The sequence below is a fragment of the Homalodisca vitripennis genome, chromosome 1 (assembly GCF_021130785.1).
Source record: "Homalodisca vitripennis isolate AUS2020 chromosome 1, UT_GWSS_2.1, whole genome shotgun sequence".
Lineage (NCBI taxonomy): Eukaryota > Metazoa > Arthropoda > Insecta > Hemiptera > Cicadellidae > Homalodisca > Homalodisca vitripennis.
Window position 1 is genome coordinate 240757832 of NC_060207.1, and position 72089 is coordinate 240829920.

Sequence of the window (72089 nt, forward strand, 5' to 3'; positions counted from 1 at the left end):
ATGTCTATCATAATGGTGTTCAAAGATGTCTTTTTTGCAGTAGGGGCATGATACCTTTTTCCTCTCCATTTAAATAGGGAAAATTTCTTAACTATGAATTTGAAAAAGTAATGATTTTTACTTGAATTTGACAGAAATCAGCACAATTTCTGGTGAAACAGTGATAGATTCTTCTATTTATTATAGAAAAATCTGTAAACTAAGACTTAAAATTTTTGAAAAAATAGTATAGTTATAGGACAAAATAGTACTTTTATTACTATATTGGTTTGTTGGAGGCAATTTAAATTCTTTATACTATTTTTTCAATAATTTTTTCTTTAACTTTTCCAAGATTTTTCATTAAGATTTTAATACATTTACAACAGAATTTTCGTTGATTTTAAGCAGATATGAGATCAATAGATTGATTTGACAGCTCAAGAAAGTAAAAGCAAACAGCTATAGATTCGGTAATTTTTCATTCGTGAGTTACAGATTCGTTTATTGTCCTTTACACAGTATTTTATGTTGATTTTCTGACTGTCCCAAAAGTGCGCTAGGACCGCCATATTACTATCTACTTATATATATATATATATATATATATATATATATATATATATATTATATAATATGTATATATTTGTATATATACCATATAATATAATAGATGTGTATGTCGCTTTGCATCCAATACCGTCACGTCGTCTGATACCTCACCAAGTGATTCTCCATATGCCAGTGACAGGTTAGTAAGTACGACCTCTGACTTTTACCATACACTGTCATATTTAATAGCAATATAAAATATACAGCTTTATTTTCAAATAAATGTACGAATAATTACACTCAGGTGACCAGTTACTATATTGAGATATTTTAATTTAATCCATTGTTTGAGTAATTTTAGCCATATAAATATACGAAAGACTCAAAACAATCTAACTTCACACTCTTATGGGGATATTGAACACTTCTTTTGGGGAATGAAAGTCCTTAATAGACATGGATCAGAGAAGCACATCAGATATACAATTAATTAGGACCCATGGTCTCCAACTGATCTACTGTATTTACTTAGGCACCTTGTCGGACATTCTCTAATAATAAAACAATTAAAATTACACAGGTTAGAAACCTCAAAATCGGGGACCATATGACAATATTGATTTTGTAAAGGAAATCTATGAACTTACCACACCATTTATTGTACTGTAACTTATAGACTTTTAACGACGGTGAAAGCTACACTCATAATGATTTACATTGACTTCAAGCCTAAAAATATTGGAAACAACGGTCATGTATAACGCGAAAGAATTGTTATAAAAGCATCATTGATTTATCGTTTTCATACTAAAACATACGTTTTCATTTCGCGCACACGCACGCGCAACACAAGTACGATATGTACCACGAATATAACTAACTTTAAATTAGCAGTGAATTGGATCCAGATATTAACAATCTACATTATAATTTCTATTTTTCACTTTCATTATAATACAAGTAATATTCATATGTTTGAGTGTGGATTATATTGTACTTATTAAAAATCAAAAAGTGGAAAATATATTTATTTTTATTCCATGCACGATACAGTCTCAGTTAAATAACTCGTGCCTTGTTTTAAACTAAAGGGAAATGTTTATAGGGTTATGTGGTGCGAGTGGCGAAGAGTGGATTATTTCCGGTTTGGTGAGCACGACCCCTCTGAAACACCCTTCTTTCCGCACAACAGGCTGCAGGTGCGCAGAGTACAGCGGGGATGAGAAATTATTGAGATTTTAAAAAGCTGAATTTAACGAGTATACTTTGATATAAACTATAAATTACTACTATTGTAAATAATATTTTTTTGTAAAAGTTTGTAACTAATTACTTACAAACTTTAACAAATAAATCAATAGATAGCATTATTAAAAGTTATTAACTAGCAGTTAAGTTATTAACACTTGTAGGTATAATATTACCTTATTGTATTAAGGTGGAATTTTAATTTATCACTTTTAAAGTAAATTTTCTATATCCATCATCATATTTAGGGTTAAATTACTTCGTAACTGATTTGTAATTAATGCGTTATGGACGTTTTATGAGTGAATTGCAAAGTTCAGTTTTAAATTTTTTTATTTAACTGTTTTATATGGTCAAAGAGAACGAAGCCCTGGATCAGTAAACCTTTGGTTGGATGAACTTAACTCGCAATGAGGTATGGTGCAAAGAGGGTGAAAGCCTAAGTTCAAAGTTATTAGGCATGGTGTCTCAGGTCACTTGTCCTTTCTAAATAAAAAGACCTTGTTCGAGCTAAAATCATTAAATAACTTTAAAAAATGCATACAAACTTACTTTAATAGCTTTATATTTAATGCATAATTTTTACCGATAAACTAAATATTCAATATCACAACAAATTAAAGAATGCAAAAATTAGTTAATTATTCAATATTAAAAAATATACAGTGATCTCGAGCCTTTATCGCGATGTTCAAGCAGAGTCTACTGAAATTCATAAGATATCAACTTAGTAACAGTACATAATTTGATAATGTATTTTAATAAGTACTAAAATACATATTTCATACAAGTTTGTGTATATTAAAAGTTTTTCATTTTATATACAAAGTGGATGACTATTACATTCAAATATTTTCGTGGAGTATGCAAATTAAATATGAAACTTACGTTAACTTTGAATCACAATATTCAGTAGTAAGAAGCTTATAAATTGCATGCAGCATTTTATGACAGGAAGAACAATTTTAATATTATCTTACTAAGCGAATATTTTATACATATACTATTCATACAAGTGCTAGAAAGAAAGGTGTCTGCGATTTATGTAATAGGACAACAAATATAATATGAGTGTTGGTCACAATATTGGAGGTAAATTATTCTTGTTTAAATTATAAATATTAAAAGTTTTATCTTTCTTTACATATCTTGATACATGATAAATCCATATTTATCTTTAGTAAATTAGTTCTCATAATAAAATTCTACACACTAAGTCACTAAAAAATGATTTTGGGATAGTCAGGTTGCATGTGTTAATATGCTTGTTTGGTTGTTATGTTATTGCTTATGTGTTAATGGTGTATTAAATGTGTTTATAGATCAATTTATTATTCTATTTTCTCGTTGCTATCATGGATAGCTATAAGAACATTGTAAAAATACACCAACGCTCAGCCAAATCCCATGGAGTGACATACGCTATCATCGAATTAAGCGTTTCTCCTAAAGAAATGAATCCGTATGTAATTTCAAGTATATAGGTTAGTTCGTTTTCGAGATATCGTGCGGACAAAGAAATCGATATATACAAACAGATACATTATTTTTTTCAGTCCCAGGATGGATGGTATTTGATAAAGATCAGCCAAAAATATACTTTTCAACATCAATTAGACTTAATATCTAACTTTATCTCATCTACTCTTCGGAACAGAACAACTGAATGAATTAATTAGTATTCTTGTTACTTGAAAATGTCACGTGAAATTAAATTATTTATTAAAGCAGATGTGTGTATAGTTCATGTTAATAATTTATTTCCGTCAACGTGGTTTCCTTATTTGCTAACGCTCAGCCTATCACTTAAAGGAATTTAAAAATCCATTTCCGTCTATCTATCAAACAATCTGACGATGATTTCTCGAAAACGAACTGACGTACAGATTTGAAAGGTTTTTTTCTGTATTGGCAACATTGAGTTTGATGATAGAGCATGTCACTTTGTTAGCATTGGTTGATCGTTAGCAAATATTTGTGCATTGATCGTATGGCTAATCATGATCAAAATGAGAACTTCGCGGAGTAAAAAAATTTCAAAGAAACTGAGTACTATAATACGATATTTTAAATTATGACAATATTTACTCAAACTACCACCTACATGATATATTCAGAAAAATATCATCAGTAGATTTCAAATTTGCATGAAATCCATTTCTACTTAAACACAAACGAGTTCAACGATTACATGGAATTTGGCTGAGCTCTACTAAAGCGTATCTCTAATTAGGAAAATTTTATTTTTTGTTTGATGGAGAATGTAAACATATCTCTCCCGTATGATTGTCTCTCTGTCTGTCCGCAGGATATTAATTGAGTTATCCATTTTAAATTTGAATAAAATCCCAGCGGAGATGTAACTTAAATCAACTGCATTTAAATGATAGTTACGAATTCCTGTCAGAAAACTTCATTGTCATTGCATGTGAAGATAATTTATTTTTAACTTATAGAAACCACTAACATGTTTATGTGAATCACTTATCACATTGACCATTGGCTAGATTCACATTTACACGTATCAGGTAAAGAGAGGTATCTCAAGCGGCCCAGTCCGCCGTGTCAAATTAATCAATATGGCGGACAAGATCTCGACAAGTAGTTATAGTCTCATCACTCAGCTACATTCTTTAAATACCGAGTTTATTGAGAATCTGGCTTTTGAATTATTGGCATTCCGTCGACCTATATAAATATTTAACTAATGCATTCTTTTTTAGACTTATTTGTAATATTTTCAATACATATGAAGTTATTTGTTAATCGTTAGTGGAGCTTTTCATTGTGGACAAAAATCGTTCTGTCTGCCTGCACGATATCTGCAGAAAAACTAATCTGTACGCGCATAAAGCAGCTATGGTGAAAAGCGCTGATTCGATGTGAATGTTGGATTTAGTTGCAGTTCATCTTCCTCTTATATAAAGAATCTGAAATCTGATGCTGCTCAACATTTCAGGAGTCAAGTCTGCAACAGCATCAGATTTTAGATGCCGAATGTATGAGGATGGTCAACTGGAGCTAAATCTAACCTCTGTGATTGATTTCTTTCGTAAAGCTTTATTTCCATATAAGCAACATCAAAAACATTAGCTAAATGATATTTTGCTACGTGTTATCGAACCTAATTTAACTGTATTAGAGTGAAATTTAGTTAAGCTATAACCATGAACGCACCTTTGCTACAGAAAAAATATACGTTTCAAAATATTGATGATCCAGGAGTTTTTTACTAAAAATAAAAAAATGTACTATCATGAAGTAGGCACACAATGCTAGGGAAAAAAGGTAACACTAACGGCCAAGACTGTTACTCCAAAAGATCAATTTGGTGGACAAGACTTCGAAAATACTTAGAGCTTCGTCACGTTTCATTATTTAATACCATCAATAAGAAACTATAATTTGATCGTGAAGGAAACAGGATTTTTCCGGACATTTGCCATCGTTCAGTGAAACAATAAATCAGTAACACTACGTTTCGAGATATACAATCTTATCTCTTCTTCAGGTAATAACTAAACCAATACATAATTACAAACTGGGTTAAAATAAACAAATCATACCAAAGCGTTATGACACGCCTAAGTCAGGTATCACAACCACCGTGTTGTTTGTCAACTTCACTAACTCTAAAAAACAAGCACTTAATAAAAACTATACACACCACTAATCATTAAAACTGAACTACAGAATACAGGTTACAATACGTCTGCATTTGTCTACCAACAACCTACGACTGATAACCTTGAAACAAAGGAAATTTGATTAATAAATTATCTTTTAGAAAACAAAAAATATATATTTAGGTAAAATAAATTTTGAGGTAATTGTTTTCTTTTTCAGATAGCCTACATTTATGTTTCCACAAAATGTCAAATTATGGATATAAAACATGATTTTATACACGTATACTCGTATACATTAAACGTTTATCATTAAAATATATAGTACAACTCAGTAGTCGATAAAGCTTGATTAAAATAAATTTAAAGGAGGACTCTTTACTGCCGGCCAATGTATATTCTACAATTTTAATAATTATTTCAACCGAACCCGGATCTCTCACTTGGCGGGTTAATGGGTTCTACTATACCACAGAGCCCTTACGTTTTTATGATTCAATTATGGTATTTTAGCCAATACAAATATATTGTATATGTATTTAAATGAAATTAAGCATTTCCATCCGTACACATTTAATAAATGTAAAACAATTATTTATTGGTATGCTGCATAAGAATTATGAACTTTACAAATGTAGCTTGATTTGCATAGTTTCTTGATTTGCGAATTTTAACTTTAAACAAATTAAATAAGCAAGTATTTCGTTGTTTTAAAGTACACAGCTAAAACTTTCAACACTTTTTGTCTCAAAACAACTTAAAATTGGACACAACATTACTAAGTAGTTTTATCCCCGGTTAAATAAACATAGATTTCCTGGCATGAGGTAGATAGGCTATGCCCGGGGTGTAGCCTTAGCTTGTTGTACGACGGAGACATAACACTTAGCGAAACAGTATACATAATGCAGCAGTTTGCCTGAGTTACTGTTATTAGTTAGTGTCTACTGAACGTATTAATATGTCACAGGTATACCTAAGGAATGTCTTTGAAATACAGTAATAACGTTACCAATATGCTTAAAAATTTTGTAATCCTGTATTATTTAACTGAAACTATTTTAATTAAAATTAATATATTATTTTGTTTATTAAAAAATAAAAAAAGTGACCATCTATTTATTAATTTAACTTAAATTTGTACAAAACAGCAAAATCTGTCTCCTCTAAAAATTGCAAAAGTGTTATAAATAGAAGTTCTTTCAAAACTGTAGAATCCTTTGGAAATATAATAACACTTTTGAACTTTTCAGATCTGGTTTAGATAACATTAGTAACCGAGGGAATAGAATTGTGTTAATTTGTGTGTATCTTATTTAATAATACGTGCAGACATACTCGTGTGATATTATTTTATATTACAGACTTATTTTTAAATATACAGTATATTAAACAAATAAGTAGTGATAAAGTGGCCACGAAAGACTGTTTTAAAAATAATTATTACAATAGGTTTGCTCAATGGAGCATAATGTAACTACTAATTAATAAAGTGTTGTATACCATACGTTAGTTTTGTACACGATCTAAGTATTCTTTTCAGATAATACTCTTGTAAAAGATGCTAAACCAAAAAATAAATATAAAAAATCATATAAATGTTTAGTCTTTCCACACACTGTATTAATAAGTTTTGAAATTTCGGATGCATCATCACTCTGCAGCTGACCATTTTTTGCCTTTTTTGGTTTAAACAGAACAGAAAAGGATTTTTGTTAATTTTAAAAGTTAAATAGACTATCTTGAGCCTCCAGAGAATGGATATATAATGGACCAAGCAGTGGAAAACTAACTTTAGTGTTTGCTTGGAGAAATTACTATTTACTTAACATCGGTCTGGTAAACTTGTAATATCTTGAGAGACATAAAAGGTCAGTAAAAACTGAACTCGAAGCTAGCTATAGTAAGAGACAATTTTTTGTGTAGTAAATTACTAGAGACATCACATAAGAATATTTTTTTCAGTTTAAAGTCGGTTATAACACAATTTTTAAATTTTATTTAATTTCAAAACAAATATCACCCTTTTCTTTTATAGATTCTTTTATACTTGTAACCTAAGTAAAAATAGTCCAAGCATTAACATCTATACATTCTAATCTTTTCTTTTTAATTTATAAAAAAACTTATAGGCGTATTTAAATCTAGTCCATTTAGAAAATTAATTTTTGTTTTACATATTAGCTAATGGAGTAACAAAATAATTTAAATTGTGTGTTTATTTTATTGGCTATTATATTAGTTTATTAAAAAAAATTGCTTCTCCTAGTTATGCTAGAGAGAAATTAATAGAAAAAAGCGTAATTAGATTAAAACGAAAACATTATAGTGCCACCCACTGTCGTTTTTAAATGAAAATTTCAACTTAAGAACACAGCAACTATTTAAAATATTTTGTTTTGTGCTATTTTTAATAACCAATAAAAATCTTGTAATTTTTCATTTGGCCCTATGTTTTATATAAGTTTTGAGATAAAGTGGACAAATTTAAAACCTTCAAATTCAGAATAGCTCAATGAAAAAAATTACATGAATCTTACTGATGATTTATTAGTTGATAATAGAATACTATATTAAGTAAAAAGATTAGGATGACAATAGATTAAGTAAAAAGTGTTTTGGAATGCACAAAAATTTCGTTAAGCAAATTTTAAAATGTTTTATAAATCTTGAATGGTTTTTAATAAGATCAATATCAGATTACATGTAATTCCTATTCCAGTATTTTCATCACAAATAACGGAAATAACCATTTGTCTTACAATGGTTATCGCAAGATAACCAGATCAAGCAACGTCGAACGTGGCTGCTGCTTGGATGGGTGACCGCTGAGCGATCCTGTCCTTGCAAGCAGCCCGCCTACCCGGTGGTCGAAAGTCACCTTTAAGCCGTTGGTCCAAAGGTTAAGTGTTAGAGTGGGCTTCTTAGCCCTAAATTCGCCTGGTAAAATAAGATATCTTTACTTTTATAAATATTTCTGGTAAGTCAGTTGGAAAGCTTGGTGTGCTCTTAGTTCCAATAATGTTGTTAAGTTTTACATAAATAAACTAATAATTCATAATAATCTATTAATACATAATAACCCTAGTACCTAAAGGATACAAATTTGGAATAGTAAATCCTAGTTGAACATCTTATAATAATAAATTGATGACAAGTTAGTGAGAAGCCACCACTATGTCATTGTAACACGTGCTATAGTAGGACATGTGGCATAGGCTCCTCATGGACCTTTTTAAAGCTGTGTAAAAGAATATAAACCGCGTTTAATTGGAGGGAATTCGTTTTTTACTAATGTAAACAGAACCCTTTATTTACGAAATAAATAATAGCATTATTTTAGCTATCAGAAATTTGAATCCACCTCTTCAACCTCAACAGGAACGACAATTTTCGTACCCCTTTCTCCTATACTATGATTAAACATTTAAAATATTTATTACTAAATTTTTCCTAATTTATTAGATTAATTCAAGCGTTAATTTTATTTCCATAATGGAAGTAACGGAAGAAATAGATACAGACAGAAGTTGGTATGTACGGGAATTGTAGAGAACTCTTGTTAATTCGCAAGCCCACCGTCCCTCGCTGAATATTTCAAACTGGTAATTGGTATAACATGGAAGGGTGGCTTATATAAACGAGTTAGCCCTTTACACCTTTGATTGTTTGCCGACTCTGCCTCACCCTGGATTGCTGTGGGTCAACTGTGATCGCGTCACAAGAGGTTGTTGATCAGTTGATATCTAAATATGCTTTTCAATATTTATTAAAATAAATAAAGTGCACAACAAACTAATATATTTTAAGAATAAGAGTAACTAAGATGTATCGTATTGTTTTAGTTGCACTGGAATTTGCATTTAATACGAAAATAGCTGAATAACGAAAAATTTACTAAACATGAACATACATGAAAATTTTAACTAAAATACATGTATTGTCAGCATCTGTAAAAAGCATTGAAAAAAAGGTAAAACGTATAACATATTTAGCTTTTAACATGCACAACAAATGTGTTAATTCATCTATACCATTTGTTCAGTTAACTATGACCCGTTTTTAATTCTTCGCCTTTTATTGTACTAATGATTTAAATTAACTTTACGTTGCATAACTTTTATTAACAGTAAATCAGTAAAGATATAAAAAGATGTAATTAGGACAACAATTTGAACAATACTATTCAAAGTGGACATCTAATTAATACGCAGACGACACGACACTCAGTCTAAGATCTAAGTCAAAAAATTACTTTGAAATCGAAACATAAATGAAAATTAATTCATGCATTCAATCCTTTGCCGAAAAAAAACTTCACAATAAACAAAAAAAACGAACTTTATTAATTTCAACTTGTGACAGCCAGAAAACGAAAATTTCCCAGTGGTCATAGTGAACGATTCTCTTATAGAGGAAGTCGATTCTACTACATTCCTAGGAATGCACCTTGATAGAGGGCTGACTTGGAGTGATTATATCGACGTGCTAGGTTCCGAAGTTTGCGGAACGTAGCAAAATATTGTATTCAAAAGTTATTAAAATGGCCTATTATGGGCTAGTATGCTCACACTTTTCTTATGGAACAAGTTTGTGTGATGGCTGCGTAAAATAAAAATTTGAAAGAGCTAAAAAAAAGTCAGCCAGAATCATTGCAAATTTAACATTTAGAGTCGTGCATAGATGCCTGCAGGAGTTTGGGATTACTGACTTTTCCCTGCCTCTATATCCTGGAGGTGGTCCTTTGTTGTAGATGCAAATACGATTTGACACAGGGTAGTGTCGTCCACGGATATAATACGAGGGAAAAGTACAACTTGAGGATTCAGCTCACATAACGATGGCTTATGAACAACTTCCATTTCAGGTTGGTGTTAAAGTGATCAACAGACTCCCGGAGTGCATCAAAGAATTGGCAACAAAGAAACGTTTCAAAGCTCTATTAAGAGATCTTTTACAATCGAATGCGTTTCATTCCCTTGGTGAGTTCATGACAAATCGCTCCGAACAACAATCTGCAAGTCATTATTTTATTTTTATTCATTACTAAATCTTGTTCAACTCTTGTACCCATAATATTGTAATTTCCCCAGCTCATGCGTTTCAAATGCGGATTTTATTTCAAAGTTTCTTTGATTTGGGTTTCTCATATAATATGTTATTAAAACTTTACAATTTAATGTCTTTGATCAATAATTTCTCTTTTGTTAGATCATGTGTAATAGTTGGTGATAAATACTTTTTTATTCATTTATATATTATTTTATCAATACAAAGAGAAAGTTTGAAAATACTTCTACTAATGTTGATATTTCATGAAACTTGTTATGTTTATATTTCAAAAACAGATATAAATATAAATTATTACATTTCGCTACATACCTATATAGAGTATTATATTTATGAATACAAAGATTATTAAAGTAAAAATCGTTATTTTTCATTAATAAAAATATATGGGTATTTATAGCAGGTATGAAAAAATTATAAGACTTTAATCGATTAAATTGAACATTATTACAAATTTATTAAACACAGATAGGTTTCTTTAATCCTTGTAAAATGGCAATTTGAATTCATACATATATTAAAATATTCTGGACTAGACAAAATTAGGATTTTCTTGGGTGTTAGATTAGTGTTAAATATTTGAGTGTATAATACACTTTTCAACTGAACATTTTGTTTACACTTCTCTTTAATACGTTTCCTTCAAAGTTCTTTTGAATAAATGATTTTTTTCATGTTATCATAACATTTACACTTAATTCACAAAAAAATATCATTTATATTTATGTTACTTATTGAAACAGGTTAGGAACTATAAAAATGGAAAATTTTCTTATTAAAAACAAATCTAGGTTCACATGGTATGTATTATGACGTTGCTTCAGATAAGAGCGGTTCCCGTGGAACCGTCGACCTTCAACTTTGAACTGGTATGCACATTGTATTTGCTAACACACCGACCACGAAACTGTCACCAGTCTATGGTGTTTCCTTAGTATTTGTTATTTAATAATTACTTCAGTAATAAAATATATGGTAATATATGACAATACTTACGAATAAACACGTTTTCACAACCAAAATTACTTTTAAATTATTTTAATATGTTGCATTATTTTTGAACACTTCACTTCACTATTTTGGTCAGTAACCTTGTTGAAAAGCTCGCGTAATAACGTATATACATCTACGTGTATAGTAAATTTCCAGATTATAGTGGTTTTGGGGTTGGGGGGAGATAAAAAATATCTCTCAGAAATTCCATGATGGGGTTGATTGCAACTAGCAGACATATACCTAAAAGTCACAGAAATATCACATAAAAGAAACGTCTACCAAATATAAAGTTGGGGTATAAAGATTACAGTATTGTAGTTTCATCTATAAATCCAACCGAGACATGAATTAATGATCCGCAATATCAGGGTTGCGCCTTGCTCCCCCCCTCCCCCCACATCTCTTTGCACTTCCAATCAGTCCATTCCCACAGAGAATCTTCAAGTTACACTGTTTATTTTGTCGTATTCGGTAGTCACACAGAACTCAAAATCCATTTATTTCCTTCATGTTTTAAACGAGAATTGAAATTTCATAGGAACGAATTTACCTTCCGAAATTTATTTGTTATTTAGAAATTGTTAAGAGAGAAGCGATAAAACTACTACATACTCTGTTCAACCTTAAATTATATTTATTCTATAGGTGTTGGATTTTTCTTTTTTTCAAGGCCAATGAAAATTTTTTACATATTTTTAAGTGAATCAGATTTCTATCCATTACACATGTTTCCTCGTAACTCTGTGGACAAATGTATACCACATTATTGCTCAGGTCAAGATAAACATATATCACCATATGAAAATGGGTCTCCGATACTTAGTTTCATATCTGTCTATATTTGTTTTTATTAAAAATATCAATACCTGAAAAAGAAAATAAATTAAACTATACAACATTTTGGCTCAAATTTTTACGTTAACAGGGCCAGTTACTGAAAAGAAAATAATTAAATTTTCAATAGTATTTTCAAAATGACGTAAATTAAAATTTTTAAACTTTAAATATCTTAAAATCTACAATTTTTATCAAGACTTGCAAGTACAACAGTTTAAAGGCTTTCATTACAAAATCTAATGAGAAAAAATTATTTGAATTGAATAGTAAAATATCATTGATTCAGTTCATATTTACAGTATTATGACATGACATGGCCCACAATGAGAGCTGCCGTTTATTAAGTTTTTATATTGTTAGCTATTCGCTAATAACCTCAATACCCTGATCACAATAATGTCAGGAATTACATGATTTATAGATTTAAAATATCCCATTCAACTTCAGCAAAGTCTGTTCATGCATGTTGTGGAGTACCATTACATTGTAATGACTAGTAAATCACCTTTATTATTCCTTTCTCCAACAAATAGTTTAATTTGAAATTGTTTACTTGCCTTGATTTTAACCACATAAATGACTCTGCGATAACATTCATAGTAAAAGCATTTACCTCTAATTAAGTCAGAAAGGATTTACAGTTTTGACTGTAACAAACAAACTCTACCTCGTTAGTCTGTAGAGTAACAGGTACGTGGGGAACAACAGTACAGTTAACAACCTATTAGCCCCAGTAACATGTTGACCGTCCTAATACCAGACAGCACAACACTTTTTGGATTCTCTGTAGAATAATAAACTCTCGTGGTGTAATTAACTTTTTTTGTATGATATAAATAAAGATTTTGAAAATTAAATTTTAAATTTTCCTTCAAACTAATTCAGTGACGTTCTTCTTCACAAGTACATTATAAAATTATGAAATAACATTTTGAAATGCTGATTTTTATTTATTCTCCTATGGCAAAAGTGTATAAACTGCACCTAGGACCTTTGTACTGCTTCCGGAGCGACAGGATATTCTGGATGGGTAAGGTTAGGGGTAAGGACCGCCTCCTTTCGAGATCCATGAGGAAGATCTTAGGGCACTAATCTCCAGTCATGTCCCCTCGGAAAGGGAGAGGCCAGTTCTGAAACAGCCTCTACAGTAAAAGCAGGTAGTGGGTGGCACACTCTTATGTTGAGGCCAGCAAGAAGCTTTAATACTTTGGGAACGAATCCCACCAACTCCTACAGTCATCTCCTGCAGTAGACTAGACTTATCGAACTACCCTTGCACACCAGAATCACGATACTTGCGATTAGTGATGTGCCGCTCCTCGAGATCCAGATTAAATAAATAAATAAATAAGGACTTTATTTTTGGAGCGGTTTTCAACAATAATTGCTGGTTTACAAAACGACTCATGTCTTATTATAGTTCTTAAAAAATTAAAAGCTTATTTTATAGTTATTAAGAAATAAAACATAATATTAGACATACAGTTATATATGGCTATATCACCTTGTATTGTACATTAAATACTTGTATATATTTTCTTTGTATGTCGTTTCAGATACACCCGGGCCTGCTACGCTGGAGGACAGTTCATTATATAATTTGGGAGCAAAGTACGCAAATCGCTTTCTTTCAAATTCACGGCGAACGCGAGGCATCTCCAACACTTGATCCTGTCTAGTACTGCGAGATCGGACTTGAGACCTGCTTTTTAGTTTTTCTCTCAGATATCCCGGCCTGCCAGTGGTCAGGATTCTGTAAACCAGGCATGAGGAGCGCAGGGTACAAGTATCAGCTACAGTAGATTACCCAGATTTAAGTGACTCATCGGTTTGTGCTGTGCCCAGTGGAAGTTATAATCTAACCAGAAGTGATCCCTGATGGGTGACGCTAATATGTTAGTATGTATCAAAATACTCCGAACAGACCTTTTGCTGGAGCAAATTTGTAAGTCATAATATTCCTACTTGCATTTTATCGTGTAAGTGTCATGGGCTTACAGTACAGATAATCGACTGTCACTAAAAGCTAAAATGAATTACATGAAATTATATACACCTAAAAACGTAAAAATAAATACATAGACATCACAGATTACAGTCAAGTTCTCTCTCCTCTATCCTACATATAGGGCCACACATGTGCTTCTGACACAGACATGTCCCATACTGCTGTCGTATTATATTGAGTGAACTAGATTTGTCGGTTGCACACCTTCTGAGCTCAAGATGACGGTTATCAAATCAGCTGATTCCTGTTATTGGCATGGGATGTGAATTTCTTATGGAAGTCATCTAATAAATTTAATTTACGATCTATATACATAAATTATATTTACATAGATGTTGTTATTTTGCTTATTTTATTGACTGTACTCAAGTAAACAATTTTTGGTTATTATTTAGCTAATGATTTAAAAGTCATCATGAGTAATGAGATTACGCAACCAACACAAATATGTTTGCCGTTTGTGAAATAGACCATTCAAATTCGATTTCTCATAAATTAAGTAATAAGCCGTAAAAATTACGTAGCCAAGTTTATTTTCAAATTTTTTATTCAATTCTATACCTATAAATTTAATGGTTACGCGTATTATTTTTAGTTTTGAACTCAATAATACAACTAACGGAGGTCATACACATAAAGACGTGACAACTTTTTTTATATATTTTTGACAATAAGTTTACCCTTTTCACACCTATAGGCCATCACTACCTTACTCGTTCAGTGGAAAATATTGGAATTGTGATTCCTACATTATAGAAATCTGTTAACAAAACCTGTTCATTTTACATAATTAACATGTTTTATGCAAATTTACCAGTACACCTTAAAGTTAACGATGTCCTAAGAATAAATAGTTGCAAAAAATTAGTAAACAAATGGTTAGTTGAAGTGGGTAGAGAAGGTGTTGAACGGTTTATTGTTTCTATATATACCTAAATAGTGGTGTGTGTGTACGAGAGCGGCTGGATGTGTGTGAGAGAGAATGAGTGAGAAAGTGGGAGGAGAGTGTGAGTGAATGTGTAAAAGGGAGTGAGAGGGAGATTGACTGAAAGGAGAGAGTGAGAAAGAGATAGAGAGAGAAATTGCTGAATTCGTCTTGTATTTGTTGATGGTTTCACATGCAGGACGAAAAGATGCCAAACTTTTACAATGTTACATAAATTTACAATTTAGGTCATTGTAATTAGCTTATCGAATAAGTAGTCTCAAATTGTATTACCTTTTTTTCTGATCTATTATTACTCATTCGCTAATTTAAGTTATGTTAAACCTATTCATAAATTGATTACAAGAGTTTAATTTTTTGTTTCTTTGAATTAATTCTACTATCTTATTTAAATTTATACTTTATGGTTGTTATATTTGTTTAGTACACTGTTAGAGCTCGTTCCCAGCACACAGGCATTTGCATTTGCTGGGAACATATTTCACTTACAAATATGTACGTATATAATGCTTACTTTGTGAAATAAAGTTTCTCATTTAAAAGAAAAAACTTGATCTAGTAATTTCTATATGCTCATAAAATAGAATATTCGTTCTTACTTAATTTTAAAGTGTTCTTAGTTTTGAAAAATATAAAAACTTTATAAACATCAGAAAATCTTTAACAGATGTCAAGACAAGAGGCACCATATCTTAATGAAAAACACATAATAGATCAAAAATTATTTTTAAGAATCGGAACACGCTTTTAGTCTATGGTATATTTGAAGTTCTCTTATTTAAAAAATGTACTCAATTTATTATACTACAACACTAAAGAGGCACGTGTCACCTTAAGAAGGTGTGAAGGAGCTGTGTTTGATGTGAAAGTGGAAACCTCCCGAGACACGCTTAAGAGTAAGAGGGTTGTTTTGTGTGATCAAGGAAAGTACACCTCTCTGTACTAATGGATCTTTTATCTTGGAGCTCTAAAGAGTGGGGGCTGATTTGGGACAATAAGGTGTTCTTGAAATATTAATGAAAATCTTGCTAAAATTACTTTATTGATACAATAATGCAAATGATGCTTGTAGAGTAGTAAAACATTTGATGTAGTGAAAAGGACAAAAAATGTTCTTCATTTATGACTATGTACATATATTTTAAATGGAATAATTATAATAAAATCAAATTTGAAATCACCATGTCAATACCTAATCACCAGTGTGTTAATGTCTAATCAGTGTTGGTAAAGAAATTATTAAATAGCTTTCCTAAACATGGTCTGTGTCAAGTTTTGTAAATGACTTCTTGAAAGATGGACATTATGAAGATAAGCGTTAAACTTTATCACGCCGTGATTGTATCTAATTTTTTTCTAACCAGTATCAGGAAGTATTGTATGTTACCTCATATTCCATATATATAACATTTTCAGATACCGTAATTCAACACTCAGTCTGTGTAAATTTATTCTGTTTATACGTTATATCGTGACGTATGGATCACATGAATTAAAGTGTGGCAGACCTCATACGATACTGCAACCATTACCAATCTAAATTTTTTATGTAAAAACTATTGTTATAACTGAAATACAACACTTAAAATAGTTCCGGGATTTTAATGTTATTGCACGAACCATGTTTAATTTGGTTTTTATACCCTGAACTTATTTGTGGATTATTTGTCGCGCTTTATAAAACATTATATCAAATGACCTAGTAACAAGAGGGTTTAGCGTATATAATAATATTTCTCTATGTTTTGATCCATTATATCTCACTTTTCTCTGCACAGATGTAGTATTATTACTGCCAGCTGCTTTTATTACTGCATTTTAATGAGATTACTAAAGCCGAATACGGCTTATATTACAGTCTTTTATGTGTGTTTCCTTTTTGTTATTTAAAAATATGATGTGTTTAATTTTTATTATCTGTATTCAAAAATTACTTTTAAAATATTTTCATGAGTAGCAATAAATCATCAAGAAATTGGTCTTAAACATTGAAATTTGGAAACTTTACTTCCAAATGTTACTTACCAAAGTATGAACATACTGAATATATATTGTTTTTCAATAATGTTAGTAACAGAATGGCATAGTGCTCCTATTCATTAACGTCCTTGTTATGTAATATACCATAACCTTAAATATCGTAAATACTCTAGATCATATTATTTTGTGTAAAATTTGTGTACTTTTTATGACGTAGCTGACATCCGAAACCATGCGCCAACATTTTAAGCCTACAGTTTAATTCTGTCTCAAAATGTTCTTAGGGCAGACAGACGCAAATTTTTTCAGCCCTCCTCCTAAGGCCTCAGGTTCAATGACACTAAGTCAAGTCCCATGCATGGACATTCACTCACATCGAACTTATGCTTGCATATTTTGAAATGAAGTTCACGTAAAATTTTAAGTTTGTAGATGAAATATTTCTCGAGACACAATAGGCTATTGAAACTCTCGTAAATCTTTTGTTTTAAAAAGGTCACTCAATCAGTTATCTATTAAAAGATTAGAACAATTATTTAAACCATAATTTTTACCTGCAATAGAAGCAATTTTAATTCATAATCTTTATAACAGTATATATTTAAATCACCACTTCTAAGAAATTTCGTTACAGTCTACAATAATCGATACTGACTAATACTAAAATACTGCATGATTTTCATCGTCATATAAACTCGACTAGAGATAAGAGGGCGTGTGTTGAAGTATTGCTGTTAGGAAGGGTTTGTAAACGTCTCAAATAAAGACCGATTTAAGTGTGGGAATGGAAGGCATGGGCAGCCTTTTTGTGGTAATGGATCTCATTCTTAAGAATGGGCTGAGTACTGCTTTGAGGCGTTAAACCATTACTGTTGATACATTTAAGATTAATTATAATCATATTCGATTTCTGTCAGAATGTAAAGATCTTTAAATGGTAATAGTTCTTGTCTAATTTATGCCTGTCGGATGCAAATGATTAACGTGATCAATAATCATTTTTATTTGCGTCTTGCTATACAGAATACAATGTTACCAAGAAGAGTAAAACGTTAAATGATTATATAGTGTTTTAGAACGAGGTAAAAGCACGCCATTGTGAGTAACAGATTTCACTGAGGATGTGTGCTACATTTTAATTCACACACATCAAAATATAAATTGTATTGCCTACTGAGTGAGAGGATTTAATGACAAAAAGCCAAATTTCAAAATTGGACATGCAAAGCCAAAGAACTCATTCTTGTCTACGTTTACATAAAAAATGTACTTGCCATCATACCATCAGGTGGTGCTCATGTTGGTTTATTCTTATACTTCGCCTGGTAAAATAAGAAATCCTTTACCTTTATTATTAATGAAGTTTCATACACAATTTCAAGTCTCCTTGATATTTGGTTGGTATAACATTGATTGTATACGGTAGTAAATCATATATTGGAAGTTAAAGTGTTCAAAATGTTATTTGTATATACTCTTTTGTTTATGACTAAAACCATATATTTTTAGTCGTTATAAAAGTATTTAAGGTAGTAGATACTCCTTTTATAACAAAATAAAGATAGATCACCATTCTTTGAAATCCTACAATTTATTAAGAAGATTAAACGTTGATTATATCAAGAAAGTTTACAAGTTGAACTAAAGTCAGAAAAGTACAAACAATATCTTATCATAATAATTTATAGTTCATGGTAATAAAATTGCCTCTTAATATACCTGAAACAGTTTTGGTATGGTATTTGTCTATTTCGCTCTGTACACTCCATTCTACATTAATGGTCCATGACTGACTTTATTTGGCTTCTAACAAAGGCGATACGTGGAATTCTAATACCAGACAAAACGGAATATCCTTTATATATCGCTTAAACAGGACTCGAGTCTACTACATATATGATAATAGTATCAATAAAGTGGTCCTTTAAGGTCAATCAGAACTAATTATGAACGGGATGTTGGGTACGCGAGTGTTTTCTACACATGCAACGTTTAGAATCGTACGAGTATTTTTTTTAATTAAGACATTTAAATAGTTTTGTAATTCATTTTAACGTTATTAAGACACTGAAATATATACGAGCACTATGCACGGTCATCTTTGCATTCAATCAATGATATAACCTATAACCTTAATTTTTTATAAGAATTTTCAAGAAAGAGAGGATACATTATTCACACATAGAGTTATTTTTAATCATTGTTTTTATAATGTGTGGTAGCAATAATTATATGATTATTTCTTAACAATAACTAAAACACTAAGATGACAAATGAAGAACAAAATAAACTATCTCGGAACTAAGACCATGCCTAACTAATTGAAACTCAATGTAAGCTGTATTATAAGTGTTTCTTATATTTATTTTACCTGGAATGTTGTCAACAATATCTAGTTAATCTCACAAAGTAACTACCTACAAAACTACAGAAACTCTAAGAATTATTGTAAAGTATCTAAACCAATTTCAGTGTATCAGACTGTAGCCTAATAAATAACTGTCGTCCTCAAGGATCATTCTTTTATAAAGCAATATTGTGATTTGTAACATATTTATACTATTCTATGTCAAACGCGTTCTAGAAGGTAGTTTTATTCCCCTTTTCTTCGTAATATGCGGTCTGACTGTAATGATTGTAGAATATTAAGTTACTTACCTCTATAATACGAAGGCTATCTATCCAGAAAGTAAGAGAGACGTATTGAAATAAAAAATTAATCAACTGAAATAGGAACATTTTATGACATACATTTAAAAACTAAATTCTTAGGCTATTTTTCAACGTAATTCCAGTTCAAATTGGGACACTAATCATAATGTGACACTAGTTTTTAGATTCCAGATGTGTATAAATCTGCCACCTGAGATCTTAACCGCTGATTAACGGCAGCGTGAGGTACAGCGTCACTATCGAACCGCTGCGTTGCGAGCCAGGTCTTCATCGCTGGAAAGAGGTGGTAGTCGCTTGGTATTACTTTGTGGTACTCATATTACTTGCAGTTACCCTCGGTTTTACAATAAGTTATGAAAGACAATTTCTAAATATTTGCTAAATAAGTGTAGTTAAAATTATGTTTTCACTAAAACTTTTAATTTTTTTACTCTGTGCTGAACGGTGGTTACAGAAATGGTTGAAATAAAAGGCGTTTTTACCATCAAGCTTACTCTATGCTTTCACACTAAAAATAAAACAAACTAAAAAATATTAAACTTATAAAACACGTCATAAAACATAGAACTACATTTACATAGAACACTTATTACATTTAATTAATTAATCTATCAATTAATATCTCATAACTGTAGATACCAATATGGGATTCTTCGTTACTTTAGTGACCAGTGGAGGGTTTCTCGGAGTGATTTTGGAAATAATAATAAGCCTATATAATAGCTGGGAGCCTTAGAACAACCGTGTAAAAATCAATTCATAAAATATTTAACGTATGAAAGCAAGCTATAATCCAAACAATGCCGCTTTCGCATTTATATTTTTTTTACGATCTTCAGCAATAACTGCGTCAACTCATCGAGTTTATCATATTATTATGCCAATTTGGTGCTATGTTGTACCAAAATCCATGGGATATTTATTTAGTTTAACCCATCTGAAACTCAGACAATCTTAAAATGAAACGGCTTCTTGAGCTTGCCAATCGACTTTATTTCGTAGTTTAGTATGATAGTTACTTGAGGAAAAAAGTAATTACATTAATTTCATTAACTCTAAAGAATAAATACTTTAAGTATTAAAGTACTCTATGCAAATTTATACAAATAAAATTTCATACTCATGAGCACAGCACAATATTAGTTTTTTTCTACAAAATTATGACTCATAAATTTATTTGATTTCACATCTTAAACGCCCGAGCGATACAAAGCTATCACCATAAAAATATGTGTAGGCTTAACGGGTTAAGAGTCGTAATTATTAACCAGCACCTGGGTCGTAATTTTACGCTCATTAGGATTCCGTAATTATCAAATGAGCATAGAGATTAGCAGTAATCAGTAAGGAGGAAGGGATGTACACATGTCAGTCTAAACAGAAATGCCCACTACACGTACATCTCGTATATAAGCTCTCCTATACTCGTATATTTATTAATTGTAAAAATATATTTATTCACTCTAAAATACCGGTAATACAAAAAATCGTTTAATTGAAACAGGTATCACTAGCAATAGTGCCCAAAATAGAAACAAAGTATTGCAGAAAGAAAGTAATAAACCACTCTTGCCGTTATATTTCAATCAGCTTCTAGGTCCATTACAAATATGGGTGGGAGTTGATTATGCAAAGCACTCGGCAGTCGGATGTTCTGCATTGTTGGTTAAACACAGATCCACGCTTCCCACCTTACTAAGCCATCGCCTCTCCTGGTCGCTCTAATACCAAGTTAGCCTCAATTTTCAATTTTTTTATTTATCAATAGTAAAAAAGGATGATGTATATATCTTAATAACAAATTAGTAGGCCGGAAACCATATCGTGGATAACATTTCCCGTTCTCACTAAAAGTAATATACTTAACTGGTAATCGTTGTTTAGATACATTTCGCACAACGCTTATATGGGTTTTACTACTTGATACTCTGTACTAAAATTGCTTACAATAACTTTGCAGTAATTTTTATCATTTAAATTGTAAAATTAGCTATAGTAAATATTGTTATAATAGTTTACATATGGCCGATACAATATAAAAATTATATATTTTAGATACAATATCAAAATTATATATTTTAGAACTTGACAAACGTTACCAATGCTTTAAAAACCCTTCCAAACATTAAGTGCTAAAAGTGAACATACATGTTAAAGATTTGTCCCTAGGGCTTCAACCCCATGTCTCAAATAGTGCCAACAAACTGTCCTTGGTTAATATGTTTTTAAAGAACGCTAAAATCCAGCCAACCGTCTTTATTAGATGGGTAAAATATGGGTTTTGGACGGGACGCTCTGGCTATTTATACTATTATAACAGATTAAAGAATATAATAAAATAAACTTCTTGGTGACAAAACTTAAATGTATGAATATAACAATCTTAGATTTCACAATTAATAAACTGATAGGAATGCTTACTTTTGCATATTCTGGACAAAACTTACACCAGCTAGTTCACTTTCGATTTGTAAACCATGAAAGGTTACAACCTAGTCAGTGAAACAGGTAATAACTTTTAGAAAGCAGAAGATAATTCTATATATTAAAATTCATAGTCATATAGGCCAATACTCATAATAATGCATATGTGGAAACTATACATATATTTTGAAGCCTTTAGGTCTTTGCAAAGTTACAGAAAGTATAATACAACGTTTCGAGGATTGCAATCCATCCTCTTCGTCAGGTGGAGGAGGTATTACTAGATACAAAAATTAAAGAATAGAAAAAAGGGGAAAAAAGGATTCAAAAGTACATAAAACCTGCTTGGAGTACACGGTCATCCTTGCTGGTGGGATGTGTGGTTGTGTTTCTCGTACTCGTGACTTGTACTCAGGACTTGTACTCGGGACTTGTACTCGTGACTTGTACACAGGACTTGCATTCTCTACAGAGACAACGCCTGGACTAGACGCCAAGCAGTTTTTCTTTGCTTTCTGTTCTTTATTTTTATATGTACCAATACCTCCCCCACCTGACGAAGAGTATAAATTTCGAAACGTTGTGGTATACATTTGTGACGTATAGCGATGGCAAAAGTCCAAAATCCTTCTATCCTGTCAAACCTTCCATCGTCAGTAACCAACTTTAAACAAAGAAAGGATAGTTAAGTGTTGTAAACATTTCCCAGAAGCAGTGTTACGGGAAGTGAATTGAACAACAAAACTCGGAACACTCTCAGGTAAATGTGGAGTTTCTTCTGCCCTGGAGTCAGACTGCTTATATCTGCTTTGTTTGTTATTAAATTTGGCTTACATGGCTGGGATGGTAAACATAGTAATTCTATTTTTCAAATGCCAATCATTATTATCAGTTGATTGTATACTACTTCAAAATAATCAATAAATAGAAGCTTTGTGAATTTTAAAATGTAAAGACAAAATACATTTATTTATATTAGGAAACAATACCATAAGAAATTCTTTATGTTATAAATGGGAATATGAAAACTTAATATTATTACTATTTTAATGTTAAAGGTTAATATATTTTACACAAATCTATTAAATTGATCGTTAAACATACTTTTACGCTGGTAGTGAACCTATGGGTTTTAGGTAAGGATCAATGAGACAAACTTAAAAAGTAACATAAACGTTAAATTATTTATTAGTGAACATGTATATTTACATTATTTTACTTCTACTAAGTGAAACTTTTCAGTAAAAATGTTCTATACAAAAACATTAAAACTGCTTCCTAACCTAAAGACTCATCTTCCGATAACACAGTGTATAAACAAACTATATCAGGCAAATGCAATTTCACTTATCGTGTTACAAGTTCGTCACTTATTCTTCTTCTTCACTTTTCACCAAGCTTTGAAACCGAATTGAACCATGTAATATTGTGTAAAAGTTAACAGCACATCGTATGGGAAACTAAGGAAAGCTTATAACACATATTGAAATATTGCATGATAAAAGTTGGTAAAACTCTAACAGTAAAGTGTAACGTATATTTCCGGATACAAATAATCGATTACACCAATTATAGCTAGTTTTTTAGGGTCTAATAGTTTTGACATACAAAAATACTCTGATGTTGAAAATATATTGTCGTAGTCAATGCAAGTTATGTTCCGTTAGAGTGCAATGGCTGGATATCGGGGAGTTGATTTTCTGAAATAAAATACAGTGAATTATTCAAAGGCAGTATTGAAGACCCATCAATAACCACAAATTATTAGCTTCAGCTGAGAAAGAAATATTGCTTGTTAGACTTTATTGATGTACAGAAGGCGGTGCTCGCAAAATCAATTACTTTCAGATTTATATGCAGAGTTAAATGTTCTCTTCAAGGTTTAATGCTATCATTGTAAATAATCTTATAAACCACCAATATTTGTCATCTCTACCAACATCGTTTTCTTGGAAGTATTGCATGGTAACACTTTATTAATTTTGCGTTACATATTGATAATTATAACACTAATTTGACGAGAGTTAATGATGTCTCTTTCTATGATTTACATTTAGAATGTAGTTTACTTGCAAGGTAGTAATGATATCAGTTTAGAAAACAATTAGATAATGACTATTGAATAATTTAGGAGTATTAGTTCTTATGGAACAACAAAAATTCCTCCTTCGGCAATACTTTTTATAGTTATACTTAACATGTTTTTATATTCTTATTTACATGTTTTATTCTATGAATCATCTAATAAACATATTTAAAAGAAAAAACAAAACCCTGCAGAGTGTTTGTAATTAATTATTTAAAAAATGCGTTTGATTTAACATTTTCAGTAATTTTAATATATAAAATAGTTTGTGGCTTGTGATATGTGTATTACTAGCAGTTGCCCACAGCTCCTCGCGCAATTTAATAGGCTAGGTGTATAACCACTTCCGGTTTGAGTATATCATATTGCCAACGTCAATGGTGCTACGATCAAGACAATATGTAGACAAATTTTGTTCATGAACAATTTATTTTACTCCTGAAACAAAACTAAACTAAAACATAAAATACATTTACGATCACAGGTCTGAGAAGACTGCTTATGTGAAATGAGAACTAAGATGAGTTATAAAAAACAAACTTCAATTGTATAGTAAACGTTTCATAGTAACTTTGTCTTTGAAATACGTATTTCAGTGCTGACCAACCACTTCATGATTAATATTTGCCACATATTGTACAGTTAAAAGTATATTTTTAATCAAAATTTAAATTTTCTTATCTAGTTATTTTCTTACTATGTGGTCAACAGCTTTAATGCTAATAAATTCAAACAGAAAATAGTGGTTAAATTAATTTATCAAATGGTCGTGCTGTCATAAGAGCAATTTTGACTGATATAAGCTCAGTTTAATATATTCAACAGGCTCATTCAATTAATAATATTTGTTTTCTGTAATACAACTTTAGAGACCAAAATGTGAAACTTACCTAAATCACGTGATGATAAACAAAGTCAAACTATCTCTACAATAACTCGTAGCTCAGCTGTAATATAACAACAGAACGTATATTTACGGGTACACCTAAGTGTACAAGTGTAAGTGCCTCACCTAAGCCCCCTGGTGTCAGTGGTGGGAGTCACCGTGAGTGTGAGAGCGGTGATGCCTGTGCCCTCTGTTGTGGTGGGCCCGAACTTGTGTGCCCCAGTGAGAGTGCTGTCTGTAGGGCTCCTCTGACAGGCTGGACTCCAACTGGTGCTGGAATATTTTATTTGAAATATGAACGCTTAAGATTGCATAGGTTTTATAGACATCTTTCTTCACTATGAACCTTTTTGTAACAGCTTTACGATTCATGGTTACCATTTTAAAAGTATACAAAAATACACACGACGTAGCTACGGTGGGAAGGGTTTATTTAATTTTAATGTTGAGTTTAGCTCCAGTTCATCTTCCTCTTAGTGCAGCGTCCGAAATCTGATGCTGTTGTAGACTTGACTCCTGAAATCTGAAGTCATGTTAGTCTGAAGGGATCCAAAAACAGTCGGCAATGAAGAACGAAGAAGCTCAAAACGAAACATCCCACATCGTTTCGACATCAGAGACACCTAGAGGTCAAAACGTAGTGCATCTAGGTGAAGAGGTATTCTCATTGTCTCATCCTGTGTAATCCTGTGTACAATTTCAATAGCATCAGATTTCAGATGCTGGACGTAAGAGCTAAACTCAACATTCATATATACAAACATAGTTTAGTATCTTTTATTGCACAGCAGACAGGAACTAATAGAAATGTACATGAAAATTATTCACTGCAATTAATAAAATAATATAATAGAAGGCTGTGTAAAATAATGGATAGCAACTAAGCATAATGCAAATTTTTCCAATTCATTTCAAATTCTGTGGTCGCATACATTGAAAAAAATGTTTTTAAGCAGGAATTATATTTTTACCATAAGTCAACTCCATTATTTTACTGAAATTTACGTAACTTTTTATTTTTAAAATACAAAACTAGTTAACATTAATTATAATATGCACCACATGCAAATTATTACATTAAAACCTAATGTAATTTATTAAAACATGTAAACATAGTCATGAAAATCAAGTGAGGTTTACACATGCAAATACAACAGGAATGCTAATTAGTTCATTCCATTTCTCTAAAGTGCTCACATTATTAAATCCGCAGGGAAACCTTTTCTAATAAATCCTCGTAACGCTGTGTTATACATTTTGTTACATACAACGATAGTAAACTTCCGAAATCCAGTTATAATTAATAAGTTACCTTCCATCGTCAATAAAAAACATTAAACAAAGAACTTTTCTAATACCTGCTGATGCCCTATTACTGTTCTGAAATTAAAGATAAAACGTTATTTAATATATCTCAATACATTTCTCCGTTTTGAGTCATATAAAATATTTGAAATTTAGCAACATTGAAACGCACTCAATCGCTAAGGAATTCTCAAGCTGTTTACTATTTAATTCTGATGGTAGGTAATTTCAGTTTTTGTTTAGGTATTTTGGGTATTGGTTATATGTTATATTTTAAAACCTTCCATCGTCAATAACAAACGTTAAGCAAATAACTTTTATAATACCTGATGCTGTTCTGAAATTAAAGATGAAACGTTATAATTTATATCTCAATACATGTTTTCTCCGTTTGAGTCATATAATATAGTTTGAAATTCATTAAAATTTAACCGTACTCAATCGCTAAGGCCTTGTCATTTTGTTTATTATTTAATTAATTTCCGATTGTAGTACATTTCTGTGCTTGTTTAGGTATTTTGGATATTGGTTGTATGTTATACTTTAAAAGCTTCCATCATCAATATCAAACTTTTAACAAAGAACTTTCCTAATACCTGATGCTGTTACGTTACTGCTCCGACATTAAAGATAAACGTTCGTAATTATATCTCAATAAACAATTTCTCTGTTTTGAGTCATATCAAACAATTTTGAAATTATCAAAATTTAACAATACTAAATTCGCCAAGGTCTTCTCATGTTGTTTAGTATTTAATAAATTCTTATCGTTGTAAATTTCTGTTCTTGTTCAGGTACCTTGGATATTTGTTATACAATTTATTTATTCAGAATAATGTTGTTCATAAGTTACAAAAAGTACCTTCAATAAATATCATTTAATTGTATTTTGTATTTCAATGATTAGCTAGTTTAGATTGTTATACAGTAAAGACAAAATCACATTGATTATTGCTAAAACATGTAACATGTACAGTAAACATCTAAAAATTTAAATTAAAATAATTTTGTCAATTATACCAAAATATCCATCTTACATTCATTTTTTTGCATTCTATCAGTCTCATTCATTCACCAATTCGTGGATAGAACGTCGGGGTCAGTCTTGTAAATTATCGGTCTCCCAGTTGTGTGCCATAAATTCTCTGACATTATAAAATGCCTTTGACGCTAAAAAGCGTTTGAGGGGATTTTTAACGCTTTGGGCGTTGACGCACTTTCAATACAATCTGGCAGTCTGTTGATTTCATGTTGATGATTATAGTTACATTTGTTTTGACTTATATCCTTAACTTAGTAAAAGTAAATTTTATTAAAATAATACCTGTATCCTGTGAATGTGACGGGAATGGCTCCATGGACTCTTGATTTTGTTCTGGACTCGCACTGGAGAATCCGTTGTAGCTGGAAATTCCAGCGGGTTCTGCTTGACCACACTGACTGCGATAAAGGCACTGTTGCCCTTTCGCTCCTGAGGGCTTGTGGTAACCCTGTGGTACAGAAACACAGGGCGAGGACTCCGACTCGATTCGCCATCTGTTGAATTATCCTGGCCAGATACTTGAGGAGGTAACTCTAACATTTGTGGATTCACCAAAAGCGTCGACTTTATCGGATCTGGACCTTTAAGATTTCCTTCCTTTTGACTATTACTTTTAAAACTCACAAATGGGTATTTTTGTTCTAGATTAGGGGATGGTAAATGATATTCCTTCGGTTCTGCAGAAAATTCGTTCCAGACAGGATCCAGCCACTCGTCCTCAAACCAGTCAGAGTCCAACACATCGTTATCTTCCACTGAGGTAAAATGTTTCTTTATCTTTTTCGTTATCGCTTCATCAAAGTCAGGCCATCCGGTGTCCGTATCGTCTTGTTTTATGGTTGGTGGTATTTGATCTTTTTCGTAGTCTTTTATCTGATTCTCTTCTGTTGTTGTTAGTGAAGTACTAGTCGGTTCCTCTGTTACGTTAACAGTGATTACGTCCGTTACAAGCCTATTTGGTGGTGAAACGCTTGGTTTATCTGGTAAGTTATCATAATCTGTGCTGTTATCTGACTCTGAACGTGAAGATTGCGTACTCGTTGTTGGTTTTGGACGGTCATCTGCGGTTTCCTTTTCGGCTCCTAATTGGTCTAGAATAAACAAACATATCAGATAGTTTACAATAATGAAGTAAACATCAGATAGTACATATTTTTGTACACTTTTTTACGTGCTTCAATAACTATAGATGCTTTCTCTAGACACCAATACAATTTATAGTAGCGTGTAATAAACAAACCAATAAAAATATTCATTATTTATATACAGAGTAAATTCGAGTAAAGATGTCTTATTATACCAGATGAATTTGTGGCTAAGAAGCCATCTCTAACACTAAATGTGGGGACCAACGGCTTAAAGGTGACTTCCGAACCACAACCAATGGCTGCTTGCAAGGACAGGATCGCTCAGCAGTCACCCATCCAAGCAGCAGCCACGCTCGACGCTGCTTGATCTGGTTATCTTGCGATAACCGTCAAGACAAGTGCATGATTAAAATAAACTAGATTTATGTAATGATTGAGCTCAAAATATCATTTCTGTCAAAGCTCGATATTTAATTATGGCATGTTATATAATGATAATGAACACAAAATCTGATTTTATTTTAGCTTTACAAATGTTGAAAATCTATTTTATGCAAATATAACAAATGGACAAGATTGAATTCCAATTTTTTAAATTTTGTGGACATTTGGTCAAAAGCGATATACATTTTTAGTATATATTTTTTCTCAGAATCCTCAACATATTTAACCTCAAAATATTACGTCTACCTTAATAATTTCATACCACCAACATTGAAGTCTTAAATCCCGATGGCCACAAATTCCACAGCTCAAATTATTGCTTTGTAAAAAGCCCTGTACCTTGTTTTTACGAAGTAAGACAGTGTGTCCATTTTGTCAGTGACACTAACGTACTGTCGTTGGGTATTAGAAAAGTTGCGCCCACTGTCACCCCTCTTACCATTCGGGAACGTGATGACACGGTTGCTCTTTATGTACGAGCTTCTATATCTGTACTAGGAACGTTTTTTATAGGTCTCAGCAGCGAGTAAAATTTATTTTATATTTTTAAAGTAAGATTACCACCTATTATACTGCATTATATTTAACCCTTGTTATTTTGATGACCGTAAAACGTTTCTCTTCCTCAAAAAGCTTTACTATAATGGACATAATGAGTACTATCATGGACATAATGAGTACTATCATGGACATAATGAGTACTATCATGGACATAATGAGTACTATCATGGACATAATGAGTACTATCATGGACATAATGAGTACTATCATGGACATAATGAGTACTATCATGGACATAATGAGTACTATCATGGACATAATGAGTACTATCATGGACATCATGGACATCGAGTCCTCAGACATCGATTTTTTTAAGAGAAGCCGATCCTTTTTTTAAGCCTTATTCCGCCAGTACCCATGGTCCACTGGTCTGTGCGAGGATCATATCAAACAGAATAGGGGGGTGGGTGATACAGTACAAGGTCGGTAGTACTGATAAAAAGTGTTACGGTCACAGACAGGATTTCGAACCTGCGCTATCTCTAACTCAGATTCAAAGTCGAACGCCTTAGACCGCTCGGCCATCGGCACTCAGAATATCTGTTCTTGTAATTATTATTTAGTGTGGATGTTGCATTGTCAGTCACACTTGTACTTTTTTAAGATTTACATCGAATCAAAAAAGTCACCTACTATCTACACGTATATTACGGTTTTTGGTTATTCTATTCCAATATATTGTACCAAATATTTCGAAAAAGGTCTATGTAATTCTATATGTTATAAGAATACATATAAACCCGCTTGGTAGTTATACTTTCCGTATGTATTTTTCCTACTTTGTAATGTGTAACTCAGAAGTAAAATTATATCGTCAAAAGTATAACAAGAGTATAACCTCAGTGTAGTATGGGGACTATTAATCAACGGTTCTACTGGTGGAGGTTGTCGTGGTAAAAAATCAATAGTGATCATATGATTGATAACGGTAATACATCAAATACATTTTCCCCGCCGGGTGGACACATTTCTCCACTTAGATATTAAAAACAACATATAAATTATCAAAATACCTTATGTACAAAGAAAGTAAGAGAAGATTAAAATAAAACATACTTTTTAACAATTGCCTCAACTATTCTGTTGAGGAAAATAAAATTGTATCACGTTTCTGGAAGTGATCTATAACCTCATAAGACAGGTTTGCTGGAGTCAAATACAATTTTATAATAATTATTGTTTTAAGTAGCGAATTTTCTCTTGTTGCAGATTTTATAACAAAAAACTATATTTTTTTGTAATAATTCAAAGGTCAGAACAGTCAATGTTACAAGCGTATCGGGCATGGTTCTTTTGCTTTTATTAATAAAAAAACTGATAAGTAACTGGTTATGGAGTTAACAAAACTCATACATTCAACCGCGTTGGTTGCAATATGTTACAGAATTGATATACTGTAACATATTTGTGTAAGAGATCTCAATGTTCTTAAACTAAATATGAAATATTTATGAGTTAGCTCCCACTTTGGAAAAATATTGGAACGTAATATGAATCCCCTCAACGCTTTTCATGAAGTTTTGTTTTTATTTTTTACTTTTGTTATTATTAATGAACCGTATAAAAATCTATGTCACGTCATCATCTACTAGAGAGGTGTATTGCTCTTATAATTGTACAAATTTTCTGATTAAATTTACGTTATTAAAATATATTTAATTGGTACTATATTCACTAATAACATTTTGAACGTTTTTACAGAACGTTTTATTGCTAAACCATTGTTTGATGATGTTTGTATTAAGCCAATTATTTTGGGAAGTATTCTTATTCTTGAACATTTTATATAAACTTGATAATGATTAATTCGTCACGTAAAATGTAATATTGTCACAACATGTATGTAACGATTATTACTGATAACTTAATAATCGTTTAAATGTTCTGATTCTATTTACGTTATTAAAATATATTTAATTGGTACTATATTCACTAATAACATTTTGAACGTTTTACAGAACGTTTTATTGCTAAACCATTGTTTGAGGATGTTTGTATTAAGCCAGTAATTTTGGGAAGTATTGTTACTCTTGAACATTTTATGTAAACCTAATAATGATTCATTCGAAACGTAAAATGTAATATTTTACAACATGTATGTAACGATTATTACTGATAACTTAATAAAAGTTTAAATGTTCTGATTCTATTTACGTTGTTCAAATATGTTGTGATTGGTACTAAATTTCAATAACATAAATTAACAGAATTTGTTTCACAGAACGTTTTATTACTAAACCATTATTAGATGTTTTCTTACTAAGTCAATAACATTGGCATGATATATAAACATAATAATGAATAATGTAATATTGTGTTATTATTGTTTCTCAAAATGGATAAAGATTGAATTTTTAAGATGTATTTTCGGTTAAATAATACTACTTACTGAGAACTTTATGAATTCTTTCCCATTCCGCTGGGGTTTCGGCAATGCGTACCATCAAGTCTAAAAGATCTTCATCTTCTCTAGTCATTATTTTCTGGAAACAAACAAGTCGTTAGTATTAAAAATTCTACACATAACGTAGCTATGGTAGGAAGGATTTATTCAATTGAATCTTAAGTTTAGCTCCAGTTTACCTTTCTCTTATTGCAGCGTCTGATATCTGACACTCATACTCGACTCCTGGAATCTGGAGTCATGTTCGTCTGAAGTCCACCGTGCTTAGAGGTCGTGTCTATCACATCGTAGTTCACTCAATTATATACCTGATAACACAATGCGACTACCACTTCGACTATTTATAGGTGTATCTGATGTCAAAACAAATGATTTGTTTTGAGCTTCTTCGTCGTCGACTTTCTTTAGGTCTCTTAGTACGAACATCTTCCAGAACCCAGAAGTCAAGTCTGAGACAGTGTCAGATACCAGACGTTGCAATAAAACAAAGGTGAACTGGAGCTAAGCTCAAAATTAAATTTAAATATTTTTATAACTAATCCAATATGCTACTTACACTACAACTGTGACATTATATTTCCTCACTCTTACAAATTCGGCTCAAGAAACGTAGTCGATAATAATTCAAATGTGTCAAAACAACATTAAATTGTATTTTTCCAACTATTCAATGGGTTGAGCATTTTATCCTAATTGTTTACATAAACTGAATATTTTATTTCAAAGGAACATGGCTTATAGTGTGTAAAGTATAAAGAAACAATGATTATATTTTAGTAAAATTTAATGTACAGACACGAGTTTAAATATTTTGCCACAGTTCAACCGGGTAAAGAGATGTAGCACAAGCGGCGAGTCGGCTATGTCAAAGAAATCAATATGGCGGCCAAGAACCCGGCAGGTAGTTGAATCTGCGGCACGCAAAGCAACTGAACGTCGTGTTGAGTGAGACACTGAATTTTGATTAATTTGTTCATTCTTCACCACGAACAATTTATTTTGGCTAATAACAATAACTGTACGTAAATTATCTTCTATCATACGAAATAATAAGGGATAGCTATAAATTAAAGATAAACAATACAATAATAATATTTTAGTTCAAACATCAGTTCAGTTTAGTTCATATCTTGGGAACAAAATTTCTTATGTCACTTTATGTTGTGATTGATAGTAAAAAAGATTTATCTTTAATGCGTAAAGCGTAGTGCTTTCAATCACTCAGTAACTCACTGACTCCACCTCATTAATTTTTCAACTTTGATATCTCGGAAAGTTGAAATGTGCCACACGCTTGCCTCAGGACTTAAATGAGAACAACTGAAGCATTTTATTGAATATTGAACACCCACAGGGGTTGAAATGGGGTTACAACCCCTAGAAAAACTGTATTTTTGACTTTCAAACTTCCTGATGTCCTACAAAGACTAAATTTGACAATCATACGTCTCGTGACTTAAAAAGAAAAATCGTAAAAAAGGTTACAACTATAGAAGAACTATATTTTGTTTTTCAACTTCAATATATCCTAGACAGATTAAATTTTTCTCAAACATGTATTCTGCTCTAAACAGACAAATAAAAAAGTTTTTCCATGAATATATACCATGATTAGGATTTAAAATGGGTTTGAACCTGTAGAAAAAATACTTTTGTTCCTCTCAATGTCCTACAACGATGAAGCTTAACACAATATTCCTCTTGCTCTTAACAGAGAAAAGATTATTTTATGCAGATAAACCAACCATTAGGTGTTTATCTTCTAGAAAGCATATAACAAACTAGAAACACCTAGAAAGCTATGTTTTATGGTTCAAAACTTCCTGATAGGATGGAACGCGATAACATTTTCAAATACACGTGGCTTATGCTTTGAACAAGTAAACTTGACGTGATCTGTGTATTATGCTCTAAGCAGACTACCGGTATGGAAATGCATTGTAACGGAAGTAGATTGCATGGCCGGAAGTACAAAACATACAAAATATCTCCAGTCAAGAAGTGGATGGCAATGGGCCGAAATTAAACGCTGTTTAACTGAAAGAATACTTTCCAGATCTATATATTTATTCGTTTAATTTAGTTTTTATATTTTTATTTTTACACTGCATACTTTAAAATATACATATTTATAGTTTTAAAAAAACGTTTAAAAATAAAAATGTAATAGCTTTCAACAGTATTTTTTTGGGTAAATTAAATATCGTACTATATCTTAAGTTGTAACTTAATACAGCTCCATGGCCAAATAAATATATTTGTAATAAATTATTTCTTCTTACATGAGACTGACGTGTTCTTGGTGATGTCTTCGTTTGTTTGTCTGCAACAGAGATAAAACACTTCATAAACCACAACAATACACTAACTAATTAACATAGAAATTACAATTCTTTGAATTAACCACAATACGTACATTAAGCATTAACAAAATCTGACCATGTCTAAGAGAGATCCGTGTTAAAATAAGGTATTAACCTATTTTTATATCACTAAAGTAGCAAAGCAAGCGTTCAGTTTAGACAGAAAAATTTTGAGAGCAAGTTAACTATAATAATAATATAAATCATTTATTTCCCCAAAATAACAAAACTCGATATTACAAACAAATATTATTGTCAGTGCTTAGTAATAAATAATACTATTACATATCGTATTTACAATAGCAGTAAAGAAATACAAAAAAAATGTTTTCTACTTATTTTATTTCTAAATTATGTACTTAGAGCAATAAAATATAAAAACCAGATTACATCCTTTTAGGTTTTTTCTTTCTTTTTTTAAACTAATAATTAGGCCAATAAATGTATACAATAAGGGAAATTTAGGTACACCATAAGGCTGTGCCTGTATTGAGGACACTATATACAAAAAAAGTTAAAAAATAAAAATAGCGGAAACGAGCAGTGACGAAAGCTCTATATAATAAATAACTGACGAAATAACTGCTACCGATAAGGTCAAATTAAGCTTCCTCATAATACAATTTAAACTTAAAGAAGGATTTATTATCCTATTTATAACCATAGAAAACTAAAATCATATAATATGAGTCTCTTTGTATCCTGTTCGAATTCCAATAATACATGACTTTATTACACATTACCTCTAGACTATTACAAATTGTTACTAGACTATATTAAACATTTGTATAAGCAAATTAATTTAAAAAAACTTGCAATTCATTCCTAAATGAAACCTAAAAACTGGTTTAAATAAAGAAAGTTACCGTTAAAATGTGTTAACTATATTAGCAAAACATTTAACAAAGTAAATGATAAGAGAAATACAATAAGTTGCTTTCACTGTTGAATAATTCATCAATCTTTATCTCTCAAACAAAAATAAATGTGTAACACAAAGTGTAGTATACTGTTAATATATGTACAAAGTAATTAGTATACAGTGCACAGTGAGTAATTTACTAACCGAGAAATTTCAATATAATTCAGTATGACAAAAATTTCAAATAAAAATCTTAGAGTAATGATCTTTGAAACGTTTAAAATAACTTTTAAAACTCGTAAAAAATGTTCATCCAATAGACAAAGCCGAAAAATAAACATTATTTCTGTACGAGTGAGATGCTGTTGGAGTTTTGGTAAAAGTTTACTTACTATCAGTCTGATGAACCGGTGACATCTTGAGAATAGGTATCGTCTGCAACAACAAAACTAGAATTTGTCACTGTTTTATTATAACACATATACTCACCGTTCTTAAAGGTTTCTGAAAGAACTATTAAGCTACAACTAGTTTATGCGATATATAATTTACGCAATGATATACAAAAATTTAATTCATACCTCGTATAAGCATAATACCAGTCGTTTAATGATTTAAAAACATTGTTAAAATTTACTGAAAGAAATTCTAGAATGGTTCCAAGCTCTTGCACGTTTTAAAATAATCGTTTTCGTTAGAATTTTAAATGGAAAAAATTATAAATAGTTGCCATACTAAATTTTAGGGCATAGTGCTACAACATAGCAGAAACCCGAGTTAGAATACGTATAATACCACAATATCTAACTGATTGGAATATGCACTGACCGAAATTTATACGTTATGGCAATTCAATTCAGATTCAATCTACAAATCTTTTATATTATTTTGTAAAGTCACAGTTTCAAGTATTTTAAATGAAAACTATTACAATAAATAGTTAAATGCGCTTTCACAATCATGCAAACGTTTTATACTTATAACAACTAATATAAAACAAACAAACAATTTACTTGTACTGTCTTACTTTTTAGAAACTAATTGGACTAAATACTTGTAAATATTTCTATAATAATAAATATTCAAGAACGTGATGTGCAAATATTTAAATTGCTAAGCATAAAATATAGCATGTAAGCATAAAAATCCGTCATATAAACTCCTTTGTACAAATAACGTTTCAATAATATTAAAGTGTATCTAGTAAGATATTTATTGAAGACAGCAAACACATGCGCAGTCTTACCATTTTATCTGTACTATAAGGCAAATTTCGTGAATGTAAATATTATTTTATTAACAGGTTACTAAAACAGCATATTCACCCCAAAAAACTCTATGAAGGGTTTTAATATTATAGAAGAAAAATATTAAAATTTAAAGATTAAAAATATTTAAAATAAAACATTTAAAAATACTGAAGTTTCCTGTAGCGTGAGAAATTTTGAAATAACGTGTTTTACTATGAATTAAAAATAAATCCGTCAGAAGTGCTTCACATAATATTACTAATGTTAACCTAACAAACGCTACCAATGTTCAGTAATGAAATGTAATTTGCATTAAGCAATTCCAATAAAGTTTATGAAAGTGAAAAAGGCTTTGATGGAACATAAAATATGAATGTTAAGTTTAGCTCCAGTTCACCTTTCTCTTAGTGCAGCGTCTGGATTCTTACGCTATTACATTACTTGACTCCTAGAGTCTGGAGCTATGCTCATCTGGAGATCCGAAAAAAGTTTGGCAACAAAGAAGTTCTAAATGTTACTAACACGGTCTATAAGCACGTTGGAGCAACCAAGTTTTCGTACCGTAACATGGGAAGGGTTGGTTTAATATGAATGATAAGCTTCAGTCTATAACAACATCAGTTTTTTAAAGCTCTCCATTAAGAGGAAGGGAACTGGTGATAAACTCAACATTCATATTAAATAAATTCTTTCTACCATGGTTACGTTATGTAACGAAAACTTATTACTTGTTCTTAAAAATAGTGTTAGTAACATTTTACACATGTTACTACACATACGTACGTATGTTAGACCTTAGACCTATTATGTACATAGGTTTAGTGCACTCAACTGTGCACCTGATCCAGGAGTCAAGTCTCCAACAGTAAGAGATCCCAGACGCTGCATAGAAAGGAATGTGAACTGGAGCTAAAATTAACATTCATATTAAATAAACCTTTCCAAAATGGCTACGTTGTGTGTAAAAATATTATAGTACCAAACAAAATATTATAACAGTTTCAATTTTCAACATTTACAATAGCTATGGAAGGTGAACTAGAGCTTAATTCAACATCTACGTAGAATCAAGTCACAGTAATTCATTTTATGGTGGAATCTTTCCCACCATAAAAAGTGTACTCTATGTGTGGATAACTCAGTTGCACAACCGTTCTTAGAGATCGTGTCTATCACATCGCAATGCACTCAATTGTGCACTTGATGAGACAATGAGAATACCTCTTCAATAATATTGCACTCTATCTTGTGGTCTAGCTATATCTGATTTCAAAACAGAGGAAAGATTTAATTTTCAGCTTCTTCTTTGCCGACCTTTTTGGATCTCTTCAGACGAACATGACTCCAAATTTCAGGAGTCAAGTCTGTAATAGCGTCAGATCCCAGACTGCACTAAGAGGAAGGTGAATTGGAGCTTAACTCAACATGTACATGAAGAAGGAGCTCTTATTCAAAAAACTATTTTTATTATTTTTTATAAAAGAAAACTCACAATTTTCCAATAATTGTAATTTTTATACTAATCAACAACACACCTGACGATGGTATCTTAAATGTCAAAAAGTCTCGTGAAAAAAATTAAAATGCATGTACAATTATGATTTTTCAATATTTCCAGCGTAATTTTTTCCGTACCATAAAATAAACAAGAAAAAATAGCTTTACGTTAGAGTGTCAAACGATCATAATGAAGGTTTAGTGTATGATCATTTATTAATGGTTTAGGAAATATAAATCCTTACTACGTCCTTTATATCTTAAATCATGATTGAGTATTTTACACGTTAAATTCCCAAAAACCCCAATTGTTTAAGAGGTAACAGAAGAAACAAAAACAAAAAGTTAGCGTAATTAAAAGGGTTTGGCAAAACCCCTAGTTAATCCAGCAGCTCGCCATCCCTCAATGAATATTTCAAACGAGTAATTGGGTTAAACATGGAAGGGTGGCTTAAACGAGTTACCCTTTTACACCTTTGATTGTTTGGTGTATCATCTCACCCTGCTGTAGGTCAATTGTTATTGCGTCGCTAAAATGGTCTGGTCAATTACTAGTACATTTTACAGTTTTATTATTCCTGTGTAAATAAAAAACTTAGTCGTGAACAATTATTGCATAAACAATTATTATAAAGTAACATACACTAGATATTTCTTTAGAAGTACTAGATTTATGTTTACTATGTAAACATCTTTACAGCACATTGACTATGTAATTTTTAATAACCATTTTCAAAAAACATAGTTTTAATAAAAGTAAAAATTATCAAACTAACAAGGGACATACATTCCAAACATTGTGTGTAACATTGGTCCGTAAATTTTGCTTCCAGTATGGCTGTGATCTAGTGAGAGTCAAAAATTTTATTGGAGTTAAACACATTTTAGGCTGGAAAAATATTTACTTTGCAAGGAGGCTAAATTCTGAGAGACTTGATTAAACGCGTCTAATTAAACAGAATAGCAGTAAAATAACATTAATATTTACATATGTTATTTATTATTGTTCTTGAGTATAACTTTTAATATATTCACCTGCGTGTCTTCATGGTCTTCCCTTAGAGTGTCGCTGGCTGTAACATAAATATTATAATATTAATATAAAAGCATTAATATACATTAATTAGGGAGGGTGATTAAAATAACATATAATAGCACTTTACGTTTGTATTAATGGAATAAACAATATTTATAAGGAGATAACATCCATAATCCTCACATAGTCAAGTAGAAAATGTAAACCAGACATTTCTTAAAACCATGTCAATGTACTGGTGAAGGAAGGTATTCATTGCTTCTCTAAAACAGTTTCTAGCTAATATTCAGAGAATTGTAATTATTGCGATTCATTTGAAATAAATTAGAAATCCTTTATAACAAATTTGGATTAATAAACTGCGAGGGATATTATTACAAATACTAAAACGAAAAACTATTTATGCGGTTCTCCCGTTATAGCATAACTAACATGCCTTAAATAACTAATGTTACATATTATATTAAGGGTTCATTACTATGTATACTTCCACATATATTACCAGCATATCTCACTGTCCCAATATCAACCCCATACATTTAGAGGTTGAAACACACGACAGGCACACAATACACAGACATACTTGAGTTCAAAGATAAAACATCCATTAGTACAGAGAGGTTCACTCCCTCGACCACACAAAACAACCCTCTTACTCCTAAGCGTGTCTCGGGAGGTTTCCACTTTCACAACAAACACAGTTCCTTCACACCTCTACCCACTACTTCAAAACAGCTAAACTCGTGTAAAAGGTTGTAGAACGATACGTTTCTTTACTTTTCTCAAAATAGAGGAACATTGGTTTATCAGAGCCTGACCATGACTAGAGTTGCTATTTTTTTATACTTGTGCACTGTAATATATTTAGAAATGCCTTAGTTATTTAAATTCTGTAATGACGAAATAAAGTAAAAGTAAGGAAATATTATATGCTGAGTTACTCGCTGGATGATTTGTATAGGATTAGTGTAAAAATAACAATTATTGTTTATATTTAACTATGTGTTATAAGTATCAGTTGTTTAAGAACTTACTAACAGAATACCGACAAAATAATTGAGCTTGTACTTTGGAAACTCATCAAATTAAAACGGTAATTTTTTTTATCTAAATCCTATTAACTTAAATATTATAATATTACATTTTACATAAAAGTGCGGATATGTATGAACTGCTGTCTTACATTAAAATTGAAAAAATTTTTGTGTGTCAAATAATATTACAACATGAATGAATGTATTTTTTTAACGAATTTAGCTTTAACGTGACTTTGTTTTCTGTATTGTATCCTGATGATACTACTTTAGTCCACTCAGATGTAGATATTGTTAATGTTAAGGCAAAACTCAATAGTTCTTTGGTACTCGGCAAATAAATTAGTGTTTAATTTCAGTAGACTGAAGATGTATAATATTCTCAATGAGAAACTATGCTAACCTAGATGATGATTGTTTGAATTCCATTAAGCTTCTTGGGATCTCTTTAGATACCAAACTTTGCTGGGATGAACATATAAATAATACGTGTAAAACATTAGCAACCGTAATCTTCTTCTGAGAAAACTAAAAAAACGTAAGTTCCAAATAATCATGGCATACTATGGGAAATTTTTCATACTGACCAATGGGATTCACCTATGAAATCAGTATCAGCCTAAAAAGTATTTATGTGGCAGAAACAGGAACTTATAATTATTGCTGGTTTACCCCTAACTGACTCATATAGACAATTCTCCCCTCATTTTACCCAAATTACTATGACTTGTAATTATAATAATCTTAATGTTAATTTTTTTAAAGAATAATCTGGATTATTTTGACGATTAATGTTTAATATATAGTTATAACAGAACACAAAAAGGAAATCAGAGCAAACCTTGAATTAGACTCGATAAGTATTATAAAAGCTATAAATATCAACAAATTTGGTTGTTCAATAAATTACCAGAATGTAAAACAGTCACTATTGTAGAAATTTTGCATAGATATCTTAAACAAGTAGCTTAAGCAAGGTAATTTGAGTTATGACTATACCTATTGTTAACCTGTTTTATTTAATGGTAAATCAGTCTTTTTGATTACTGAATGGCTTCGCTTTTCCAAATATTCGAATCATTAAAATGTGACCATTTTTATCAAAAAATATTTCATTATTATCACTTAATTATAATCTATAATGTGGTAAATAAACAAAGGAACTGAAAAATTAGTTAATGAGTTGCACTGAAGACGTACATTCATATTTCTAGAGTCTGTCAATTCCACTATTGTTATTTCCCATGTCACTGGTACTGCTGCAGTATGAAGGTGGAACTTATTTGTTGAATTAAGAAGGTAAAAATATTGGATTTCTTATATAGTTTGACGAATGAAAAGATGAATATAATATTACTCGTAACTTTTATGTTAGTTTATGAAAAACATGGGTTTTACACATTCAATTTATAGTATAAAATAATTCAGGAATAAAAAGGATGTTAGAAGATTTATATGTGACGAGTTTTATCCACAGTAGGTAATATAGATTAGTGTTTTAGACAGTTTGGCGTTATAAATTTCATTTTACCGTATCAGGTCGGTTTGGCACGTTACTTAAATGATAACCTAAAACATGTTTACTTAATTTTGAAATTCATCTGCAAATGGTAAATTTTTGTTATTTCGGTTATAAGATATGTAACTGTGTAAATGGTTTAATTTGTCAGTCACTGTTATACGGAATGAGGGTGTAATTAGTTAGTATTATCATATCAGTACATAAAGGATTTTACACGCAACTCATTTTACACAGCGTTATTTTGTACGGATGAAACCAAAAAAGATTGTACGAATAATAAGGAACAACGTCAATCAATGGTTACTGACTTATATCCGCGCAAATTTCGTACCTGGGCTCACTAATCTACATAATATAGCGCTAATAGTCAACTAATCTATTCTAACTACTGGATTTTATATGCTGGAGTTCCCTTTGTGTAAATGTTCATTCCACACCATATATACTAGATTAATTGACTTCTCATATTTAGTCTGTATTCAAAAATGAGTTGACTTCATACTGTTTAAAAACCTTAAAAAGTGTCACTAGCTTCCAAGCAAAACGTAAGAAAACAATAAACTGTGTGAGATTGACTTATGTACAAATTCTATATTCAAAAAATATACCCCAGGGCTTAAATCACTCACGATTTCGCAGATTTATAGAACATATACTGAAGAAAAAAAATAGACGTACACGTAGTACCTGTGCCAGCCCACGTTACACCCTACTTTATATATGAAAGAATGAACAATGCGATTCGGAAATTCTCTGTGGGAATGGACTGATTGGAAGTGCAGCGAAGTGCGGGGTGAGGGTTGAGGGGGGGAGCACGGCGTAAACCCTGATATTGTGGATCATTAATTCATGTCTCGGCGGAACTCAAACACTGTAACCTTTAAACTCCAACATTATGGGTTTTAAAAGTTTCATACAAGCACGTGTTGATGGTTATTTCAGGGTAATAAAATAATATTAACACGCTACACACTACAAGTTTAATAAGACATTGGGAATTGAAAGCATTGAAAACATCTTTATTCTCATAATTGGATATATAACTTAATATTTGACTGAGAATGCATCCGCACACCATTTACTACATAGGGAACTTAACACAATTAAGGATATAGTAACAATATATGGATAGATTTATAAAGATATGACAAAATGTTTTATAATCTTATCGCTTGTTTTAATAATGAAACTTTTTGGAATCAATGCTCAATATACAGCATGTACACAAACACGCGCGCGCGCGCGCACGTACACATTCACATAGCCATATATGCAACAATATTACACAACACCGAAGTTACAATAATAAATATAACAGTACTAGCAGACTTCATACGCTAATTATATTCTATTAAAACTGGTTTCATTTATTTGGACTTTAATTGGGCGATTATACGTATTACAAATAGTATTGTATACATGGGATCTTGCTATATGGGTGTTCAGAAAAAAGGTTAATTTCCATTGTGAAATAAATGAATTTAATTCAATTTGATTTTACGGATATTGAAAAATTAATTACATATTAATAATTTATTCCTTAAATAATTATTCAGATATTCTGAAATAGTGCAATTTAAAATTTGAAAGTTATGTGATCCCAAGTATAGACAATCAGGACCACCCATACAACACCCCCCCCTCCCTTACATTACTGGAAGCAGCTGGTTACCAGAGCAATAAAAAGAAGATAGCCGACATATTAACACTGCGTTTACCAGAGTGGTAACATTGACCAAATTCATTGGGAATACATCAGCTCTTTTTGTAAAGGATGATTATGAATACAACTGGAAAAATGCATTTAACTGTGAATAATTAAATAGTACTTTTAAATAACACTCTAATCACCTATTGTTAAGAGAACAAAACAGTCTAATTAGTCACAAAACAAAACCAAATCTCCAATTTGTTCTATTCATATAATATTTAAATTATTGAATTATGTTAAGCGTATTTTGTATTGTTAATGAATTCTCGAAATCAGCCTGAGATGAGTACTTTTCTAAAACAGACCAACAGCTGACTGTAAACGATTAATTCAACGCTTTATTAAAATATTATGTATTCAAAATGGACCTTCAAATTTTCATAGTAAATGAAAATTTTGTAAAAATGGTATTTATTTACTGCTTGGCTTGATAAATATCTCCTAACTCATATTAAGTAGCACATTAAGTTATATTCGACACTTTTGTCGAACCGTTAACTTTAGACCAAAAACACTTTTTTCTCATCCCAACAGCACATCGTACTATCGGCTGTAATTACAAGATTGCTCCAAGAAGTGATAGCTATTCAATACCTACTATGTACGTTTATGCCTAAATGAATAATTAACAACTTTTCAGACTTGGATAGAAGAGATCCAGAGTTTTATTTTATCCAGTGTGATAAACTTCATATAAACTAAATGATCATTCTGGTTTTCACCGAAAGTAAATAGAATATATGAAACGCCCGACGGACTTCATCATAACATCTAATATTGATGTCCCTGCAATATGCAGTAAAATGGCTTATAGGTACAAGTTTATTTACAGTGTTGAACGGTTCACCGTAAAGCACAAAGCTAATTGAATTTGCCTGAAGATCACGCTGATGGTGTAATTAAATTTTAATGTGTACATACGAGTATATAATATATTCTTATACACTTATATCCCAGCCAGCCCCTTCCAAGTTATAATAATCAGATATAATATGATTAGAAAGTTTTAGTATTTATATTCTTTTTGTGGTTGAATAATACATATATTTATACAGGCTGTAGCTTATAGCCATAAATTTAAACATATATTATCATTGCTACTGAGCTTTAAAATTAAAAAGTTTTATTCTATCCTCTTATGTAATTTTTTTTAATAAGCTAAAACAAGGTTAAAATTACGTCTGGCTTTGGGTCAACTTTGTAGGCTTGGCGTTCAACCCACAGCAGATGACATCAAGGTCCAAAGAGCGACACCTAGTGGACTATAGCTTATCCTTTTCAGTGTTGATATTAATAAAAAATGTTTTGGAGTCTAACACCAAATTCCAGCCATCAAAGTTAATTCATGGTAAAGGTATCGTTTATTGAGATGATGGGAGAGAGTGTGCTAAACGCTCAACCATATGTGAGATCCGCAATTTCGTCAATCCGTAATCTTAGTAAAATATAACACAATTAAAAAGTCCCTTTCCTTTATAGCAGGTGAAACTGGAAGTTAAACTAAAATGTTCAGACTTTGTATAAACCAACAAAGTAACGTCAACCTTTGTGTTTATAAGTAACTGAAAACTGCATGCGTTTAATCGTGACTGTTTACGGTGCGAGCGGTACAGTCTAACTAACTTGTTTCTTTTGTGTTTTCCACGTTACCAAGTTAGTTAGCTCTACAAAAAATGTATGGAAGCCATTTTCATACTAAAAAAAATCATAAATACCATTGGATCGATTTACCCCCTCCCCCCTTTACTACTACGTCCCAGAATTATACGGTTCTTATAAGGATAAAGAGGAAACTTTATACCAAGTTTCTATTCTGAAGGACTTCTAAACCTAATAAAAGTTACTACATACACGGACAGACGGACGGCCATACTCCCTTTTAATTTTACGCCCCAGAATCATACGGTTCATCCTTGGACACAGATGAACCTAAAAACCAAGTCTCAAGGACTTTTGATCAGGAATTATCAGAGGAACGGACAGACGGACGTCTGGACTCTCCTTTTAATTTTACGCCCGAGAATCATATGGGTCATCCTTGGACAAAGATGAACCTATACACCAAGTTTCAAGTCTTAAAGAAGTTTTATCAGGAGTTATCAGAGAGACGGATAGATGGACGGCCTTACTCCATTTTAATTTTACGCCCCAGAATCAAACGGTTCCTCCTTGGACACAGATGAATCTAAAAACCAAGTCTCAAGGACTTTTGATCAGGAATTATCAGAGGAACGGACAGACGGTCGTCTGGACTCTCCTTCTAATTGTACGCCCAAGAATCATATGGTTCATCCTTGGACAAAGATGAACCTATATACCAAGTTTCAAGTCTCAAGGACGATTTTATCAAGAGTTATCAGAGATACGGACAGATGGACGGCATTACTCCATTTTAATTTTACGCCCCAGAATCATATGGTTCATTCTTGGACAAAGATGAACCTATATACCAAGTTTAAAGTCTCAAGGACGATTTTATCAGGAGTTATCAGAGATACGGACAAACGGACGGCTAGGTTCTCCTTTTAATTTTACACCCCAGAACCATACGGTTCATTCTTGGACAAAGATGAACCTATATACCAAGTTTCAAGTCTCAAGGACAATTTTATCAGGAGTAATCAGAGATACGGACAAACGGACGGCTAGGTTCTCCTTTTAAATTTAAACCCCAGAACCATACGGTTCATTCTTGGACAAAGATGAACCTACAGTCTTTACCAAGTTTAACGTCTCAAGGACGATTTTATCAAGAGTTATCAGAGATACGAACAAACGGATGGCTAGGTTCTCCTTTTAATTTTACGCCCCAGAATCATACGGTTCCTCTTTGGACAAAGAAGAACCTATACCCCAAGTTTCAGTCTTAAGGACGATGTATCAGGAGTTATCAGAGAGACGGACAGACGGACGGCTTACTCTCCTTTTAATTTTACGCCCCAGAATCATATGGTTCATCCTTGGACAAAGATGAACCTATATACCAAGTTTCAAGTCTCAAGGACTTTTTTATCAGGAATTATCAGAGAAACGGACAGACGGACGGCTGGACTCTCCTTTAATTTTACGCCCAAGAATCATATGGTTCATCCTTGGACAAAGATGAACCTATATACCAAGTTTCAAGTCTCAAGGACGATTTTATCAGGAGTTATCAGAGATACGGACAGACGGACGGCTGGACTCTCCTTTTAATTTTACGCCCCAGAATCATATGGTTCATCCTTGGACAAAGATGAACCTATATACCAAGTTTCAAGTCTCAAGGACGATTTTTATCAGGAGTTATCAGAGATACGGACAGACGGACGGCTGGACTCTCCTTTTAATTTTACGCCCCAGAACCATACGGTTCATTCTTGGACAAAGATGAACCTATATACCAAGTTTCAAGTCTCAAGGATGATTTTATCAGGAGTTATCAGAGATACGGACAGACGGACGGCTGGACTCTCCTTTTTAATTTTACGCCCCAGAACCATACGGTTCATTCTTGGACAAAGATGAACCTATATACCAAGTTTCAAGTCTCAAGGACGATTTTTTATCAGGAGTTATCAGAGAGACGGACAGACGGACGGCTGGACTCTCCTTTTAATTTTACGCCCCAGAACGATACGGTTCATTCTTGGACAAAGATGAACCTATATACCAAGTTTCAAGTCTCAATGACGATTTTATCAGGAGTTATCAGAGAGACGGACAGACGGACGGCTGGACTCTCCTTCTAATTTTACGCCCAAGAATCATATGGTTCATCCTTGGACAAAGATGAACCTATATACCAAGTTTCAAGTCTCAAGGACGATTTTATCAGGAGTTATCAGAGAGACGGACAAACGGACGGCTAGGTTCTCCTTTTAATTTTACGCCCCAGAACCATACGGTTCATTCTTGGACAAAGATGAACCGATATACCAAGTTTTAAGTCTCAAGGACGATTTTATCAGGAGTTATCAGAGATACGGACAAACGGACGGCTAGGTTCTCTTTTTAATTTTACACCCCAGAACCATACGGTTCATTCTTGGACAAAGATGAACCTATATACCAAGTTTCAAGTCTCAAGGACGATTTTATCAGGAGTAATCAGAGATACGGACAAACGGACGGCTAGGTTCTCCTTTTAATTTTACGCCCCAGAACCATACGGTTCATTCTTGGACAAAGATGAACCGATATACCAAGTTTTAAGTCTCAAGGACGATTTTATCAGGAGTTATCAGAGAGACGGACAGACGGACGGCTGGACTCTCCTTTTAATTTTACGCCACAGAATCATACAGTTCTTTCTTGGATGAATAGCAACCCACGTGCCATGTTTCAAGTCTCAAGAACCTTCCTATCGAGAGTTCGCACAGAGGCAGACGGTCATACGGATGGAAAACAGCACAATGTAAGAAGGCCTTTAATAATGCGCTTTAAACAGATTTTAAACAGCAACAAGTTTTGAAAATACCTATTTATGTTGGGTACTTTATTAAATGTTCAGAGTTTCCTAAATTTAACCTAACGTATATTTTAATTATATTATGCTTTCTTGTAGGTACGAATACAAACCAATTTAGCGTAGGTGAGCCCGGGGGAGTGATAGAGCCGACCTCCGCATATTAAGCTGCGAGGGTTGTCGTTACGGTCAAACTTGCGTAACTGTCATTGCGCGGTGTGGGAGCAGTTCGGGTCGGAGCAACGCTAATGTACCCCGGAACTACTGAATTGGCCACAAATTAGGGTTACTTAGAAGTGATTTCAAACTCTGCTCTAAGTTAAATTAATCCTACGTTCTGCTAGTTCTCGTGTTTTGGACAGTTTATAAGGAGGAATTTATCTTTAATATTTAGGATAGAACATGTGTTTATTCTACTCAGCATATATATTTTATAATTTTCTCGTCTTTGACTTTGGTAATAGTTACCTCACAGCCTGTGTAAACACATTCAATACAATTATTTAAAATTTGCAAAACCAAATAATAAGGTATGTTGGCTGTCCATCACAATTCAAATAAAACAATAGATAAAACTCGCATTAAATACATGAGAATCATTGAAACGATTCAATACATAGCTGATTAGGAATATTGAACATATAATCCTTATTCCTAATTGAAAAGAAGTACCTCAAGTATATAGATTTTTAAAATGACTTAATTGTATTAATTTAAGGAAAAAAATAAATTTTGTTAAGGTATAATATATACTATAATTGTTATATTATTCAGAATTACGGGCATTAATTATTTTATGAGTTTTTGAATACTCTTCTGGCATTAATGGTTTCAATGTATTACTCTTGCAATACCTTTCAAATGACATTAGCAACAATTTTCTTTGCTAATCAAAGCAAAAATAACGAATGATACCTTGGAACTGTTTCCACAAAAATTTAATAAATCTTTATTAAAATAAACCGATTTAAAACCTGTACTCAAATTGAAGGACTAAATGTAAAAATAATGTTACTGAGACTAATATTGTGTACTATCTCCCATCGTTGAGATTACAGAGATGTTCAGATTTTAGACCCTAGCATTTAGTGACTCCATTTAGGAGATGCGATATTTTGTAGGAGGACACAATAATTCTTAATGGGCCATTTCCATCTTGAACCGTTCCTTACTTGGGTTATTAATGCTTTGAACATCAAATTAGTCTGTATTGTTGTCCCATACTTGTCATACAGATTGTTTCATAGATTGACACTTCAAACTCAGATAGTGTGAAAACCTTCCCACACTAAATTTGACCGCAATTTTAATTAAATATTTGAAGACGGTGAATTGCCTGCAGAACAATTTCCTAATCTAAGAAACAGCAATAAATGGCTTAACAATAAACACTACAAATTCGTTTTATTCGCACAGGAAAATAGGGAACGGTACTTGCAATAACTACAAAGTATCTGACGATAATACATTTTATGAAGGGAATCAGAAACCACTCACACCTCTGTATTTCAATCAGCGTCTAGATCCATTACAAACATTGCTGGGAGTTGATTATGCAAAGCGCTCGGCATTGTTGTTGGTTAAACACAGATCCACAGCTTACGGCAGTTCCGAGCCACACGCCGCCGCCAACGCCCGCGCCGTGGCGCTCCACCGATACCAGATTAGCCACAAGTTAGAATTGTTTTACTTAATTACATGAAATTTGTTATAGCTATCAAGCACAAAGTGTTTTTGTCACTTATTAAAAGATGTGGTGTTTAATTTATTTGAAGTATTTAAAACTTTCGAGGAACAAAAACTATTGAGAAACTAACGAGCAGTTTCTATTTTTACAACTTACCTGTAATTTATTTCCAGAGTTTAGAATTAACGTGATTAGAGTCTCGCTTCTTGATCTCTATCTACTGCATAAGCTATGGTTTTACCTGTTTGTAACTTTAGAACAATATTGTAGAGCAATTACATAACTACTTAGAGTGTAATCTTATATACAAGAGACAGCTCATCATTGTGCATCATACGCTCTACATAAACCTTTTCAGAAAAACAGCCTATGAGGAAAAACCAAAATTGTGAATTTTGGGATTAACTATTAGGTTCTTGACAGAACAGACATTCAAAGGAAATCATATGGTCCTCCATTGCAAAAATTTGGTTATAGATAAGCTTTTTGTTGGGAATATTGTGGTAGCAATACCATCTACTTCATATATATCTATAGGAAGTATTGGACCCGAAAAGTGAATTACGTCATAACAATACCTGTCATAGAGAACCCCAGTTATTCACTTTAGCTCCAGTAATAGTTTATTTACACCTGAGATCCTTATGGAAAAGCTTAATATTATTTCAGTCATATTAATTGCTCTTATCTTTCTATATAAAAATAATTATGAAATAGCTTAGTCATGTTTTACAATAAAAAGTTCCGCACGATATATAAAAAAGCGAATAAACATGTAAACTTTAAGCTTTGCATAAAGCTTTATTAAATTTATATACAAGGAACGGCTTGTTCTTTATTGTACATCTATTTGGGAATCGGCTGAGCGTTAGTGAATATCCTTACAATGGTCTCGTTACGATCCCAACGAGGAAATCATAGAATAAATAAATTGTAAACAGACTGATGGCAATCGTGTTATATTTGGTGGATTGGTTTTTAAGAATTGCGATATATTCTACAGGGTCTTTCAATACTATGAATGATTTGTATGTAGACAAGTTCTATGATGTATATCTCTCCATACGATTTGGCTGATCGTTAGTCATGTACATAAATCAGGGTGATATATTTAGAATTCATTGACCTATGAAAATAATGTTTTTGTACGTTTTAATACCTATCACTGACGGTTTTGAACAATTTTTCTTATATTTTACTGTTCATCTATCCACCTCTGTTTCTTTTCTATTCCACTGAATATACCAACAATTATTTGTTAATATATTAAAAATAACTATTGACGCAAATACGTTGTTCGTGATTTCAACTCTGGCATTGTCGTGTTTTATTAATTACATTCTTAGCCTATAACTATCCACATAATATTTCGAGAACAATTTCATCTGCTGATTTTAAAGTTTGCATGACTCTTTTCTTCGTACACAAGAATTAGTTCGATGAAGTGATTAGTTTATTCATGAAATTTGACTGAGCATCATTGAAGTCTCTTATTCAATAGGCTGGAACATTTTCTTTTCTGTCTCTCTGGGAGCTGTAAATATTTGTTCTATATCTGATCTTTTGCCTTTCCGCTGATCAAATGAAGATTTAAATTAACTATAACCGTAAAAGTATCCTGTTACGGGAAACAATCAAAATTTGAATCTGAATTTCTAGATATTTTTCTACATACAAAAGATTTACAGCAATAATTATATGGTACATATTCAGCTAATCTCACCTTCAAAACATTATATTCAATAATAACTTTATCTCATAACAATCCTAGTATGGCAATCGTTTGAAGGTAATTAGGAGTTTACCTGCGAGATAACACCAATTTCTATGAAAACTTATATAACATGTGTTCCAATACTATCTCATATTTACGTTTAGGCGGGTTGCGTTAAGGGTTGAATGATTGACGTCTTATGATGTTTCGTGGTATGGTTACTAATTGAAATATATCAATTTGGGGTTTTAATATAATATAAAACACTTAAATGTATTATGTTTTATAATATTATTGGTGATTCAATATATACATCTTAGTTTAAAAGATATATGTACTGTATATTTATATTTAATTTGCATGTTCTGTAAGTACAATTTCATTATTTTTTGTGTATTATTAAGACGTTGAATGTGGAATAGGGATACAACAGCTATTCCCTGAAAAATAAAAAGACACTTTAATTTGATTGTCCTTGATTGTATTATTATTATTTTGTAAGTTACTTAGAGAAAAATGTTGCTTTCTAATTTACCACAATGACGTAACATTATTGTTGCAACATACCATTCTATTACTTATGTACACACTAAGCACACCTGTGTGCGTAAAAACATTTTCCTGCCTCTCCCTCAAAAAATGAATTAAAAATGTAAAAAACTTATGTACGTACTAAGTTTGACTTAGCTGTAGGTACTTTTGAATCTTTAAAGGTCATTGGGGTGAATACTTATACAAATCTTATTCTGTCAACGTCATTTCGATGAATATTCTTGTTTAAAATTCACGCTTGATTATAAGTTGTTTGTTTAAAGTAGTTCAAGCCATACCTAGTTATTATACTTATATTTATTCACATCTTGGAATTTTATTATTAAATCATAATTTTGGAACAGTGCACTATGTGATCAGTTTGTATAACGCGGGTGCGTGTGGCTTATTTACCTGCTAATTCCTCGAAAATTGAATTTATTTATAATCGTACACATTCAGTTCAACAGTTACTGATGAATAAGCGGACACCAAGCTAACCAGGCAGGAGATTAATAGTCTAGTCATAGAGTCAGTCAAATCCTGTAGAAGTGAAGTCTTACTCTGGGAATCAAGTTTTTGTTCATCTCACACTGCAAGTACTTTGATAATTGAATAGAAATGTTTCAGTTTACTAGGAAAGATATTTTTTTTCATATTTGTGCACAGTTGGTGAAAATTATTATTTATTTTGTTTCATCCACATGTCACTGTAGCTTTTCAGGCGAAAAACAATGCTAGTCCATCCGGATGTATAATGTGGGACACAGGTGTAATATGAATATCACTAGAAAACGCCTTTTGTGTTTGTTTAGTATTTCATGTTCAGGTCGTTGAGTTTGTCAGACAATACAATGATGTTGCGGGGAAACCTAGCTGCTGTTCTCGCCATATCAGTAAATATGAACTATGCAGAAAAGTCATGACAAACATGGATGTATTGTTTATATCTAGATGTGTAATATTGTTTGTGAATATTATATGTTCATCAATTTTATCTTTATATATAATAAACCAGTTGTACAAACATAACGTTACGAAACTAGCTATTAGTTAAAAAAAGTTTAGAAACAAGATCTGTCTTTTATTCTTTCATTTACTTTCTTCGCTCCACATAATTCTGAAGTGAATTTTGGTAAATAACTTCAACCAAAATTTTATGGTGTGTGTGGTTTATATGACCATGTGTTGATTATGACATATATGGTTGGTTGATGACATAACCAACATTATGTCATACGTCATAATGTTGGTTATGTCTATGACATTATGTTTTTATGACATATGTCTATTATGTTGCTGTTTTCTTATTTGTTTTGTATTGATACTTTGAATGATTCTACAAATCATCAATTAAGTAGTTACTTAGGTTACATGCTTCTATTGGAAAACGAAGTGGACAAATTAGTGTATCGATTTTAACTCATGTATGTATTTCATTGAAAATAACAAATGTTGACTTTACTTACACTATAAAGCTATTTAAAGATACTCCTTATTTATGTAAAAAAAAATAAAAAAAATAAACTTCTAACACTAACAATGACCGATTGTCGCAAATAAATACGAGAGTCAAAAGGTCGTATAGTTCGAAGGAGACATTTAAAGTTTTTCACACTAACGATGACGGAATACCCTCGCTATCCACACCACCTCTTCAATACCAAACGTGTCAGTTCACTGTTTCGCGCATCCAAGGCAATTTAGAAAAAAGTTCAATTTGTAATTTATAGCTTCCAAAACATGACATTTTATTCCCAGATTATACAATTGTTCAAGGAGTATTTCAGAATCATCATCCTATATTCGGTTGTAGACGAAATAAAATAAATATATTTAAGTGAAAATTAGTCTCTTTTAAGATATCTATCAAATATACATAAATTAAGTTTTCGTGTAAGCAACTTCCTGCAAGCAATCTTCTTGCAGCATCGCCCTGCTTTACCAGACTAGGGATTTAGATAGGTTTAACAGAAGTGTTATCAGAAATACTTATAGTGGAAATTATAGACGGTTTAATTATAATTATAATTAATTATAATCTATAATTATACTACGCATTCCACACGTAGTGGTGTTAATTGTAAGAAATTTTCAATTATTTCACTTCACTGTTTTACTACATGTTTTGTGATCACCAAAAGAAACGTCTTTAAATACTTATTTCAAAGTCTTTAAAAGGCTTGAGTTAAAAATAATTGAGGAATTTATATGGCAACCGTCAAAACTAGCCACTATAACTACAGCTAAAAGTTTTAAGACTAGACGTTTTGGAGCCATAAAATCAGATAGTATAGATAAGACTGGAAACACACTAAAAAGAACGAAATGTATTTTTATTACATTAAGTTTTTTATTTCCACATATCTGAAATTAAATGAAATTCTTATTTCTGACATTTCATGTAGTAGATTCTGCTATATAAACAGAGTAGTCGGCAACTCCGTTATTTATTATCTACATAAGTACATAAGTAACGTTTACATACGTAAGCGTTAAGACATGAATGTAAGCACGAAAATACACTTAAGAAATGTCTTAGTTAAGGACACTCAAGGTCTCGACGTTTTTAAGGTTACTAAGAGTTAAAGTGTTAAAATGTTTAAACAGTTTCTTAAGAAACGTTTGTGTCCAGCACGCTGTTGTAAATTTTTCCAGTTGCATACCAACCATATGATTCATACCCACTCAGAATCCCATTTAAAAATCATTTAAATAGATTATAAATAAATAACTTTTACTTCAAACTCGTTTCACGCAATTTCAATTAGTAAGTAGAACTATAATTTACAATTAATTATTGGAGTAAAAACATTCTCGGTCCACGCTTATTACTTGTTATTACCAAAAACAATTCAGTCTACTAAGCAAGTAGGATTACTTTTCCTGTAAGGATTTTTTTTATGTATCCTATCAATCCAAATACATGATGTTAGAAATCTATTAATAGCCGTCAGAATTTGTAGAACGTTTTGCGCTGTCCTTTTCAAACTATACGACTATGAAAAAGATATAAAAATGACTTCCATATATTTAGTTCACAATTTGGGGGCTGAAAATCAGTTGGTTAACTAGTGCAACCTTGCTTTTAAATATGGTTTACTAATCACGCTGACTATAAGATTAATGTACAAATATTTTTAGGCTTCGACCTAGTTTGGGTACTTTACGTTTTCTTTGAAATTCATAGAGCTTAAAAACACTTTTTATGAAAAAAATTACGAGCCTTATTCATATTAAAATTAGTAGAAAACGTATATCTAAATTTGATAAACAGGTCATAGAGACGTTGATAAAATTCTATGTACATGGAAGAAATACATTTACTGTGTATCAAACATTTTTGTTTTATTTTACTCTAACAATTTTGTTCATATTGAGTAATTAAGATTAGATGTGTAACCTTATGAGTAAGGTTATGAGTATTAAAACTACTACAGTATGAATATTGTCAGCATCAAAGCTTAGCCAGCAATGACTGAGAGTTTATGAGCAAGCGCGGATAGTAAAAGTATTTCAGTATTTTATAGACTTCCTATGTATACGTTATTGTATACAGGAATGCAAGTATGAATTCTGGAGGGCAGTTAATGTTTTTAGAATATAAATAATATCTAATTTAAAGACCACGTATACAAATTTAATACTAGCAATTTGATAACATGACGAAATACTCATAAAATATTTACCAATTAACTATACTGAAATTTCAATACTTAGTATATGTTAGATAATATTTGTAGTCTATCATATTATTTCATTCGTTTGGGAATTCCTATCACATAGTCAGCTAATTTAGTTTACCTTTGAGAATCATTCATAATACATACGTTAATTAGTATTCTCGCGTCATTTCAAACTGTAATATATTCTAACACAGCTTATTATTTTTTATTACAATTAATTTAACTTCAATCTTATACGATTAAGATGAATCAAAAGCACTCAAATTTTAGTACATTAAAATCTCATAACCAATAGAAAATTTATAACTGACGGTTTCTTACGAAATGTTCCTTTTGATGCGTAAATATTTGTAAACACATTATTTAATTCGGAAATATAACTAAACATAAACTCGTAAAGAATATATGATAGTACATTACCATTTTTGGAGACTTATGTACGCTGTAGGAAATGATATAAACCATCATAACGTATGTTAGAACGTAGATGAACTATTTTATACATCAACCTATAAATAAATTGTTATAACGAAATAGCCAAAACGAAAGACGATTATCTTTTTTCATCACTGTTCGCTTCTCGTATTTGTTTATATTACTCAATAAGTGTTGTATAAAAATCGTCATAAGCCAAAGTTTGATGACTTTTAAGATCAAAATAAAATTGATTATACTATTAAGAATAAATAAGACCTTGTGGAGATGTGTTAAGACGGTAAAGATGTCCTATGAAAACAAGCTTGTCCAGAGCAACCAGGTCCCGTTTCAGAAATACCTTAGATATATTCATATTATACACTAAAGTTTAAAGAATGTTACTGGGATACTCTGATACAGTATATAAATATGTTGATTTGCACGTTTAAAGTGCATCGACTAATTAATAAATGCTACGAATAATCACAACTTTTTAATATCAACTTTACTTTTGAAATGTCCAAAGATATCATTACTTTATTCTTATTCCTTAAGTTTGAATAATTATGTAAAGAAAAATCCAAAATGTTAATGATGGACCTACATAAATTCTGAAATTTACAGAAGTTTCAGTGTTTGAGCTCTTACTAACGAATTTAACTAACTGCAACAATTAATCAATTAATACTACCAATAAACACCACTTTGTAATAACTTTACTTTTGAAATTTCCAAAGATATTATTACTTATTATGTTATAAACAACTGTTTAATTAATATCAACTATTATACTTTTGATATGTTCAAAGGTGTTATCACTTTATTCTTGTTCCTTAAGTTTAAATAATTATGTAAAGAACATTGTAAAATGTTTAAGATGGATCTACATAAACTCTGAAATTTACAGAAGTTTCAGTGTGTGAGCATCTTACTAACGAATTTAACGAAGTGCAACAATTAATCAATTAATACTACGAATAAACACAACTTTGTAATATCAACTTTACTTCTGAAATTTTCACAATGTTATTACTTATTACGTTAAAAACACAAATTTTTTATATCAACCTATATACTGTTGATATGTTCAAAGATTTTGTCACTTTATTGTTGTTTCTAAGTTAAAAGAATTATGTAAAGAACAATCTAAAATTTTTAAGATGGATCTAGCAAGATAAACTCTGAAATGTTCAGTGTGTGAGCTTCTTACTTACGAAGTTAACTGCGTATAGCAATTAATCAATAAATTCTACGAATACACACCACTTTATTTTTGAAATCTTTAAAGATGTAATTACTTTGTTTGTATGTTTTTAAGTTTAAGCAATTATATGAAGAACAATCTAAAGTGTTTAAGATCGATCTACACATACTCTAAAATTTGCGTTAGTTTCAGTGTGTGAACTTCTTATTAAGTGAAGTTTCATGGCGTATTTTACATTTATTCGAATCAATTAACACAATATGTGGTAGTTGTTATACACTATCCATTTAATGTTAATAATATTTAAAAACCACAATCTTTGGAAATGTGTAAAGAATTTTAAATACTTATTAAGAGCTCACAGGTTTTGTTAAGGAAACAAGCTTTGCTAAATTTTAAAAATGTGCTTCGCCGGGACTTAATCACCTCAACTCAGCCTTACACTAACGATACTGATATTCTCAGATCCTGAGGACGTACTAGCTGCCGGGTACAAGGTGAACACTGGTCACTACACGACACCTGGACACTACATCTACACCTACACACACTACACTACGCATACCGTGTAGATGTAGTAGCACGAGTACTAACACCGCCGTGGATACCATGACTACCAGATCCCGACTGAGCACTGAACGTCCGCCAGAGGATTACAACACTGGTCTGAGCGTGCGCGTAGCGACCCGTCACCACCCCCTCGACAACCCCTCATCATCCCATAGCTCTAATTGACTCCACCTTGTCCATCGCAATAAGGGCTACAATTGCATTGTCATGTCATCGTTTACAGTATACTCCACCAGAGTGAGTTGCAATAACTAACTGAATTGCTTACGGCAAGCTCTTTCAATCATTTCGTTTAAGTATTGATTGCGTTTGGTGTAGATTTATATACTTTCAATTGGGATAACATATTTAATTTATTAAATTTTCATACATGAATTAAAAAATATTTCATTACAGAGTTTGCAAATTGGTGTTTTATATTTCATTCTAATTGTAAATTTTAGAACTACATGTTTTTATTCATATCATATGAATATTTATAGTGGGCGTCATTGGATGCAATACGTATATTCAACTTTAATTTGTACTACACTGAATTTATTGGTTGACCTTTAGCGAAGGTTACCTTTTAAATGGCTGGAAAATTTAATTTCTGTGTGTCTCTGTTTGCCTCTCCATGTGTATGTCTGCTCGCACGAATTACTAAAACGAACTGGCCCATAGATATGAGATTTGGTATAAATCATCATTTCTATAACATAGTATATAAGTAAAATCGAGATCTATGAGATTTTCTGAGCGTTACTTTTATTTTGCATTGGATTAATGGGTAATGGGAAAATTGTGGAGTAAATAAATTTGCAAACTAACTGAATACAACTGAATGGCTAAAATGCCATGTTAAATTTAAACGGTAAAATATTTTGCAAAATAAAATGAACTTAATCCTTTAATTATGTAAAATAAGCGAAGCCTTTTGCGTGGTATGGAGTTCTTATAATGTGTAGATAATATATAAGAATAGATAGTTTTTTTTTATAGTTAGGCAATTTCTTAATTTTAACTATTAGGGACCTAACATATCCTTCGCAACATCGTATTGTTTTATGTTTGGTCGTCTGTGGGATAGCTATTGAGAGAAAATTCTTAAATACTTTCTCTTAGAGCTGTCTTTTGGTTTAAGGAAGAACTCTATTGAGTTTGGGGTCAAAAGGCCAAAGGTCAGCAACGTAACAGTTTGTGCAAGTCAATCCGGGAAAAAGTGTTATTATTCATTCTGTCAAGTCCTTCAATACTCCGTAGCGATGTACACTTTTTATTTTTTTTTTCAAAATCGATCTATGATTTTTTATTAGCCTATATAATAAATTAATAGCAATTTAAATTTAAAAAAAAAAAAAAAAAAAAAAAAAAAAAAAAAAAAAAAAAGTTTATCTTTTAGGAAAGTAAATGCAATAATAGACTGCGCCAATATGTAGAATCGGAAAAATTTTACCACTTAAACAGAATTCAGCAAACCTCACAATGGTGGTAGCTTGATTCTGGAGATCTGTGTCCCAGAATAGTCACTCAAGAACATAAGGAATTGTGTAGAAGCCTCCAAGCGGTTAGTAGATGGTTTGCGTGAAGAAATAATAAATACAATAATTAATGATCGATATTAATTTTAAACATTAGTGTAATGTTGAATGGGGTAAGCTGTTACATTTCTAATTTCATAAACCTTTAACTCTACTAAAAGTAAATTAGTTCAAAATTAAATATCAGCCATTGAAAGCTGTTGACCTACAGTATCAAAAATGTTCTTAATAATTTTCTCTGCAACGCTCCCTACACCTAATTACTTCCTAATAACTGGAATTCTTTAGTAAAAATTAGTTTTCTTGCACTTCAGTAGGGGCTACAAATTTACTCTATGGAGTGAATGTTTATTTGTTCATCGTTTTGAAGTATTCTTCAATTACTGTAGTTTTATTTATGTTAATTATTAATTAAATAAAAATATACATTTAAAATTGAGTTATATTACAGAAAAAAATAACTCATATCAAAAGAATTACTCTCAGAAAAAATACAGTGCCAAATATAAAGTAATATATTTACAAACTAAGAGATAAACATTCATAAATTATAATTTAAAAACATTATCCTGAGCATAAAAAACAATAAAATATCAATCTAGTGCATTTATTTAAGTTATACCTTGCTGGTACCAGAGTAGATTAATTTAAACTGAAATATGTTTAAAACAAGTATATTTTAATGTTAATCTCACATGGAAAAAATTACCACATAGCAGACGTTAAACTTGCTCTTGTTGAACAATCCTACAATAACTAAAATGGGAATGAAAATTATAATTTACACGAAAATTGAGTACTTGACTTAAAACTTCTTGCTTTAAGTTTAAAAGCATAAATTTAAATATGAATGCATAAATATTTACAATATGAAGGAAACAGGATTTTCCGGACATTTTCCATCGTTCAGTGAAACTAGAAACCAGTAACACTACGTTACTGATTTTACGCTGTGTCACTGATTTTTGTTTCACTGAACAATGGAAAATGTCCGAAAAATCCAATTTCCTTCACAATCCTTCCATCGTCAAAAATAAACTTCAAAGAATTTAAAATATGTTTTTCTTTATTCCGAAACAACCAAATATAAAGACGCAAACCTTATAAATTTGAAAATAGTCAAATGAAACATAAAATATAATTATAAGTTATATAAGGTTAATACATTATAAATTTATTAGTTAAAATAATAAGCTGATTCTTAATTTTGTGTTATTTTACTTACACGCTAAGTTTGGCGAAACTTTATAATAGAATAATTGTTGAAAATTCTCTTCAAAGTCTCCTTATTTGATTTCTAGAACCAATTATATATACAGTGTACTTGGGTTCCTGAAAATGATAAGTATCGATTCTTAGAACTTAAAATTAATCTCCTCGAAATTGTATTAATTACTTCACATACTTTACAAGGTACACGTTTTCTTGCAATGGCAACAAAAAAAAAACCTTCTGTTCACTAATCTTACACTTAAATGGTTAAATACTATTCAACGCATATTTGGTGCAGTTTCTACGCGTAGATGCTCTTCAACATTTCAACACATAAATGAATGGCAAACTCTCAACAGTATTTAAATTGATTTTCAATAGAGTATTTTATATTTGCAAGAGAGTTTCCTTTCCAAGAGAAACACTTTGTTTAAGTGACGAAGCTACTGAAAAGCAACAAGCCGTTTGAATCCTCATTAAAAGGGAGTTAAAACTTTACCGTTTTCATTAAAGCTCTGCAGCACCGGCCGTATTGCACTAAGCTCTCTCGAATCGCCTGATTACCTTATTGTGTTCCGCTAAGTCTCCACCTTTACCAGGTACTTTGTTATTAAAGCTCTGCAGCACCGGCCGTATTGCACTAAGCTCTCTCGAATCGCCTGATTACCTTATTGTGTTCCGCTAAGTCTCCACCTTTACCAGGTACTTTGTTATTAAAGCTCTGCAGCACCGGCCGTATTGCACTAAGCTCTCTCGAATCGCCTGATTACCTTATTGTGTTCCGCTAAGTCTCCACCTTTACCAGGTACTTTGTTATTAAAGCTCTGCAGCACCGGCCGTATTGCACTAAGCTCTCTCGAATCGTCTGATTACCTTATTGTGTTCCGCTAAGTCTCCACCTTTACCAGGTACTTTGTTATTAAAGCTCTGCAGCACCGGTCGTATTGCACTAAGCTCTCTTGAATCGTCTGATTACCTTATTGTGTTCCGCTAAGTCTCCACCTTTACCAGGAACTTTGTTATTAAAGCTCTGCAGCACCGGCCGTATTGCACTAAGTTCTCTCGAATCGCCTAATTACCTTATTGTGTTCCGCTAAGTCTCCACCTTTACCAGGTACTTTGTTATTAAAGCTCTGCAGCACCGGTCGTATTGCACTAAGCTCTCTCGAATCGTCCGATTACCTTATTGTGTTCCGCTAAGTTCCACCTTTACCAGGAACTTTGTTATTAAAGCTCTGCAGCACAGGTCGTATTGCACTAAGCTCTCTCGAATCGTCTGATTACCTTATTGTGTTCCGCTAAGTCTCCCACCTTTACCAGGAACTTTGTTATTAAAGCTCTGCAGCAACCGGTCGTATTGCACTAAACTCTCTCGAAATCGCCTGATTAACCTTATTGTGTTCCGCTAAGTCTCCACCTTTACCAGGTACTTTGTTATTAAAGCTCTGCAGCACCAGTCGTATTGCACTAAGCTCTCTCCGAATCGTCTGATTACCTTATTGTGTTCCGCTAAGTTCCACCTTTACCAGGAACTTTGTTATTAAAGCTCTGCAGCACGGTCGGATTGCACTAAGCTCTCTCGAATCGTCTGATTACCTTATTGTGTTCCGCTAAGTCTCCACCTTTACCAGGAACTTTGTTATTAAAGCTCTGCAGCACCGGTCGTATTGCAACTAAGCTCTCTCGAATCGTCTGATTACCTTATTGTGTTCCGCTAAGTCTCCACCTTTACCCGGAACTTTGTTATTAAAGCTCTGCAGCACCGGCCGTATTGCACTAAGCTCTCTCGAATCGCCTGATTACCTTATTGTGTTCCGCTAAGTCTCCACCTTTACCAGGTACTTTGTTATTAAAGCTCTGCAGCACCAGTCGTATTGCACTAAGCTCTCTCGAATCGTCTGATTACCTTATTGTGTTCCGCTAAGTCTCCACCTTTACCAGGAACTGTGTTATTAGAGCTCTGCAGCACCGGTCCTATTGCACTAAGCTCTCTCGAATCGTCTGATTACCTTATTGTGTTCCGCTAAGTCTCCACCTTTACCAGGTACTTTGTTATTAAAGCTCTGCAGCACCGGTCGTATTGCACTAAGCTCTCTCGAAATCGTCTGATTACCTTATTGTGTTCCGCTAAGTCTCCACCTTTACCAGGAACTTTGTTATTAAAAGCTCTGTAGCACCGGTCGTATTGCACTAAGCTCTCTCGAATCGCCTAATTACCTTATTGTGTTTCCGCTAAGTTTCTACCTTTACCAGGTACATTGTTATTAAAGCTCTGCAGCACCGGTCGTATTGCACTAAGCTCTCTCGAATCGCCTAATTACCTTATTGTGTTCCGCTAAGTTTCTACCTTTACCAGGTACTTTGTTATTAAGCTCTGCAGCACCGGTCGTATTGCACTAAGCTCTCTCGAATCGCCTAATTACCTTATTGTGTTCCGCTAAGTTTCTACCTTTACCAGGTACTTTGTTATTAAAGCTCTGCAGCACCGGTCGTATTGCACTAAGCTCTCTCGAATCGCCTAATTACCTTATTGTGTTCCGCTAAGTCTCCACCTTTACCAGGTACTTTGTTATTAAAGCTCTGCAGCACCGGTCGTATTGCACTAAGCTCTCTCGAATCGCCTAATTACCTTATTGTGTTCCGCTAAGTTTCTACCTTTACCAGGTACTTTTGTTATTAAAGCTCTGCAGCACCGGTCGTATTGCACTAAGCTCTCTCGAATCGCCTAATTACCTTATTGTGTTCCGCTAAGTTTCTACCTTTACCAGGAACTTTTGTTATTAAAGCTCTGCAGCACCGGTCGTTATTGCACTAAGCTCTCTCGAATCGCCTGATTACCTTATTGTGTTCCGCTAAGTCTCCACCTTTACCAGGAACTTTGTTATTAAAGCTCTGCAGCACCGGTCGTATTGCACTAAGCTCTCTCGAATCGCCTGATTACCTTATTGTGTTCCGCTAAGTCTCCACCTTTACCAGGAACTTTGTTATTAAAGCTCTGCAGCACCGGTCGTATTGCACTAAGCTCTCTCGAATCGCCTGATTACCTTATTGTGTTCGCTAAGTCTCCACCTTTTACCAGGAAACTTTGTTATTAAAGCTCTGCAGCACCGGTCGTATTGCACTAAGCTCTCTCGAATCGCCTGATTACCTTATTGTGTTCCGCTAAGTCTCCACCTTTACCAGGAACTTTGTTATTAAAGCTCTGCAGCACCGGTTCGTATTGCACTAAGCTCTCTCGAATCGCCTGATTACCCTTATTGTGTTCCGCTCTAAGTCTCCACCTTTACCAGGAACTTTGTTATTAAAGCTCTGCAGCACCGGTCGTATTGCACTAAGCTCTCTCGAATCGCCTGATTACCTTATTGTGTTCCGCTAAGTCTCCACCTTTACCAGGTTACTTTGTTATTAAAGCTCTGCAGCACCAGTCGTATTGCACTAAGCTCTCTCGAATCGTCTGATTACCTTATTGTGTTCCGCTAAGTCTCCACCTTACCAGGAACTGTGTTATTAGAGCTCTGCAGCACCGGTCCTATTGCACTAAGCTCTCTCGAATCGCCTGATTTACCTTATTGTGTTCCGCTAAGTCTCCACCTTTACCAGGTACTTTGTTATTAAAGCTCTGCAGCACCAGTCGTATTGCACTAAGCTCTCTCGAATCGCCTGATTACCTTATTGTGTTCCGCTAAGTCTCCACCTTTACCAGGTACTTTGTTATTAAAGCTCTGCAGCACCAGTCGTATTGCACTAAGCTCTCTCGAATCGCCTGATTACCTTATTGTGTTCCGCTAAGTCTCCACCTTTACCAGGTACTTTGTTATTAAAGCTCTGCAGCACCAGTCGTATTGCACTAAGCTCTCTCGAATCGCCTGATTACCTTATTGTGTTCCGCTAAGTCTCCACCTTTACCAGGTACTTTGTTATTAAAGCTCTGCAGCACCGGTCCTATTGCACTAAAGCTCTCTCGAATCGCCTGATTACCTTATTGTGTTCCGCTAAGTCTCCACCTTTACCAGGAACTTTGTTATTAAAGCTCTGCAGCACCGGTCGTATTGCACTAAGCTCTCTCGAATCGCCTGATTACCTTATTGTGTTCCGCTAAGTCTCCACCTTTACCAGGAACTTTGTTATTAAAGCTCTGCAGCACCGGTCGTATTGCACTAAGCTCTCTCGAATCGCTGATTACCTTATTGTGTTCCGCTAAGTCTCCACCTTGACCAGGTACTTTGTTATTAAAGCTCTGCAGCACCGGTCCTATTGCACTAAGCTCTCTCGAATCGCCTGATTACCTTATTGTGTTCCGCTAAGTCTCCCACCTTTACCAGGAACTTTGTTATTAAAGCTCTGCAGCACCGGTCGTATATGCACTAAGCTCTCTCGAATCGCCTGATTACCTTATTGTGTTCCGCTAAGTCTCCACCTTTACCAGGTACTTTGTTAATTTAAAGCTCTGCAGCACCGGTCCTATTGCACTAAGCTCTCTCGAATCGCCTGATTACCTTATTGTGTTCCGCTAAGTCTCCACCTTTACCCAGGTACTTTGTTATTAAAGCTCTGCAGCACCGGTCCTATTGCACTAAGCTCTCTCGAATCGCCTGATTACCTTATTGTGTTCCGCTAAGTCTCCCACCTTTACCAGGAACTTTGTTTATGAAAGCTCAAAAGTATTATCTTTACCTACAGTTTAAAACTCAATAAATAATACTTTTACGGAAAGTTCATGATTGTATCGATTTTTTCTGTGAGTTGAATTGTTTATACGTTTGGAATACGTAAGAAACATATTAATTCAGCATAACATAAAGGACTGTCGTTTTAATTTTCGAAATTATGACTCTAAAATGGATCTTAACATAAAAACAATCTAGCACAACCACAGATGATTGAAACGTTCAGTAACTATAACAATATATAATATTTGTACGCTGTATTGAAACTGCTTGGCATGTTTACAGCTCATTTTGTCAAATATTTTTGTTTCCGGTAAAGAAACAACATTTAGGACTCATTTATCATTATCATGTTAGAAAGTTAACACTATATAGTTTGAAGATAGAGAGAGACCTATCCTCTTGTTTAGGTGCCAAAAAAAATAACAAGTTCATTATTTAGCGATCAATTTTCAACTAAGAAAAATAAGCTTCTATTAAATATGGTTAGATTTTACCGTTTTGTGATTTTACTGGTTTTTTAATATAATTTAATGTTTTTAATGAAGTATAGTTCCAGAAGAAGAATGCTGCGCTTGATTGAAGCTCAAGTATAGAGAACGGTATCGCTGTATAATTTAGCGTCTGAAAAAAACCTTTAATGCATCGAACAATTGTCTATGCTAAATTTAAATAGTAACACAATGAGAATGTTTTTAACTAAAACTTGACTACTAACCTAGCAACTCGCTACATTGAAAGCAACCTCTCATATTCTACTATTCTACCCTTTTTTACTATACCTTTACGCAAAATACAACAAGAGAAATCAGTATGGAAAGGCAAAGGTGAGGAGAAAGTTTACTGAAACGGTGTATCGTCCTCCTTCATGATACATGATAATAATAATCAGAGAACTCGTAGCCATAAAAAGATTCTGGCCCATCTGTTAGTTATATTTACTGTAATTTATGTTTGTTCTAAGAAGTGTATAACTACTGTATCTGTACGGTTATCCATGAGCCCTTAGAGCCAATGACCACATCTTAAATATCAATTATTAACAGTTTATGCTATTGGTAGGACACTTTATTTAGGTCCAAATAAGAGATAAAAATGTATTAATAACCCCATCATAACTTCTCCATTAAAAATCCCTGAAAATCAGAAATCCTCTCTCACTGATCAATAACAATTAGTATCAGACCTCTCACACCTGCTAAAAACCATCTTTCACAACGAATATCACAAACGTTCAAGAAATCAGTGACCACAATTTAAACAAGTATTTCCTACACAGGCTATTAACTATGTTGGTTGTTTAATCACCTGTTATAGTACTAACATTTTGTAATGTAAGTATGTACTCACAATAATTTTAGTTAATTCTAACCCTTATTTTTTTCTCGACGCACAATATGATTTGGAGCTACCACGAACACTGTTTATAAAGAATTACTGAAGACATTTTAGATTGACCTGAAACAAGAACGAAATTAGTAAATAATAACAGATCCTACCAAAAATGTATTGTTATTATTTGTTAGTCAATTCCATCTGATAATTTTAAAATTATATGATAAAAACATATGATGAAATATCTAGCGCAATAATAAAATTTCTTCTACTTGGTCTAACTCTTATGGTTCCTCAAGAAGTGTGTGCTTGTTATGTTATTATAGTTTTTATAAGGCATTTTATGGCATACCATATGGAATGTTACAACTAAATATAATGTTATTTAGTACAGTACACAGGTTATTTTTGGCCAAATCTACAGAGATTTCTATTATTCATATGTGCTTACTGATAAAATAAAGGAATCTAATATTTGACATTATTTTTAATACAGACGAAACAACTTCTGTCCCTATGCAATCATTAACATATACTTTGTTTAATAAAGAGAGTATGTTTTTGCACTTTTACAGCATCATGCAATGCTGGGAATTTCTGCTTCATACTGTACCGGTTTACCTTCCTTATGATGTTTTACAAGGTCCTAAAACGGTTTTTGGTTCAACAAGTTGAGCAAAGTAGGTTTTAAACAGAAAACTATTTTTAGGTAGGTGTAGGTTTATTGCTACACAAACCATTTACGAAACATAAATTAATGCTTTGATCAGTAATGATAGTAAGGATTTACTAGATTACAACCTTTAATTACAGTAAAAGGATTCTGAATGCATTACACAATTGCAAGCGACATTAATGACACCCATGCATCATTACGCTCTAAGGGAAATAATTTACTAACGCGTCTAAACTAAAGTATTGAAATCTTTTGACGTAGAAATATGTATATTTGTTTAAATTAACACTAAAGTCCCGATAGTGTATACAGACTTTTCACTAAACAATAAATTGCTTTCAAATACTTCTTCGTTACACTTTCTCAGGTGGCATTCCACAGTAATGAAAGAAGCAGCTTTTAGAGACCGAGTCAGCGCTTTTTGATTAAAGAAGAAGCAAACTGTTTGGAGCTCAGCACTCTCTGTACTGCGTCAGCACGATAGTGCAAGAGTTTGTCTGGTTCTAAGAAGCTGTTACTGTACTTGTGTACTAGTAATAGTATAGTTTATTATGCTGCTATATTAGTAAACTACATAATCTCCATTCATTTAGATTAGCCAATGGGGTTACCCTAACAAATTGTAGTAAACTATTATTTAAAAGCCTTTAAACATAGATTAAGCTATTAATTTTATAAGTAAAAGTTAATGACAAAGTGTGTTGCAATGCTCTAATATTGAGCACGACTGGACAAATTCGTCTAATTATTTTTTTTAAATATTCATTTGCTATCCAAAAAAGATTAATATGAAGAGAAACATTAGAAATGTTATGTGGAATATTTTGGAATTCAATACTAATTTAGTATCTATTTTTCATGATCCAAACTGAACCGACGCAATACAGCTATTGACATTTCCAGCCAAAATTTACTGAAACATCTGTTTATATTTAAATTGCAAAGGATATTAAATATACAGTAAAAGCTAATATCTAAGTTTTACTTGAAATTGCGCCAGTGACTAATTAAAATATCTAATTACATTGCAAGTACTATTTAAACACTGTTATACAATCTTAATTAACACAGCTGTTAATGCTGTCACATAAGGTGCTCCAAACATTTTGACGGTGTAATTGGAAAAACGGAGAAATGAACAGAATATGCCTCAACGATCTACTCTATCCTAAACTGCAGTCCTAAAAAAATATGACTTTAATAACGCAAAACTAATAAATCGATTATTTTGGAAGGTTGCATAATCGTTATGAGAATTTTTTCTTAACACTGGAAGTAGATAGGATACACTTATGATTTCCCCCTACGCATAATAGGTTTCTCAATCCAAGGTATGTGTGTACATTTTCTTTATCGGGACATCAAGTCAAACTCAACTATGGCACTGAAAATATTTTAGGCTGAAAGTTATTAATAGTAATACCGAACGACGTAGCTTTTTCGCCGAAGTAGATTTCTGAGACCTATATAGGTATATATTTTTTTGATCGGGGCGATAAAGGAAACTAAACTGTGGTGCCGTAAGTGGATTTAAATGTGTAGCTTTATAGGTAACTTTTAACTGAATAGGCTTCTCAGTCATAGGTATTTTTTTCTTCATGAAGATAACACGGCAGGCTTTATTATGGACCGGAAATATCTTAGACTGGAAGTATATGATAACGGCTATAAGTAGACTCCTTTGGCCGAAGTTGGTATTTACTTGATCTGGGTAACAATTGAAACTAAACTTTAAATGGAAATATAATTAATTTAAAACAAATGCTTCTTCACGTGCATAATAGGATAAAAGAGTCAGGTTAAACTCTAACTCTTAACCATGAACACTTAAATAGCATCTACCTGATGTATACCTTCTTACATTTCAAATTTCAAATAACTCCCCCATATTATATCATGTCTGCTTTTATTAAGTAGATAATGATGACTTCGATTTGGAAAGCTAGTAAAAGAAAATTATGAGAAAATTATGTATTTTCTACCCGTTTATATTTTTTAATGCAGATTTGGTGTTAAAATTGTAATATTCAGAGAATTTATATTTACATTTCTTAAAAGTCGTAGAGTATTATCTATAATACTTCAAATTTTATAATTAAATTTTAATACTTTACTAGATGTACCACTAGGATAAACTATTTCCTCGTATAATTCACGTTAATTTAAATATTAAATATAAAAAAATTTTCATCACTACGTTTCGGGATCTGCAATCTGATCTCTTCTTCAGGTATTTACCTAATCTAACACATAATTTCAAAACATAATGCAGAGCCATTGTGACCTGTATTTTGTAATTCAGTTTTAATAACTAGTGTTTTGTTTTATTTTTTATTAAGTGCATGTTTTAGAGTTAGTGAAGATGACAATCAACGTGGTGCTTGTAATTCTTGACTTACGCGTGTCACAACGACTCTGGTATGATTTGTTTATTTTGACCTAGTTTGTAATTATGTGTTATATTAGTTATTTTACATGAAGAAGAGATAAGATTACTGATCTCGAAACGTAGTGTTACTGATTTTTTTGTCACTGAACGATGGCAAATGTCAGGAAAAGTTCTGTTTCCTTCACAATCTTTCCATTGTCATTAACAAATTTTAAGTTATGGACGATATCGACACAGCTATAATAGGAAACACGTCATGCCTATTGAGCCTACTCAATTATACGAGTATATAATGAGTACCACCACACAAAAGATGTATTGCATTTTCAGACTGGAACAAGTTTACTACGTGAGTTGGTTCAACAACAGTCTTTGAAAGCGGGATCCGGGAATATTTTCATTGTTCCCGGCTGGGGTATAAAAGGGGTCCCGTGTTTGTATGCCAATCCCCTATCGCTTCCCTTTCACTGTACACCGAGGGAAAACACAATAGTTGCGGTTGATGTGGGGTCTACGATCTGAATATGTTGTTCCCTTGAACATAAGAGTTGTAAATATTTATTATTTACATATTGTAAATAATTTCCAAAACTATTATAATGCAAGTAAATATATAACACTACATGTTATTATCATATGTATTTACAATACACTATTTTTGTGCTGATAATTTCAACTTCGTATTAACTAAGGTATTTAAGGTTTTTGTCAACCAAAAAAAAATATAAGATGAACATAATTTCTCATCATTAGACGATTTTCGCGTATTCCACAATGCTTACTGCTGTGCAGGCTGGTAGAGAATTTTCAAACAAACTGAATTTGATAATTTCTGTAATAGACTGTACTGAGTAAGGTTTATTGAATAGTATTAACGAGGGTAAATGTTGAGTTCAGACTTGGTAGCAGAATTTCTTAGTGACATTCTATTCTGTAACATAATTATAACGAGGATGGTTATTTGAATGGTATCTAATGTAAACACATTCAATTACACTTTAGAAAATGTATCTTTTTTGGCCATTGATATATATATATATATATATATATATATATATATATATCAATTTCATTCGTTTCTCCATACATTTCGTATTCAGCAAGATGTATTGCTTCGGTGTAAATGAAATTTGTATTGGTTACTCGTCATTAAAGGTGTAATTTATTCAAAATATTAAAATCAGACATCGAAAATTGGTTCCAAACCCCATGTACTGAAGAGTGTATTGTATTACTAAATATTTTAAGTAACTTTACTCGTAGCAAATATAAAATAGTAATTTTATTTTAGTCTTTTGTTGTATATATTATTTCTTAAACATGCAATAAATTTGTGTTCTCATTCCTTTAGGTCATTTGACCATTTTGCTAGGTTATATAAAGGTCAAAACCTTTTTCTCTGACCTGGATACAACTGAAGATATTAACTCTATACTATACGCTGCAAGAATGAATTGGATGTATTTAAATATTATTACTTATCATTGTATCTATTGTTCAGTACAATCCTTCAAATAACATACGAATATATCTTATGAGTAATACAGGGACTAGTACATCTTATTTCAATATACAATATTTAGATCATCCGCGTGGAAATATCTCACTTCGCTAGGTATTCTAAGTCCATACACAATGTTCTTATTACATTTCTGGTTACGAAACGAAACTTTTGTTTCACACTGCCCCGAATAGGATGTTTTTCTTCAATCTAGAAAATATTTCACTAAACGTAAAAGACGTTTCTTTTCGAATTCTTGTAGATTCTTTAAAATGGATGAATTGGTATTCTATTCCGGTCCAGTTTTCATCCATAAATTACTTCTCGGTATAAAACTAGTGTGGATTTGCTCCATCATGGAGTAATGGCTTTTCACTGTGTGGTAATATTGTTCACACATGCCCCAGGCCTTTTAGGAAAGATACTATTTTGGGATGCAGCCACAATTAGATTTACAGCGGTATGGAGGGGTTTGCCAAAGGTGTACATATCGTACGTTAATCACCCTTTAATATGTACAAAGCATTATTGTCGTGGTGAGTACAAAAATACTTATGATTCCTAGTAAGTTTAATAGTCTGGTTATAGAAGCTCCTCCTTCTTGTAGCGAAGCTTAATATTTTATTGAACTCTAAATATAAGTGAATTATGTAACCGCTGCAAATGTGCCATGTGCCATCCCCTGCCTACTTTGACTGGAGATGCTGGTTCAGAGCTGGCCTCCCCTTCTTCCGGGATGACTTTGAGATGTAGTGCCCTAATTCTTCCTCATGGATCTCGATAGGAGGCGGCCCCTACTCCCTAACCTTACCCATCCTGAATATCCTATCACTCTGGAAGCAGCGCAAAGGTTCTTACAGGACTAAGTGCAATTTATAAGCTTGTTGTCCTAAGAGAACAAAAAAAACCGCTGCAAATGCTGTTAATCCTATCTAAAGCAATAACGTTCTCCAAGAAACATTATACATTTAAGAGATGTAAAAATATGAAATGAAAATGAATTCCTTATTCTGCCATAACATATAATTTATTTTCAGTGAATTCACCCTTGTAGTATGTAGTAACCAAACATTTATCATATTACACAAGTTACATGAAGGTAA

General features: G+C 32.2%; 1 protein-coding gene and 1 long non-coding RNA gene across 2 annotated transcripts; both read right to left on the reverse strand.

Moving 5' to 3' along the window:
• Window positions 1–23496: 23496 nt before the first annotated feature.
• LOC124353210 lies at window positions 23497–34481 on the reverse strand. The gene is made up of 5 exons (XM_046803104.1): window positions 34438–34481; window positions 32141–32234; window positions 27941–28749; window positions 25438–25584; window positions 23497–24039 (listed from the first exon to the last, which is right to left on the reverse strand). The coding sequence occupies exons 2-4, from the start codon at window positions 32226–32228 to the stop codon at window positions 25453–25455; spliced, it is 1029 nt and encodes a 342-aa protein (XP_046659060.1). The 5' UTR covers window positions 32229–32234; window positions 34438–34481; the 3' UTR covers window positions 23497–24039; window positions 25438–25452.
• A 1291-nt stretch (window positions 34482–35772) lies between these two features.
• Window positions 35773–57773, reverse strand: LOC124353211. Its single transcript, XR_006921580.1, has 3 exons — window positions 57682–57773; window positions 39163–39200; window positions 35773–35815 (listed from the first exon to the last, which is right to left on the reverse strand). It is a non-coding gene; the product is annotated as an uncharacterized LOC124353211 (long non-coding RNA).
• Between the last annotated feature and the right edge of the window lie 14316 nt (window positions 57774–72089).

Coding starts and splice junctions, on each gene's coding strand:
- LOC124353210 (XM_046803104.1), bottom strand. CDS start 32,228: ATGACTAGAGAAGATGAAGATCTTTTAGACTTGATGGTACGCATTGCC. Junction 28,750..32,140: donor AAGAATTCATAAAGTTCTCA/GTAAGTAGTATT, acceptor TGTTTATTCTAG/ACCAATTAGGAGCCGAAAAG. Junction 25,585..27,940: donor GTCACATTCACAGGATACAG/GTATTATTTTAA, acceptor AAAATATTCCAG/CACCAGTTGGAGTCCAGCCT.